Raw genomic sequence first — 72,089 nt, forward strand, 5'->3', positions numbered from 1 at the left:
GCAGCTCTCGTGATATTTGTTCATCACTGAGAGGTAACAGTTCCATACTGTAACAGAGTTTATTGTTTCAATAAAGTTTGTTTTCTGTTACTTGAGATATTAAAATTCGATTTGATTGTACTTTACACTGTATTCACCCCCTCTACGGTGTGTGTGACCTAACAATAAAAATAGGGTTTATAATAGTATATTTAAAGGCAAAATTTTCAGCTGAAATTTTCCCATAAAATATTATTATTATTAACCCTTTATTATTCACATTAATAATTAAAACATCTTTTAATTATTAATCCTTTTTCTAAACACTTTAAAAATAATTCTCTCTCTTGAATTAATTTCCAAAAATTAAATTCTTAATTAATAATATTAAGAACTTTTCTTAATTAATTTATAATCAATTAAATCTCATTTAATCAATTATTAAATTTGCCAATTAATTATTTATTTTATAAATAAATAATTATTAGCCATTATTAATTAATTCTTCCACCATTAAATCATTCTCTTTTATGGTGTGACCCTGTAGGTTCAATATTAAGCCGGTAGTAGAAATAAATAATAATAAAACTAGTTTATCATTATTTATATAAATTCTCTAATTTATTAAATATGATTAATTAATTAATCATATTTATTCTACATCGTGAGGGATGCTTCTCAGCATATCGCGACTATCCGGATAATACGAATTCACTGCTTAGAATACCAAGAACCTATTCAGTGAATAGTTACCGTACAATTAACTCCTTCTACCCTCCAATGTCCTGATTAAATACAAGGCGTGGATCTTGTGTCAAGCCTATCTAAATTAATCATTTGCTTTCCCATATACTATGCTCAGTTCTATGTAAATTAGAAACTCCTTTCTAATTTCATTCACTCTGGCCAGATATTCCTGAACTAGCATAAGTGGATCAGCCTTGAACATTCTCTTCCTTCACTGGAAGGGGTAGATCCTTTATTGATCATACACTATCTTCGTGTACAAATTCCTATACCCAGTAGAGCCCTAATAATTGTCCCTGGAGACTAAGAACTAAACCAAAGCATAGTTCAGTGTACACAAGATGACTATGATGACCTCAAGTCTAAGGATACTTGTACAACTATCACTATGTGAACAACTGCTGACACGTGAGTGAACTCCATCAGTTGTTCAGCTGTGCGAGTCATGTTCAGTGAACTTATTCTATAATAAGCACCTACATACTAGCTATAGTGTCACCACACAAATGTCTATGAGAACAAACATCCTTCATCATGAAGCAAGCATAGTATGTACCGATCTTTGTGGATTATTAATTACCAGTTAGTAATCCTATGACCAGGAACTATTTAAGTTTAGAGTTATCATCTTTTTAGGTCTCACTATTATGATCTCATCATAATCCATAAAAAGCTTTACTCTCAACTATGGTATATCTTATTTAAACACTTAAATAGATAGAGCCCGTAATAAAAAACAAAATAAGTCTTTTATTAATATCAATGAAATCAAAACAGATTACATAAAAAGTTATTCTTAAATCCTCATACATGATTGGACTTAGGACATATTCCTGTCATCCTCATCATAAAAAGTTTACTCATTGATCAAGGAAACTTGAATTAAACTATGATGAGGATGACACATTACATGCCTCTAGTTTAATCTATAATATTTGGTTAAAGGGATTATATTACATTGTACATTATTCACAAAAGGTTTAATCGATCACCGATTCAATTATTATTACTTGGGTAGCAATGATGTATTACTAGATGCCGCTCATTATTTACGATTTTAAATTAGATTTAAAATTCGTTGACAACGTAATAATAACCTATAGGCTCACACATTAAGAATGCTTGAAGGATTATTTAATTTAAATTGGATTTAAATTATATTAAAGTAATTCGAATTATTTATAATATTAATTAAGTATGACTAAATAAATCAAATAAATATTGATATTCGAATTTACTAATATTAATTATGAAATTTATTTGTTAAATAATTAAGTGAGACTTAATTATAATACAAATAGGAATTTCGAATTAATAATAACTCCTAATTAGTTAAGAGTTATAATTCGTTTTTCTACTCTCTATATAATATCTCTTGTGTGGCTGATTTTGCAAGTAAGACTTTTACTAAAACCCTAGCCATCAAGAGAGAAGATTGAGAGAGCAAGAAGAAACGGGTTTGTGCTAGTACACATCCAATCCTTGAGTTCAAGCATTCGTATGGATATCGATAGAGCGTAGATCGCGAGAGCGGGATGCGTGGTGATTGAACAAGTTTTGGATCTTCATTATTCAACCAATTGGTAAAGCTTCTTAAGGTAAACAATCTGATCTATGAATTAAATATATATATTTCGCATGGATCCTGCGGTGGGTTTCGAAAATTCTGTTTTTTTTTACGTTTTTAATTATTGTTTCCGTTGCGTTTATATGCTCGAAACCCAACAGGCTGAGGGTTTTCTTCAACAGTAGCATCAAATCCTAACAACAGCTTAAATTGATCCATCACAGAAAAATCAGGGAATGACACATATCCTTTTCCAATAAAAATATATCAACCTCAGAGGGATTTTCATACTTGATTATTGAACTTAAAATTGGGGGATTAAGCCTAATTTTCTTGTCATGCACAGTGGTAATACAGTTCCCAAACTTATCTTCAATCAAATTAGCATAGAATTCTCGAACTAAATCGGGATAGTAGACTTTAGGCATTTCCACGATAAATGATTCCATACCTAAATTCTGAAACAACATTAAAGCACCGGAGTTTTGAAAGATCTTACCAACAATTGGGATTCCAGGTATAATGGGACGAACATCCGAAGCATTTTCAGTGAATTGTTGTTGAAGATCAGGAGAATCGAACGCCAATGATTGCTTAAGCTTCTTCGAATCAGGGGTGTGAGATACTTCTTCATCGCTTTCATGACCCAAATCAACCACTGTCGTATCAATCTTGGAGGAAGTACGCTTGCCCAGAATACCATAGTTTCTAGTAGCACGAAGCATTTTGATGAATTGAGACGGTGATTTTTGAGAGAGAGAGAGAGTAAGTTTGTTTGGAGCGGCGATAGATAGTAAAAAAAACTAAGAAGCGGCGTGAAAAAAAAAGTAAAAACCCTAACCCGTGCTTTTATAATGATATTTGGGGGAGAATTTAGGATTTAATTTAAAAAAAATCATTATCCTAAATCTAGCAGTTATCCTTAATTAACAACTTATATCTATCTAATTAACCACACTCAGCACATTTATCACTTAACAAATAAATCAACATATCATGCAGGCAATTAAACATAAATAAACAGATAATGACATATCATAATTAAAAAATTAAATTAAACACAAAAATGCCATTTTAATAACCCATCATAGTAAGCTAACATGAAAAATGATCGTAAGCCAAGATTACCGAATTTCCAATGATAGCTTGCCATTATACATTGCACATGCCAAGTTCCCTTCGAATGGTAGAAAATCTTGCTTCTCCAAGGGGTTTTGTAAAGATATCTGCCGATTGATACAGTAGGTACAAAAACTAATTCAATCTTACCTTTGGCAGCATTATCTATCAAGAAATGGTGACGAACATCAATATGCTTTGTTCTTGAGTGATTCACCGGATTCTTTGATATGTTGATGGTGCTAGTGTTGTCATAATAGATTGGAACTTTGCCACACTTGATTCCAAAATCTCATAGAGTCTGAATCATTCATAAAATTTGAGAGCAACAGCTACCATCTTCCAAATACTCACCTTCTGTTGTGGATAATGCAACTGAAGTTTGTTTCTTACTTTGCCAAGATACGAGACTTTGTCCCAAATATCTACAAACACCATTTGTGCTCTTTCTTTCTCATCCGATGTCAGCTTGTTGTTTTGGTTCATTGGAGTAGATTTTGGCTTGACATTGTCAAAACCAAACCCGGTCAGCAAATTCTTGACATATTTTGATTGATGCACATAAATTCCATCTTTAGATTGCTTGATTTGGAGACCCAAGAAATAATTGAGTTCCCCCATCATGCTCATGTCAAATTCACCGTGCATACACTCAGAAAACCATTCACACATAGAATCATTAGTGGATCCAAAAATTATATCATCTACGTATATCTGAACAATCAAAATATCATTACCATTTTGCTTAGTAAATAAAGTAGGATCGATTTTACCTCGAATGAAGCCATTTTTGATCAAAAACTTACTAAGTCTCTTGTACCAAGCCTTGGTGCTTGCTTTAAGCCATATAATGCCTTCTTGAGCTTGTAAACATAATCTGGATGTTGTTCATGTTCAAAACCAGGGGGTTGCTTGACATAAACCTCCTCTTCCAGAAATCCATTAAGAAAAACACTTTTGATGTCCACTTGATGTAGCTTGATCTTCTTGTAGCATGCATAAGCAAGAAGCATCCTAGTTGATTCCAATATAGCTACTGGAGCATAAGTTTGAGCCTTCTTGTTGATTGTACCCTTGTGCCACGAGCCTTGCTTTGTTTCGAGTAATGGTACCAAATTCATCCACTTTATTCTTGAAAATCCATTTTGTACCAATGACTGAAGCATTCTTTGGTAGATTGACAAGTTCCCAAACATCACATCATTCGAATTGATTGAGTTCTTCTTACATAGCCGTGATCCAATTTTCATCTTCGAGTGCTTCTTTGACATTCTTGGGTTCCTCTTGAGCTAGAAATGCAGCATAAGCACAAAAATTTGCATTACCTTTCCTTGTCTTGAGTCCATCAGTAATATCACCAATAACCTGCTCTGGAGGGTGATTCTTCACTGTTCGTGTAGCTTTTGGCAATAAATGCTTTGAGATATCTTCATGAGAGGTCTTCCTTATCTTAGATGGAGGAGCTAACTCTTCACCATCATAGATTGGCATTTTATCTTTTGCTCTATTTCCTCTAGGACCATCAAGAGTCATCTTTGCCATTTTTACAATTGCATCATCAACTGGAGTAGAAGTTTCTGCTTGCTGATTTCCAGAGGCAGTTTCAATTTCAGCTTGTTGTTTTCCAGAATCAGTCTCTATTTCAGCTTGCTATTTTGGAGTAGACTTCTCTGTTTCAGCTTCCTGTTGTCTAGCTTCACTTGCATCATCTTCCTCGTCTCTTGGAAGATCATTGTTAGGTTCTTGAAAAGTAACATCTATAGATTCTTCAACAATATGCTTAGACAAATTATAAACTCTATAGGTTTTACTATTCATTGAATAACCAAGAAAAATAGCTTCATATGGTTTAACATCGAATTTACCATCATTACCAATTGTCTTGAGCACAAAACACTTTGAGCCAAAAATCTTGAAGTAACTGATGCTGGGCCTCTTTTTCTTCAGCAATTCATATGGAGTCTTGTCCAAAATAGGTCTTATCAATACTCTATTCAGAACATAGCATGTTGTGTTGACTACTTCTGCCCAAAAACTTCTAGGTAGCTTGCTTTCTTACAACAATGTCCTTGTTGTTTCTTGTAATGACCTATTCTTTCTTTCTACCACACCATTTTGTTGTGGAGTCCGTAGAGTCGAGAATTCGTGTGATATTCCTCTTTCTTCATAATAAGAAATAAAGTCCTTTTGGAATTCACCACCTCGATCATTCCTTATACCTACAAGCTTTATATTGAGCTTATTCTCAAGTAACTTGATTAGTTTTTCAAACTCAATAAAAGTAGCATATTTAGTACGAAGAAACAATACCAATGTAAAACGAGAATAATCATCAACAATTACAAAACCATATTGCTTACCTCCTATACTTTTATAGGCTTCTGAACCAAATAAGTCTAAATGCAAAAGTTCTAGGGGTTTAGTAGTAGATACCATTTTCTTTACTTTGTGAGTACTTCTAATTTGCTTACCTAATTCGCATGTCGAACACACCTCAGTCTTGACATACTTGATTTTAGGTAAACCTCTGACTAGCTTCTTCTTTGAAAGCTTATTGAGTAAGTCCATGTGAGCATGACCCAATCTTCTATGCCAAACATAAGGATCAGTGTCTATTGCAGCAAGACAACAAGCTGTTTTCTGCAACTTAAAGTCCAAAATATAGATATTTCCTTCCCTTCTAGCAACTAGGGGGACTTTGTTAGTACCAATAGTAATAATACACTTATCAATACCAAAGTTAACAGTATGACCATCATCATATAACTGACTTATGCTAAGCAGATTATATTTAAGGCCTTTAACATATTGAACTTTATCAATTGAAATGTGTTTATTACCTATTTTACCTTTTCCAAGGATTTGAAGAGTTTTGCTATCGCCAATAGTCACTCTTCCACCCTTTTTCATCTGTAGACCAAAAATTGTGCTTTGTCTCCACTCATATGTCTAGTACATTCGTTATCTAAAATCCATTGAGTTGATTTGACTCGATCGGCAAGACACATCTATAAAACAAATAAAAACAACTCAACCTTTTGGTACCCAAAGTTTGTTGGGTCCAACATGGTTAGCATATAGAACATATAAAACATGTAAATCAGATTTCTTTATCCATTTTTGGATAAATCTAGATAATTTAACTCTGCCATCTTGATGATAGTAAGTTGTCTTCATTCTGCTATTCTGATCATAGTAAGTTGTCTTCTGTTTGTTTCCTCCATGATAAGCTTTCTAAACATTCTGAGCTCTGCAATATTTTTCCAGATGCCCTTTCTTTCCACATATGTTGCATATCTTCCAAGGCATAGCATAATCATAGGGTATGCCATATTTTCCTTCATATCTTAGAGCCTTGTCCTTCTTGTTTGCATTCGTTCCAATTCCATTTCTAACCAATGGAACATTTATGTTGTTCATCATTGATTTTAGACTTTCTTCCCCTTGAACAAATGATCCCATGCCTCTTAGCAGATGCTCTACTTCCTTTGTGAGCATATCAATCTTTTTAGCTTGCTGACTTATGATTCAGCTTGCTGAGATGGTGCTTCGGCTTGATTTGAAGGTGTTGCATCTATTGATTCTCTGAGTTTGAACAGCTCCAAACATTCATCCCTTGCTTCAATCTCCTTCTTTAGCTCTGTGATTTCAGCTAAATGAGTCTTGTTTCTTTTGAGTAGAATTTTGTTGAAGCTTTCTATGTGACTGACTTTTGCTTGAAGATCCTTGATTTCAACCTATTTATCAGCTTGTGTAGGTACCTTCTTGTCAATCCAAGTATCCACTTTGCTCATCAAATCTTGAACCATGGTCTTGAGATAATTATTCTTCTCTTTTAGCTTGCTATTTTCAGCTTTAAGAGAATAATATTCTCCCATAGATACATCCTCACATTCCTGCATGGTTAGTGGTTCCAAAACAAAATTTTTAGAAGATTAATTATATTTACAAGAGTTTACCTCTATCTTCTTCTGAATCACTTTCTATGTAGCCACTTTCTGAGTTTCCTCGAATAAAATCATCATCAAGTCCAACTAGGGCAAGATTAACCATGTCTCCACTTGAATCATCACAGGAAACCGAATCATCATCACTCCAAGTCATTAGAGCTTTAGCTTTCTTCTTATCCTTGAAGACAGTTTGTTGTTTTGACTTCAATTTATAGCAGTCCCGCTTATAATGGCCTGGCTTTCCACATTCAAAGCATGTCTGATCTTTAGAATCCTTGTTGGACTTCTTGTTGTTGGAAAATCTGCCTTTATCTCTTTTCAGCTTGTTCTTTTTCTCGATCATCTTTTTGATCTTCCTGGATATTAAAGCTAGTTCTTTATCTGATTCATCTTCAGATTCCAGTAAGTTGTCATTAGTGTGAAGAGCTAACTGCTTCATTTGAGCAACTGGAGCTTGCATAGAACTTGATTGGCTTTCCTTGATTTTGCTTTCAAATTGTTTTAATTCTGCAAAAATAGCCAATTGATCCATAGTATCTATAGTTGGAGAGGATTCCAAAGTTGGTACCTTTGGTTCATAGATAAATGGCACAGTACTAAGTATCTTCATGTTAATTTCCTCTTGAGGGATATGTTTTCCAAGTTGCTGTAAGGCATTCATATTTGTCTGGAATCTAGCTTGACTTTCTCGAATAGTTTCTACATCTGGAAGCTTGAAATTTCCAAACTCATTCATTAGTTTGCTCAATTTCACGTTCTTTAAGCTCTTGGATCCTTCGTGATACAATTCCAGAGTATCTCATATTTCTTTAGCTGATTTGCATGAAGAGACTTTATCATATTCACTAGGACATAACCCATTCATGAGAGAATTTCTAGCTTTTCCATTGAAACTGTATTTTAGTAGTTCAGCCTCAGTGAGATCATCAAGTCTTTCACTTTACCTTCTTTGTCCTTGAATTCAAATGGACTCTTCTGAATAACTCTCAAAGCTAGTGGCTCCCTGGATAGATATACTTCCATGCGACCTTTCCACCAGTTGAAGTTTTATGTACCAAGCAAAAGAGGTGCTCGGTAGTCTAAGGTTCCTTCGGGATATTTGTCAGCCATTTTGATCGAATACTATTCCTGTCATAGAAAGATTAGTATACCAAAGCTCTGATACCAACTGAAAATACACCTAGAGGGGGGTGAATAGGTGATTATGGCTAACTAGGATTACTTTTAAATTTTATCCGATAATAGCTTACTGAGATTTTACCAACAGAACTATAATCTGACAATGATAGTAAGCTGAGATGACTAAATGCAATGCATAAAATAATGTGCAGAAAAGTAAATAGAACACACAAGAATTTTAGCCAGGTTCGACCCCTAATCCCCTATGGTCTACGTCCTGGTCCCTTACCAACTTGGTAAGAGAATATATTATTGATCAATGAAACTTACAACTACAAGATACAACAATATATCTCCCTTTATACCAGCTGCTGATAATGGCTTGCTGAAACCCTGTTTAAGAACCTACTCTCTAAGTACTATAATACCTCGTAGTACAAACTCCTCTAGCAAGTACCACTAAATCTTTGTTTCCCTTAGCCAACTTATCCAGCAACTAATCAATATAATTTGAATAATACAAATCAACGATAAAATTTACAACTCAGACTATAGACTCTCTTAGATAACAAAACGTGTATATAATTAGAGCTCAAGAGAGTATATGTTAATCAATAAGTTCAGGAGTTGTGAGTGTTCTTGCTTGCAATTAGTTAGTTTTGAAAATCTGCAAGAATGCTCATATATCGACACACATTAACGTTTGAAACAACCTCAACAAATTACAACGGCTAGAATCCAATTCTACCGTTTAAGATCGTTGGGATGGTTTCCAACGTTCAAGTATACATTAGATAGAAGAGAAATAATGATGTTCAACGTTCAGAAAACATCTCTTCTATTTTATAGAGTATAAAACGTTTTTAACAGTTTGTAGAAGATAGAGTTTGATAGAAAAATAAACTCCTATAATTTAGAAAATCAATTTGAATAAGTTAAAACGATTTATACTTGAGCTCTATATATATAATGCACATATATTATATTAGAGAAGTCCTTACAACTGATATAAAAGAAGTTCCTATAATATCTCCATGAAATTTGACTTCCTTGTTGAATCTGGACTCTGCATCTTGGCTTGCTGTTATTCTGACACTGTTGATCATAGCTTGTTGAATACATTATTTTCTTATGACAGCTTGCTACCATTATTCTTAAATGACAAGGTCACTAAGCTGTGATTACCTGCAAACAAGCTTGGATAACAGTATGATAGCTTGCTGTGTTGATCATCAAAACTAAGGGATTTATAAGTTATATTCGATTGAGTAACTGAGCGTCAAAAATTGTTGCGTACAAATGAAGAAATGGAAGACAACATATGGTAGTGTTACTAGGGATTCATGAAGAATGTGTCTCAAGGCGTAAAAAAATACATATATTTTTGAGTTATTGGTGATTATGTGCACAAAGAAGAAAAGTGGAGAGAAGGGTTCCAACGGTGATGGAAAGTACATCATTGGTCAATAGGAGAGAAGTGTTCCTTGAAGAAACTAGGGAGACAAGTGCTCCTTGTAGAGATCGTGGAGAGAAGGGCTCTACAACAATGGTGGTGGTGATGGGAACTAGGGAGACAAGTGTTCCTTGTAGAGATCGTGGAAAGAAGGGCTCTACAACAATGGTGGTGGTGACGGGAAGTACATCACTAGTTAAAAAAATTAAAAATTTTGAATTAAGAGGGAGTGTTGGAAATAATAATTCAAAATTATTTAAGTTATTTTTTGGATTGATTTTGATTAGGTTGTTAGAAATAGAGTTTAAATATTTATTAGATAACGGAGTTTTTGAATTTTAGATAAGGTTAGGTTTACTTATTTATTAGGTATATTGGTTGAATGTACACCTATATAAAGAGGGAGGGTTACAATGTATTTAATAACATATGGCATCAGATAATAAAATTATATTTTGTTTTAGTTTACATTTTAGAATACTTTTTATTAATTATCATTTATCTATAAAAATTTAACACTCTTCTCTTCATCAACAACTCACACATATTCTCACTCACCACCACCAGCTCCTTATGTTCCCCCACCCCCTCCTCCTTATGCCCCACCTTACCACACTCATTCCCCACGACCACCTCACTTCTATCCTGGTGGGCCTAACTATCAGTACCCTGTAATGGGCCACTCGAATTTTGGGTATCATAATCAGGGTTGGGTTGGAATTAGGCTTGTGGCGCCTATGCATCAGCCAGATGCGTTTGATGAGGAGCAACAAGCTAAAAAGGTGAGGAATGATGTGAAAGTGCATAAAGATAGTGTTAAGGTTGAGGTGGATGAGCTTAATCCTGATCACCATTTGCTTTCTTTTGTTTTCGATGCTCTTTTCGATGGCAGGTACTAATTTCATTACATCGATGTTGTGGTATTTTTTTATTAATAATAATAACGTTGTTATATATGTAGGGTAAAATTTAAAATTGTGGAATCTTCAAGTATAGGGTCTGTGGCGCCCTCCAAACCCGGGTCAGAAGTTTGGGGTCCACACACACATACCTTATTTATAACCTGCTTATAACAATAATAAAGATAATAATAAAAATATGTAGTGACCCTACTTACAAGCTACCACGGACCGCAATAGGTTAAAGTATGCACACAAGCCAAACACACCTACTTATATTACAAACGTTCAAATCCCAACTATCCAAACTCAGAACTGAGTATTAAACATTATTACAAACTTTTACAAACTTAAATTACTGCAAAAGGTGCCTACTGGCTTAACTTGATCAACCTGAACCCCTAGCTCTCGCGCTGGACTGGGGATCCTCGTTACCAACTGGTTCCTTCTTAACTAGAAAAGAACATAAACAATATCGCACAAATGAGCTAACTAACTCAGCAAGTCACAATGACAAAACTGAGAATAATGATCATCAAATGGAAAGGGTTATGATATCGAGTGAATAATGAATTATGATTTAGAATTGGATATTATATTTTCATTTTAAAAACCAAGGTTAGGCTGCTGATCAGTCACGCAGTAACCCCGAGCAAAGCACACAGCACTGCTCTAACTACTGGATCCAAGGCACACATTGGCCTAACTTGACCATTATATGGTCTGACCACGAATCTGGTCCACAATTTTATAAAAACAATCCAATTCTAACATAATAACAGAATAAACAGTAATAGGCAATAAACAGAATCATTAACAACATTGGACATTCAATAATGAAATGGTTTCAATCTTCATAAGGATCAATATGGCATTTTCAAAGCTTGGATGTTAGGTAATGAAAGAATTGGATAACAAAGGAATCAATGTTTCAGGGTTACCAGGAATTGGTCTTTCAAATCATAAGGTACAATGGTTAGAGTATATAAGTAATCTGGTTCAGTGTTTGGTATTTAGTTTGTATGTGTTTGTGGAGTAGTATCGTATATCTGTGGTTCGTATTTGGGTGTACAACAATCAACGATTTAGAAAGAATAAGGTTTACGGCTCAAGATCAATAACTGGAATCAGGGTTTTGGGATCAGTGCTTCAAAGCACTTACAATATAAAATAGGACTATCAATCCACTACAATATATCTTGAGAAAGTTCAGAACACTTGCCTGGTATTAGCTTGCTATACTTCTCTAACTTTCAATCACAACCGTCTACTCCTCGACTATCTGTTTCCCTTTCCTACGCCTTGCCTCTTCTGCTCACATATTATAAGCATCTATCAATATTCAACTCATACGATTCTATTCGACATATACTTCCATCTACCCTTCGTTTCACCCAAATCTGATTAACGGATTGAAAGTTATACTATAAACAAGTAAACATCGAATATATACACCGACAGTCAACCAACAAGTCACATATAACACATAACACGTTAAACAATCAATGATATATCATTTATAATGGAGTCTCGGGTCATAAACAGGCTTTCGGGTATTTAAAATGATTTTTAAATATTTTTCGGAATTAAAACGGGTCATTGGATCAATTTCGAAGTAATGAACAGGGTTCGGCTAGCCAAATCTGGCTTCAAAACAATTTTATAATAATTATCGAGCCTTAAAAACAATTTAAAATAATATTTTAAAACTCGAAACTATTTTTCGGAATTTTTAATTAAATAATTAAATCTAATTAAATAATTAAGTAAAACCCATTAATAATTAATTAAATCAATTAATCAATTAATTTTCGAATTAATTGACCAATTAATCAATTAAATACTAACTGAAATTAATTAACTAATTAATTCAGATTTATTTTTGAATTAAAAATAATTTTTGGAATTAAAATAATAATTTTTTAGAATTTTTAAAAATTAAAAACAGATTTTTATAATTAAAATAAATAGAAAATATGATTTTTAAATAATTTTAAAGCAGGAATCCAAAATATGCAAATTCTGGAAAGTTCAGGGACTGAACTTCACCATCTTCAAAAGTACAGGGACTAAACTGCAATTTTGCAGTCCAGTCGCCGGAAAATACAGGGGTGGCCGGAGAACACGATTCTAGCATCCTCACCCCACCATCTGCTCCAGATATAATCTATAAATAACCAGGAACACAACCATGCAATCAAATCACATCAATAATCCATGTCCTGGCCGGAAAATGGCCAAGAACATCGCCGGTTTCCGGCGAATCGACGAAAACTTCAAAACACAACTCCTTTCGATTCAGACATCCTCTGTTAGCGAGCTATATACCAATCGATTTCAAATTTCATAAGGAACACAACCCACTATAACACAACAGCTAATAATCCCTAAATCAAAAAGTCCCAAATTTCAATTAAAAACATTCATACGGGTTATAAACCCTAATTTTAAAATTCGAAGATTAAACTCAATTTTGAATATGTTATTGAACTCCAAATCAGTCATATGACATATGAAAATCATCAGGAAAACAAGCTCTACAACATGCAATCATCAAATCATTCAAACAATCATCCGGACAAAAATTCATATTTTTAATAAAAATAATTCGAAAATAAATAAATTTCCAGAAAATAAACCTTTGATTCTGCAGGTGTATGGATCACAGATTCTGGTAGAGCTCTTCAAGACCTTCCATTTGGTTACTCGAGCTTTCCAAACAAAGATCAATAACACCTTCAAAAGTTGGTTTGATTTTCAGAAGATTATATGAATATAAGTATTTTCTCTGGAAAATTATATAATTAATGACTGCAAATGATTTTTGATACGGTATAAAATACGGTAAAGGCTATTTATATTTACGGAAAATTAGTATCCCGTTGGATCATTCCAGATACAAATTGGTACGTTTATTTATAAAAACTGATCCAAATGGTATCGGTTTTCGGGATAAATATCCAAATCAGTACAATTTGTACTGCGGTCTTGGTCTCAGCGCCTGGTTACACGTATTACGAGGTGATAATTGTGATCGTTTAGTAAAAAGATCATGTTTATTGAAAATACGAGTTTTATTGATTTACCGAAATGAATAATGTATCGAAAATGTTGCGCCGGGACCCGCGCAGGACAAACCGTACGCCGGATCGAAAAAGTCGAAACATGGAAAATGCTCAGAATATTGCAATTAGGTTAGGAAGGAGTTCTCGGAAGAGTTTCGGGTTATAAAACGTAAAAACGGATGACGTCGGTTGGTTTCCGTTTGTATAAAATAGTTTTTAAATACTCGGAAAAAGATTTTATAAAATCCATATATTTCCTATAAAATCATAAATCAACATAAAAATAATTAGGAAGATATGACAATTATCTATATTTTATTTTGGACATATAAAAATTAAAATACTCAATTAATATTATTTTTAAACATCCAAACACATTTAACACTTAACAAATAATTCACAGAATAGATATTGAACACATATAATGATTATTTATTAGTAAAATAATTACACAATATATCCCAAATATTACATCCTTCCCCCCTTAAAAGGATTCTGTCCTCAAAATCTCCTAAGAAAATAAATGAGGGTACTTTTCTCTCATATCACTTTCTAACTCCCAGGTTGACTCTTCAACCTTTGGGTTTCTCCATAATACTCTCACTAACTTTACCACTTTATTTCTTAATACTTTCTCTCTTTCCTCTAGAATTTCTATCAGACTCTCTACATATGACAAATCTGCATGAAGCTTTATTGGCTCATATTCTATTACATGCCTGGAGTCTGGATTATACTTCTTAAGCATCGATACGTGAAAAACATTGTGAATGTGCTCCATGTGCGGAGGTAACGCCAACTTGTAAGCTACTTTGCCAACGCGCTTTAGAATCTCAAAAGGTCCAACATATATTGGGCTCAGCTTTCCTTTCCATCCAAACCTCGTTAATCCCTTCCACGGTGATATTTTCAGTATAGCTAAGCTTCCTTCTTCGAATTCCATGTATTTCCTTGATTGATCTGCATATTTCCTTTGACGGTCTTGTGTTGCTATCAATCTCTTCTGGATAACTTCAACAACTTCTTTTGTCTGCTGCACTAATTCAGGTCCAAGTATTTTGCGTTCTCCTACTTCATCCCAATACACTAGTGATCTGCATTTTCGTCCATAAAGGGCTTCATAGGGTGGCATCCCAATAATGGTGTGATAACTGTTGTTATAAGCAAATTCTATCAGAGGTAAATGCTCGTCCCACCTCTCTTTGAAATCAATAGCACAAACACATAACATATCTTTAATTTTATGGATCGTTCTTTCACTCTGGCCGTCCGTCTGTGGATGGTAAGCTGTACTCATATTTAGTCTCGTTCCCAAACATTCTTGAAAACTCTTCCAAAATCTTGAATTAAATCTTGGATCTCGATCAGATACAATAGATACAGGAACTCCATGACGAACTACAATTTCCATCAGGTACATATGGACTAACTTGTCGAGCGAAAATCTTTCATTTATAGGCAGAAAATGAGCTGACTTGGTAAGTCTATCCATTATAACCCAAATGGCATCATGATTAGCCCTTGTCCTTGGTAATCCAACTATGAAATCCATGGCAATATGTTCCCACTTCCACTCTGGAATCTCCAATGGTTGTAGCAATCCACTTGGTCTTTGATGCTATGCTTTAACTCTCTGACATGTATAATATCTGCTAACCCATTCCACAATTTCCCTCTTCATATCTGGCCACCAATAATTTTTCTTTAAATTTCTGTACATTTTGGTACTCACTGGATGGATTGAATACCTTGAATTATGAGCTTCCTGTAAAATTTCATTCTTCAGCTCCGTCATCGGTGGAATCCAAATTCTAGAAGAAAACCTAAGAATACCTCGATCGTCCTTTTGCGTGCACAATTCTTCACCTACCAAACGATTTATGTCCTGATCCATTACTTCTTCTTGACACTTCTTTATCTTCTCTAACAACTCCTGCTGGATAGTCATACTATACATTTTTGCTTCATCAGGCTTGCAAACCCTAATCTCCAATTCCACTTTCTGAAATTCCTTATATATCTCTTCGGGTACTAATAATACATTTAACTTTTTATTTCGACTTAATGCGTCTTCTACAACGTTTGCTTTATCGGGATGATAGTTAATCGTGCAGTCGTAGTCCTTAATCAACTCTAACCACCTCCTCTGTCTCATATAAAGCTCCTTCTGTGTGAATATGTACTTCAAGCTTTTGTGATCCGTATAAATCTCGCACTTTTCTCCATATAGATAATATCTCCAAATCTTCAAAGCGAAAACTATGGCTGCTAGCTCTAAATCATGAGTAGGATATTTCTATTTGCGTGGTTTTAGTTGCCTTGACGCATACGCAATCACTTTATCGTGCAGCATCAGAACACGTCCTAGTCCTTTATGAGAAGCATCGCTATAAATTACGAAATTCCCTTGATCGTCTGGAAGTGACAAAACAGGTGCCGTGATTAATCTTCGCTTCAATTCCTGAAAACTTTCTTCACATTTATCGTTCCATATAAACTTTTCATCCTTTCGTGTAAGCTTCGTTAATGGTGTTGCAATCCTTGAGAAATTTTGAATGAATCGACGATAATATCCCGCTAATCCCAAGAAACTTCTTACTTCTGTTGGTGTTCTCGGTCTTTCCCAATTTGTAATGGCCTTAATCTTTGCTGGGTCCACTTTGATCCCTTCATTACTGACTATGTGTCCTAAGAACTGAACCTCCTGTAGCCAAAACTCACACTTTGAGAATTTAGCATATAACTTCTTTTTCCTTTAAATCTCCAAAGTTGTTCTTAAATGTTCCGCATGATCCTCTTCCGTCTTTGAATAAATCAAAATATCGTCTATAAACACAATAAAGAACTTATCCAAATATTCCTTGAAAATTCTATTCATCAGGTCCATGAACGCTACCGGGGCATTGGTCATTCCAAAAGACATCACTAAAAATTCATAATATCCATACCTTGTTCTGAAAGCTGTCTTTGGTATATCTTCTGGCTTGATCTTTAGTTGATGATATCCCGATCTTAAATCAATCTTGGAGAAGTACTTGGCTCCCTTCAATTGGTCAAACAAATCATCAATTCTTTGTAACGGATACTTGTTTTTTATTGTAAGCTGATTGAGCTCCCTATAGTCGATGCACAGTCTCATGATTCCATCCTTCTTTTTGACAAATAGTACTGGTGCACCCCACGGGGATACACTGGGTCTGATTACCCCTTTCTCTAATAACTCTTGCAATTGCTTCGCTAGCTCCTTCATTTCAACGGGCGCCATTCTGTACAGGGCCTTGGATACTGGTTCTGTTTCAGGTGTTAAGTCTATTGCAAACTCAATTTCTCTATCTGGAGGAAGTCCTGGTAACTCATCGGGAAACACGTCTGGACATTCATTCACTACTGGAATATCTTCGAGTCTCGCTGGCTCCTGACTTCTATCAATCACATATGCCACGAAATGCTCGCATCCTTGTCGTAGTAACTTCTTGGCTTGAATTATCGTTAAGAACTTCTTTACATGCTTCTGGCCCTTGAACGTTACTATCCTTTCGTCTAGCGTCTTCACCATTACTTTCTTATTTCGACAATCTATCTGGGCATTGTGCTTATATAACCAATCCATTCCTAAGATAACGTCAAATTCTCCTAATTTAATTGTTTCAAATCTACACAAAACTTACTACCAGAAATTTCAATCTCACAATTCCCACAAACTTGATTAACAGATACACATTCTTGATTTGCTAATTCCACAGTCATTATTTCATTTAGATACTCAACTGGACAATATAACTTACTAACAAAATCTTGTGAAATAAACGATCGAGTTGCTCCCGAATCTATTAACACTTTGGCACATAAAGAATTCGCATTAAGCGTACCTGCCACGACATCAGTATCCTGGATAGCATTCTTCACAGACATGTCAAAAATTCTAGCCCTTGGAATCTCATTCACTGCTGGGGTAGATCCCATAATCCTCAATGCATTGCTGACTGGGGCTGGTGTCTTGCAATCCCTTGCTATATGTCCTGGATTTCCACATTTGAAGCACGTAAATCCAATAGCTGGAACCTTAACTACTGGATTCCGGATAGGCGGATCCTTGTTTGTTGGTTCTCTCGCTGGATGATTTCGGCACTCCCTCAAATTGTTCCCTTTCTGATTGCACTTGAAACAAACTACATTCAACTTATTACAAACTCCTCCATGTTTCTTCCCACATACCTGCCAATCTGGAAAAGTTAACCTTAACTGATTCGGCTGACTCACATTGGTTGGACGGTTGCCCTGGCCTCCATTGCCTGTATTTTGTCTTTTGAAATTAAAATTTCTCCATGGCTGAAACTTGCCCTTCTTAAGATTTGGAAACTTCCCTGGTTGTGACTGACCTTCATTCCTTTCAGACTTTCTCTTCTTACTTTCCTTCTCCTTCTGGGACATCTCGCTCTCCGTCTCTGCAATCATGGCCTTTTGTACAACTCCTGCATAGGTATCCAATTCAAAAATGGCTACCTTCCCTCTGATCCATAGCTTCAAACCTTGCTGGAATCTCTTAGCTTTCTTCCTGTCAGTATCCACATATGACGGTACATACCTTGACAACTCTTCAAACTTACTTTCATAATCCGCCACCGACATATTTCCTTGCTTTAACTCTAAAAACTTTAGTTCCATCTGATCCTGAACAAACTGGGGAAAATACTTTTCTAAAAATAATTCCTTAAACCTCTCCCAAGTAATAACATCTGTACCTTCCAATGTCTTCACCATCTCCCACCAATAGGTGGCCTCATTCTTCAAATAATAGCTTGCAAACTCAACCTTCTATTCTTCCTTTACCTTCACTAAGGCAAATGACTTCTCTATTTCCTTTAACCAAACATTTGCTTTAATCAGTTCTAAGGAACCCTTGAATTCTGGTGGGTTCACCGCCTGAAAAGTTCTGAAAGTTACCTGGGGATTGGTCTGTCTTTGTTGTTGGTGTGTCAGGTGAACTGTTTGTTGGGCCAAAATTTGGAGAACTCGGGCTATTGCTAGGTCTATGGGTCCTGGGTTTGCATTCTGGTTTGTATCATCTTGGTTGTTATTGTTGTTGTTGGTTTCTTCATTCTGGGTGTTGGTGCGGGTATTTCTTCTGGGAGACATTTTTCTGTAAAGAATCAAACAACTTATTTAGCTTTTAAATCAAATTATTTGCATAAAAGAAAATTTTTGTAAACAGAAATATTTCTTTTTGAAAACAGTTGTAACAGTTGAACTACGTAAATTTCATGCTTCTTTACAGAATATAAACAGTTAAGGGAATAGGGTACATGGTATCACAGGGGTATAACTGGTGCAATAAATAGGTAGAGTAAAACAGGTGCAGTAAAGTAAATGACAATGCCGGAAAGGAAAAGGTACTGATATATATATAGATCAAAGGTTTTAGGTAGTACAAGCGTAAAGACGTTTCGGAAGTAAAAGCAAAAGGGTACAACAACCTACTCACTAGTCAGCAGCTCTAGTCTATAAATACAACTCAAAATTCTACTGATACATACTACACACTACTGTACATACTACACAACCATAACAACTCTGATCAACATCTCCATCTCCGAATCTCTGACTCATGGCAAGTCTGGACCTCCAATCTCCTCAAGCTCCTCTAGAAACCACTTAGCCCACTCCACTAGAAAATCAGGGGTGATGTCCTCATGTGTAGCCTCAGCAATCCTCACCGCAGCTGCTCTACGAAACACCTGGAGCCTCTCTCTGAGTCACTCTCACCACTCCCAACCTCTCTGGTACGCATGATATGCAATAAATCCTGAATCTGACCATGTAGGAATCGCTGCTCCATAAGGCAAGCCTCAAACTGATGATATGGGACAGGATAGGAAGAGAACTGGAAAGGTGCTCCTGTAACTGAATGACCGGTAAAGCCTGAATCAGCAGGTGGGGGTCCTTTGATAGGTGGCCTGATGCCTGGGGGTGGAATAGCCTGTAATGGTACGGGCTGCAACATAGGTGGAGGTAAAATAGCCAATACTGGTGGAACAACAGGATGTGGGTCTAAAGATGGTCCTCCAACTGAGGGCTCTGAGTGATCAGCTGATACGGGGATGAAAGAGTCAGCCATCGCTGCTATCTGAAATCATATTACAATATAAGAATCTCGAACCATGACGCGAATTATACTAATACCTATTATACCGTAGCACTCAACCTCTCGACGTTCTATCTTTTTATTTCTTACTTCTAATCCTAACCCTCTACCCATTCCCGTCAACCTAGGCTTGTGTCAGTGACTTATAACCTGTAGCTCTGATACCAAACCTGTGGCGCCCTCCAAACCCGGGTCAGAAGTTTGGGGTCCACACACATACCTTATTTATAACCTGCTTATAACAATAATAAAGATAATAATAATAATATGCAGTGACCCTACTTACCAGCTACCACGAACCGCAACAGGTTAAAGTATGCACACAAGCCAAATACACCTACTTATATTACAAATGTTCAAATCCCAATTATCCAAACTCAGAACTGAGTATTAAACATTATTACAAACTTTTACAAACTTAAATTACTCCAAAAGGTGCCTACTAGCTTAACTTGATCAACCTGAACCCCTAGCTCTCGCGCTGGACTGGGGATCCTCGTTACCAACTGGTTCCTTCTTAACTAGAAAAGAACATAAACAATATCGCACAAATGAGCTAACTAGCTCATCAAGTCACAATGATAAAACTGAGAATAATGATCATCAAATGGAAAGGGTTATGATATCGAGTGAATAATGAATTATGATTTAGAATTGGATATTATATTTTCATTTTAAAAACCAAGGTTAGGCTGCTGATCAGTCACGCACTAACCCCGAGCAAAGCACACAGCACTGCTCTAACTACTGGATCCAAAGCACACATTGGCCTAACTTGACCATTATATGGTCTGACCACGAATCTGGTCCACAATTTTATAAAAACAATCCAATTCTAACATAATAACAGAATAAACAGTAATAAGCAATAAACAGAATCATTAACAACATTGGACGTTCAATAATGAAATGGTTTCAATCTTCATAAGGATCAATATGGCATTTTCAAAGCTTGCATGTTAGGTAATGAAAGAATTGGATAACAAAGGAATCAATTTTTCAGGCTTACCAGGAATTGGTCATTCAAATCATAAGGTACAATGGTTTGAGTATATAAGTAATCCGGTTCAGTGTTTGGTATTTAGTTTGTATGTCTTTGTGGAATAGTATCGTATATCTGTGGTTCGTATTTGGGTGTACAACAATCAACGATTTAGAAAGAATAAGGTTTACGGCTCAAGATCAATAACTGGAATCAGGGTTTTGGGATCAGTGCTTCAAAGCACTTGCAATATAAAACAGGACTATCAATCCACTACAATATATCTCGAGAAAGTTCAGAACACTTGCCTGGTATTAGCTTGCTATACTTCTCTAACTTTCAATCACAACCGTCTCCTCCTCGACTATCTGTTACCCTTTCCTACGCCTTACCTCTTCTGCTCACATATTATAAGCATCTATCAATATTCAACTCATACGATTCTATTCGACATATACCTCTATCTACCCTTCGTTTCACCCAAATCCGATTAACGGATTGAAAGTTATACTATAAACAAGTAAACATCGAATATATATACCGATATTCAACCAACAAGTCACATATAACACATAACACGTTAAACAATCAATGATATATCATTTATAATGGAGTCTCGGATCATAAACAGGCTTTCGGGTATTTAAAATGATTTTTAAAATATTTTTCGGAATTAAAATGGGTCGTTGGATCAATTTCGGAGTAATGAACAGGGTTCGGCTGGCCAAATCTGGCTTCAAAACAATTTTATAATAATTATCGAGCCTTGAAAACAATTTAAAATAATATTTTAAAACTCGAAACTATTTTTTGAAATTTTTAAATCATTTTTAAATAAATAAATCTAATTAAATAATTAAGTAAAAGCAATTAATAATTAATTAAATCAATTAATCAATTAATTTTCAAATTAATTGACCAATTAATCAATTAAATACTAACTGAAATTAATTAACTAATTAATTCAGATTTATTTTTGAATTAAAAATAATTTTTGGAATTAAAATAATAATTTTTAGAATTTTTAGAATTTTTTGAAATTAAAAACAGATTTTTATAATTAAAATAAATAGAAAATATGATTTTTAAATAATTTTAAAACAAGAATCCAAAATATGCAAATTCTGGAAAGTTCAGGGACTCAACTTCACCATCTTCAAAAGTACAGGGACTAAACTGCAATTTTGCAGTCTAGTCGCCGAAAAATACAGGGGTGGCCGGAGAACACGATTCCGGCATCCTCACCCCACCATCTGCTCCAGATATAATCTACAGATAACCAGGAACACAACCATACAATCAAATCACATCAATAATCTCTGTCCTGGCCGGAAAATGGCCAAGAACATCGCCGGTTTCCAGCGAATCGACGAAAACTTCAAAACACACCTCCCTTCGATTCAGACATCCTCTGTTAACGAGCTATATACCAATCGATTTCAAATTTCATAAAGAACACAACCCACTATAACACAGCAGCTAATAATCCCTAAATCAAAAAGCCCCAAATTTCAATTAAAAACATTCATACGAGTTATAAACCCTAATTTTAAAATTTGAAGATTAAACTCAATTTTGAACATGTTATTGAACTCCAAATCAGTCATATGACATATGAAAATCATCAGGAAAACAAGCTCTACAACATGCAATCATCAAATCATTCAAACAATCATCGGAACAAAAATTCATATTTTTAATAAAAATAATTCGAAAAAAAATAAATTTCCAGAAAATAAACCTTTGATTCTGTAGGTGTATGGATCACAGATTCTGGTAGAGCTCTTCAAGACCTTCAATTTGGTTACTCGAGCTTTCCAAACAAAGATCAATAACACCTTCAAAAGTTGGTTTGATTTTCAGAAGATTATATGAATATAAGTATTTTCTCTGGAAATTATATAATTACTGACTGCAAATGATTTTTGATATGGAATAAAATACGGTAAAGGCTATTTATATTTACGGAAAATTAGTATCCCGTTGGATCATTCCAGATACAAAATGGTACATTTATTTATAAAAACTGATCCAAACGGTATCGGTTTTCGGGATAAATATCCAAATCAGTACAATTTGTACTGCGGTCTTGGTCTCAGCGCCTGGTTACACGTATTACGAGGTGATAATTGTGATAGTTTAATAAAAAGATCCTGTTTATCGAAAATACGAATTTTATTGATTTACCGAAACGAATAATGTATCGAAAATGTTGCGCCGGGACCCACGCAGGACAAACCGTACGCCGGGTCGAAAAAGTCGAAACATGGAAAATGCTCGGAATATTGCAATTAGGTTAAGACGGAGTTCTCGGAAGAGTTTCGGGTTATAAAAACATAAAAACGGATGACGTCGGTTGGTTCCCGTTTGTATAAAATAGTTTTTAAATACTCGGAAAAAGATTTTATAAAATCCATATATTTCCTATAAAATCATAAATCAACATAAAAATAATTAGGAAGATATGACAATTATCTATATTTTATTTTGGACATATAAAAATTAAAATACTCAATTAATATTATTTTTAAACATCCAAACACATTTAACACTTAACAAATAATTCACAAAATATATACTGAACACATATAATGATTATTTATTAGCAAAATAATTACACGATATATCCCGGATATTACAGGGTCAAATATAACTTGTTGAATTATATTATAAAACTATGGAATGAAGATCAAATATGTATACAAAAAACCTTGTAAGTGGACTGTTTATGCTTCTCCATATAATAAGACTCCAACTTATCAAATAAGAACATTGGTCAGAAACCACACTTTCATGCCTGCATTTCAACAAAAACAAATCAATTCAGTTAGGCTTGCAGAACATTATGAGAAGGACCATGCTTTATTATACCATGGCCACTGAAAAAAGCATTTGTTCAGTTCTGCAGAAAATTAGCTGGCCTAGATGGTTGCCACCTTAAAGGACCATTTGGTGGGCAACTCTTGGCAGCAGTTGGAGTAGATGCCAATGATGGCATGTACCCAATTGTCTGGGCAGTAGCGGAATCTGAATTTACAGAATCCAGGAAGTGGTTTATGGAGTTATTGAGCCAAGACTTGAAGATTCAAAATGATGCAGAATGGACCTTCATCTCTGATAGGCAGAAGGTAAATGTTATAGCACAATTCCAATAAATATGAGTTGTAACCAAATTGATGCAACATAGTAATTATTTCTTATACATAATGCAGGGACTTATCAATGCACTGGAATGGGTGGTACCAAATATATAACACGGATTCTGTGTTAGGCATTTGTACCAAAATATGCATAAGGAATTCAAAGGAGTGGTATTGAGACAACTACTTTGGAAGGCTGCAAGGTCTACCACTAATTGGGAGTTTAATTTACATATGAATAAGATGAAAGAGGTACAAATGACATTATACTTATTTTGGTAGTATATCTTTAGCTTTGTCTTATACATATATTTGTGTGTCATAGATTGTTGTTAAGTGTCATGAGTGGCTAATGGCCAAGCCCAAAACACAGTCGACAAGGGCAACTTTCAGAACACATGCTCACAGTGATACGTTTGTTAACAATCACTGTGAGGTGCTTAATAGCTCTATAAGAAAGTTTAGGGACTTGCCCATAATTACCATATTCAGAGAGTTGCACAAGTCTGTGATGAAAAGAATCCAAGTAAAGAGAGATAAGTTGGCTTCAAGAGAAACAGTCATTTGTCCTAGTGCTCTTAAGAAATTGGAAAAGTAAGTACTCCCTTACTGAATTCAGTATAATATTTATGTTCTAATATTTGTCATGCTGCCCTTAAGAAACAGTAATATGTTCTGATATTTCTGTCATGACTTAAATGTAGAGCAATTCAGTATGTTGGGAATTGTGAAGTATCATGTTCTGAAGGCACCAAATATTTGGTAACTTGCACAGACGGGGGTCATGAGCTGGTGGTTGATCTACATAACAAAACATGCACTTGCAGGAAATGGGATCTTACTGGGATCCATGTTATCATGCTTGTGCATCTATAGCTATTAAGAATAAACCCTGGGAAATGCATATAAACAATTGTTATAGCAAGGAAGAGTACATGAAGGTATGTATTTTTCATAAATAATTAGTACTCCTTTTACTGATCATAACTAAATATTGCATTTGTTCAACAGCTCTACAGTTGTACACTGGACCCCATTGCGGGACCTGAATTTTGGCAAACAAGTGTTGAACCAAGGCCTTTACCCCCAAATGTCAAGACCCTTGCCGGAAGGCCAAAGATGAAAAGAGTTACAAAGAATGACATCTCATCTTATGCCACAAAGCTAAGCAAGCCTGGTATAATTGTGAATTGTCATTATTGTAAAGTTAGGGGGCACAATGCCAGGACTTGTGTTGTTAAGGTAAACTTGAGGTTCATTTGTTCATGAAATATTTTATTGCAATTTTGTAGACTTACTTAGATTCATTGAAAATGTACAGAAAAAATGATGCAATTAAAAAGGCTGTCGAGGAAGGAACTGTACGTAACATAGCCAAGTCAACTTGTGTGTGAAAAATATGCAACAAACATGGTCATAATTGAAGAACTTGTGCACTTAAGGTACAAGTGTGTATACTATAGTTTATGTTCTTAAGATAATCATTGAAGCCAACTTACTTAGATTTAATAAATTAACAGAAACAAAACATGCAAGGGGGCAATTCTACTACAAATCCCTCAACAAGTCAAGATCAACAAAGAATACCCGAGATGATGCAGCAGCATGAAGAGAGACAGATTCATGGAACCCAGGGAAGCTCAACTTCTGCCTTTGAAGAACAAACCAGGAAAAAAAACTCAAAGAAAAAGAGATGAATATCATATTTCATGCTTGCTGTTGTGTCTAACAAGAATGGTGGTTTGGTAGTAATGTGGGTGAACATATTTATGACTGTGTTCTTTTGTGGTCGAGTCTGTTAATTGCCATTTTGTATGGCTATACATTTGCAAGTTATATTTAGTGTCCCATTAAGTTTGTTGGGTATGTAATAGCTGGTATTAAAAACTTCAAGCCTTCCTTTTGTAAGTCAGCTTTTGGTTACCAGGACAGGCTATCCTATTGTCAACAATACATTATGATAGATTTATGATATCTAACCAAACACGTTTATGTGTGTATATTGCACTTTTGTACTTGTACATACCTTTCTTTGTATAAACATGTAATGATAGGCTAAACACATAGTTAACTGATAAACATAATTCATTACATTAGATACCATTACAAGATTTAAATATCTTCTTTTACATTTTCAACCGAGGGTACATTCCAAACAAAGAAAAAGAAAAACAGAGTCATTAAAAAACAACAGCCTAAATTCCATCTTCTAGCTTCCAATTTAGTCTTCTCCACTTCAATTTGTACCTCGACTACCAAGAACACAACCAAGAAATTTTTGACCCTCGTTTGCCTCTGTTCTAGCAAATCTCTCCACAGCCCAACTTCCACAAAAACATTTGTATGTCATGGTGTATGTAAGATTAGCTTTACCCCAAATAATTTTAGGATGGAAGTGTTAATTTTTGGTATTGTATGTATTTATATAGAGATACATCACTGTATATGAGAGTAATAGCCGTTGAAAATATACTTTTCCCAGTTTACCCTTCTTATTTAACGTCTGTTAAATGCAACTGAAGGAATGCAATCGTGTGTTAAAAAAATTAAACGAGAGTCATGTAGGCGCCTATTATTAAAACACAGCCAGTTTTGTGCAAAAAAATATAACTGAGGTCATTTTCATGCAATTAAGTCTATGTAAAAATTTGTAGAATAATATAAAAAAATATTTATTTGAATAATCTAACTTGTTCGATTCGATTCGAGTGTAAACCTAAAACCGGAACCAGAGAATTAGAACCGTATCGTTTTGTCAACTCTTCGGTTTCGAATCGGTTCATTTTGTTATTCAGTATTTTACAGTATTTTAATATTTGTGATGGGTTTCGGTCTTTTACTATACACTTTCATTTTTTTTAATATTTTCTCAATTTTACATATTTGAAAAATTATCAAAAATAGTAAAATTTATACTATAAAAATTCACTATGTTTTCTTCGAATAAACTCACTCTATGCATTTATTATTGATTGATATCATCAACTTACCCACTTTTTTACTTTTTATACTAATTATACATTTTCTTAAATTCTGTGACGGAACCGATATATACAATTTGGTGGGGGCAGGATAAAACTTTTATTATTTTGAAAAAGTTTTGAATTGTTAATAATTGGATATGACATCGTAAAATAAAAATTTGTAAACAGTTGAATGAGATGGAGGCATATGTTTGCATATACATACATTTGATAAAATAAAATTTGATGATCGTTTAATTTTTACTGTTAATAATATATAAATAAATAAAATCAATCTTAATCCACTTGGATTTGCATAAAATTTTATTTTTGTAATTATAATTTGATTTATTTTTCACATCCGCACAGATGATGAAAATATATATATATATATATATATGTGTGATTTTAGGCTTTTTTTTACTTCTCCCAAGCTCGGATGATATGGAAATTGAAGATTAAAATTTTATAAGGAAATTGTCAAAAAAAGTTGCAAGGAAAAAATATAACAATGTCCAAATAATAGAGTAGTATAGGACTATAGGTCACAGTTTGAATATGTTAGTAATTGTGTCGAGAGTCGAAACAAACGCGTCCATTCGGACAAAAGTCTGCTCATAGAAATCTTCATCCCCCCTTCCCTTGTCTTCAACTCTCTCTCTCTCTCTCTGAACACAGCATCTCTCTCTCTCTCTCTCTCTCTCTCTCTCTCTCTGAACACAGCATCTCTCTCTCTCTCTCTCTCTCCCTGGGGCAAATCAACAAATGGGTTCATCTTGGAGCAGTAGCAGCAACACAAACAGAAGAAGAAATCAAAACCACCCACCATCTCAACTCCTCTCCTCTTCATCAACAACTCACACATATTCTCACCCACCACCACCTGCTCCTTATGCTCCCCCACCCCCTCCTCCTTATGCCCCACCTTACCACACTCATCCCCCACCACCACCTCACTTCTACTCTGGTGGGCCTAACTATCAGTACCCTGTAATGGGCCACTCGGATTTTGGGTATCATAATCAGGGTTGGGTTGGAATTAGGCCCGTGGCGCCTACGCATCAGCCTGCTGCGTTTGTTGAGGAGCAACAAGCTAAGAAGGTGAGGAATGATGTGAATGTGCATAAAGATAGTGTTAAGGTTGTGGTGGATGAGCTTAATCCTGATCACCATTTGGTTTCTTTTGTTTTCGATGCTCTTTTCGATGGCAGGTATTGTTTTTTCGATACTTTGATGTTTTTGGTATTTCATTGATTAATAAATGTTGTTTTATGTGTAGCATTGAATTTAACTTGTTGAATCTTTTTGCATAGGGTCGAAATTTAACAATTGCGATTATTCAACAAGTTGAAATTATGGATTTACATAAAGAACTATGTTATAATTTGAGAACAGTAAAATTCCAGGGGGATTATGTCATTAGCGGCGTGAAAGTAACTATACCCTATATTAGCACCGTAAAACCTTAGTGGGAGACTAGGATTTATTACGGGAACAAAGTATGCATTCGTACAGTGGTTCTTAAAGCAAGTCCAATACATAACTTTATTGGGTTCTATAGCTAAAATATAGAACCAAATCGATATATAGACCACATGACTATAGCTTAATGATTAAATGCATAAATGGATCATTTGTTTAATGTTTAGAACCAAAGATGACTATTATTATTGGTGGATGATTTTTAAATTGGATATAACAATAGCTATAGTCATTTTAGCATAAGCATAGTGACACAAATTCTATTTTTGCACCAATTTTGCTTTTTGATGCCAAAATATAGCAATGGCTAACATTAGCACTAGACTTGCTCTTATAGAGACCTCGTATACATAGCTAATTTTTGCAAGTGTTTTTTTGTATTAATTATAGTTTTTTTCCCTTTCTTGGGACAATATTTTGTATTAATTAGCTGGATTAATTGTTGCCAAGTTTATGTTAGTGAACAGAAAAAAGCTGGGAAAATCCAATATATTTGATGCAAATATTAAAAAAAATTGTACTTGAAATGGTTTTGGATGAGTAGAATTAGGATAATGGAATCTGAGTTGTTTTTTAAAAAAAGTTCTTAGTATTTGTGTTCTACAACGTTCTTTATAATGGTTCCATGATCTAAATACTTTGTTAATATTGTAGTTTTGCAAGTGGTTTACCATGTGTCGATTTAAGTATGTTACTTGTTTTGTGGCATTGTGCTGCATTGGTAGAAGTGGTTAAGTACAACAGTCAGGGCCTGTTTGGCAAATCGTTTAAGTCAGCTTATTGACTTATAAGTCCGCAACAGCTTATTGACGAGTGTTATAAGCTGATAAGTTAAATGTTAGTAATGACGTACTTTTTCTCAACTTATTTTTTATCAATTTTATTTTTAAAATATATTTTTCTAAATGTTAATCTAACTTGAAATATAAGAATTAAGATAATTATATTTAAAAATTATTTATTTTAGTTTATTTAAATAAAAAAAATTCTAAATTATAAGTTAAATTATCCAAACACTTGTATAACTTATAAACATTTATCAACTTATCACTTATCAGTCACTTATTCGATTTAAATCATAAGTTACTTATTTTAAGATTTCCAAAACGGGCAATCAATACGAGGTATTAACTTAATAAATTAAACACTTTGTGACTGGTGGATAAAGAAGCATATTGTGTTTTTGCTGGAAGAATTTATTGAATAGTGAATTCTCGAAAATGCTCCCCTTATTTCCAACCAAGTTAAGCATTCTATAGATACGTGGATTACTGCATAAGCGTTTTACTAATGTGAATGTTGTCAAAACCAGCAGCACATGTTGTCAGATCTAGCAGTATACACCCAGCACTACTATGTGTAGGTAATATATAAATGCATCACGTATACGTGGCTTCTTTTTTGATACATGAAGTCAGGACTAAAGTGGGTGGGGCAGGAGAATTGCATGTGAGAAACTAGATTTGAGAGGAAAGAGATCCCAAGTTGTATATTATAATATATGTATGTTTGATAGATATGTAGGAGGTGTTTATATTCACATACAGGGAGTGGGGGTATGTCTATAGGCAGAAGAATTATTATTGATGTTAGGGGGCGGCGGCTATGCAGAATAAGTGAAGGGAGAGAGTGGTAAAGATGAGAAGGGGAAGAGAATGGATAGCAGATAAGTGGACGCTGAGAGCATATCATAACCTAGATGGGGATTGGAGTAGGGTCGGGGAATCCCAACCGAGAAACGTCATATTGCGTCTCTGAAACAGAGAATCTGTTATGAACTCATTAATTGGCATGTAGAACAAATGGGCCAAAAACTAATAATGATAAATATGAACAGCCGTGCCAGAAAATACTTATTAGATTAGAATTTCTCTTGCGGAAGTCGATATAGTTTTAGATTTGTCTTGATTATATATGTGAAAAGGAACTACCTACTCATCAATTCTCTATTTGTCCTCCTGGCGAATAATCAAACGGGTGCATCTTGGAGTAGCAGCAACACAAACAGAAGAAGAAATCATAACTACCCTCCTTCTCCACTCCTCTCCTCTTCTTCATCTTTAACTCATTCATATTCTCATCCACCTGCTCCTTTTGCAACCCCACCTCCTCCCTTACCCCCTTACCACACTAATTCACCGCAACCACACCCATTTATGTACTCACGTTATTACTATTTTGGTGGGCCTAATTATCAGTATCCTGTTACCGGTTGCTCTGATTTTGGTTATCATAATCAATGATTGGATTGGAGCCTGTGGAACCTATGCATGAGCCCGCGACATTCTTCCAGGAACAACCGGAGAAGGTGAGGAATAATGTGAATGTGCATAAAGATAGTGTAAAGGTGGTGGTGGATGAGCACAACCTTGATCACCATTTGGTTACTTTTGTATTTGATGCTCTTTTTGATGGCAGGTACTAATTTTATTACATCGATGTTGTAGTATTTTTTTATTAATAATAATAAAGTTGTTATATATGTAGGGTAAAATTTAACTTGTTGAATTTTCAAGTATAGGTTCAAATTGTTGAATTATATTATAAAGATACAACTACAACTAATATTTAACACATTCAACATGTTGATCTTTAGATATTCAGAAATTATTTTAAGATTCGACAAATGGAACTTGTTATACTTGTTAAATTTTGTAAGTATATGGGCAGGGGAGGGGATAATCGAACTCTAGGCCTCTCAAGAGCACCTTTTGTCACTCCTTGCGCACTCCATTCTCAACATGTTGAATTTGTTAATCTACAGAAATAACTATACTGTATTTTGAGAATAGTGAACCCTTAAAGGAAATTATGACATTAGTTAAGTTGAAGTGAGTAACTATCCCCTATTTTATGACCCTCAATGGGAATATTGAAGTAATATCTTGGGTATTTAAAGGGTCGTTCTTATATATAGTTTTTTATTAGTGTCTTGTCCTTTTTATATATCTTCGTTTACCAAGTCCTTTGATATTTAATATAAATTGTCGGATCGGTGGTTAACTTTATGACAGTGAACATAAAAAGGCAGGATATGTCTTTGCAATTACCATTTGGGACTTGCCATGAGATTTACATTCATACATTTAATCTTTGTATTATTTAGCAAAAAAAAAGGGGAGGATATATCTAGTCTATGTAATTCAATTTTTTTATAAATTACATTCAGGGATCTTGTTTTGGATGAAGTAGATGTAGGATTGCAAACAGGATGATTATGGAATTTTATTCGGCCTTTTTTCCGGGTTCTTACTATTAATGTGTTAAGTTGTTTATTGTAAGGGTTAAATAATCTAATTACTTTTTGAATCAAATGTTTGTGGTTGTGAAAGTAAGAGGTCTACCATGAGTGTTGTTTTATCCATGTCACATGGATTCTGCTGTAATGTTTATAGTGGGCTGCTAGTACACAGGAAATACGAGGTAAAGAATCAATGAGAAAAACACCACTTACTGCTGCAGAAAAACAAATATGCAAAATTTAGAGAAAATTATTTGGAATGAACAGTTGTACCAGAAGTTGCTTATCAAATTGAAGTTTTGCTTGTGAAAGTCGATATAGTTTACTATTCTCTATCATGTGTAGACACCTTTAATTAATCAACTCAAGTAGGTGTTCTAGATCAAAAGGGTTAGCTAAGACAGTTTTTAGACTCAAATAGAGGGAAATACACTTAATTAGACATGTAAAAAGGAACTGTTTGGGGTCAGAATGGTGTTTACTCTGTTTACTAGTAGGATGGAGTCCACATTAATACTACAAAGAGATATTTTCATATTAGTAATTTTACGAGTTTACTTTCTCGGATAAAAAACCAGGAAAAGCATTCTCAAACAGTTTAGTGCATTTTTTTGTGGTGCACACTGCATGGTAAGTACAACTCTCGGCCTCTAAATAGACATTAGCACCTTTCGACGTCTATTATTATATAAAATACGCTTTTACTTAATACAACTCCTAAATGCATGGCTGCATCTGCACCAGAGTCAATATGACATGTCTGTGATTACTGTACCTATTTTCTGCTAATTCGTGGTAGACGGATTTTGTGGTTAAGGTTTTATTTTCATTTTTTCCATTATCCAGTAGCAATTTTAAGTGGAATGCATATTCGTGAGGACACTGGTTGTTCGGTTGACATCTTGTGATGGTAGTGTCTTCTCATTGATACAAGTATACAAGCTTTCTGTTCTATTGTAATCTATGAATTAGTTTGATGGATTCTTGTGATATATGGTAATCAACCATGGCTCAAAGGCGTGAGTCGTGGTTTTATTTAAGCATTTTCCCAGGAGTGAGTGTAATAGTTCCAGAATATGGTACAATTTGTTTTGTTGTTACTTGTTAACTAATATGATCACATAGTTTTAGAACTTGATTGGCGTAAACCTGAAAAAAGTTATTGCTTGCTAAGGAAATGGTCAAGAGCGATGAGTTAAGAAAATCATAGGAATAAATCCCTCATAAGTGTTCAGACTTTCAAGCGCTGAGAAAGGAAAATCATAGGAATATCTGCCTTATAAGTGTTCAAACTCTCATTCTCTTGCAGCTTCTCCTGCTATTCTAATGCATGTGAACTTCTGTATCATATTATTCTTGTTCTTAACAAATCAGACCAGAACGAACCAAAATATATATGGGGATGAGAACAAGCAAGGTAGTGCAATATATAAGACAGAACATGGAAGCAGAAGACCCTATAATCAAGTAATAATCAAGCCTAAAGAGATTGCTTAAATATATTTTAATTATATTATAAATTTCTGCTACGTAATACATATGAAACTTAGTTTTAGTTATATATATAGTGCTCATATCTGCTTACTGGCTGGGAAATGTACATTTCAAGGGAACATGACCCTGAGCCCCTGATGGACTGAACATTGATTTTAATTGTATCCTAGGTTTATAGAAACAATTAGGATTCGGGTATGTGATGTTAATTGTTGATATTTAGACAGGATTTGGAAGTTAAATGATAAAGAATATCAGAATCAGAATTCCAAAATTTTGAGAGGATGTTAGAATGGAACAGTAAAAATTGTCGCTTAGCAAAAAAAATTTTTTATCAAACACGAAGCATAATTTATTTCCACTCAAATATCGTGTGTATGTGTATCAATAGAGATATGACTCATCCAAACTAAAGGGAGGCAAATGTAACCGAAGAACTAAAAATCTGATACAAAGAAAGAAAAATCAGGGAAAAGAATAATGCAAAAGAAAAAAAGATAGGGAAACTATGCTTGCTTATGAAACCACCGTTATGGATATTTTTACTAATGTTTGATACAGGGAATATATAATCAGGGTCCAGGGAAACCACCCTGCAATATAAAAGTGCCAGATTACTGGATTGTTGATGCATGTTGAAATATGTATAACCCAAGCACTGGTAAGTGGTAACCACAGTAATAAGTTGTGACTAATGTAAGTGAGGAAACACGGAGCGTACCCTATTTCCATACGCAAATATCTCAATTATTATTAACAGATAATAGAATTAATCAAAACCAAAGGGAGGAAGATGTAAATGTATAGGTACTAAGTAAATACATAGAAAGTAAAAATCAGAAAAACTGGTTATTCAATAGAATTTGGGGAAACTATTATTGCTATATAAAGCCACCAACTTACTGATCGTTACCTATGTTCTGATACAGAGAATGTAACTTGTAACTTAGGGTCCAGGGAAACTACCTGAAACAACTGACCTACTGAATGTTGGTACATATTTATAAACCTTAGCATTGGTAAAAATTGCTGGAAACAGGAATTATGGCACATTAATAAGCTTTAAAGACCCAAGTCCAATCTGGTGTAATTTGACATTGATATCCATCTTGATTTCATTTTCCTCATTTAGTAACATAACATTTAACCAAGCCTTCTTGTACTTTAACAGTATGCACTCTCAGTTTACTTTTTAAAATAGATGTATTTGATGCAAGAATTCAATTTCACCACTCTAATGCTGGTGGTACAAGGTTTGTTGTTTGTAATCTCCTTTCCAAATTTGGTACTTACAAAATGCCATCAGATATGATGTGGTACCCCTCTGTAATCTAGTTGGTTGGTTGTGGTACCGGACTGCACATTAATATCCCGCCTTGAGCTTTTAGGGTTTGACTATTGTTAAAATAGATGATTGTGTGTGGTTTATCTCTTGGTCTATGGTTTCCTGTTTTATTGTTTATTTTGGTGATGTAGCTGTTTATATTCTAGATCATGTTTAAGTTTTATGTTCCTCACTGTTCTGACTTCTGAAGCTGTGATTTGTAAGAATTTTTTTTTTTGATTCACACATTTGGTAAGAGTTCGAGATCTGTAGACATGTGAATTTTGGTACCTGCAGTAATATTATAAATTTATATTGTTTTTCTCTGATAAATCAAATTTCCAGTATAATGCCAAGGATTTAGAAGTAACTACGTTGTTATTGGCCCAAATTATGTTAGCATACTTGACCTGTTTGAGTGTATAGACAGTAGTAAGACTTAACTAGTGCATGGCTTAGTTTCTGGGATGGTAGTTTTAATATACCAGATTGTGGGTTGTAAATTTTCTCAAGATCTGTGATTACATTATGTATGAATTGAGTGTGGTTGCATGTCCAATAATATGATCTTTCCAGGATCAGTACAACATCATTGACAAAGAGCTTTTTCCCGAGTTTTTAAAGGGAAGGAAGCAAGTGATAAGGAGGTAAAGTACTTTCAACCCATTTTTGGAGTGAAAGTTTTGAAGTGAAAGTTTGTTAAATTTGCATTCATTACCACTTGCTTTCGCTCCTTTTAAAAACTCGGGAGCACAATTATGAATGCAAGTGAAACTAGTTTACTTACCCTCCACTTGCTTTCCTTCCTATTTAAAACTCGGGAGCTAGGGGTAGTGATGGTATATTCAGTCTTTGTTGCAATGATTTTATTACTGGTGACGTGATTATGATTTAATGTGTTTTCAATTGAGATATAATTTTCATTGGAGAAACTGAGCAGACATGCAATTACGTACAACTATTTTTGCTAATGCCCTATTAGGATGAGCCCCATTTTGTGCTGAAAAACCACTTGTATACTAAATTCTAATCTGATTGATGATAGGATATATGGCAAATTACAAGATGAGCCATTTCAGAAATTACCTGATTGCTGCTGATTACTTCTTTGTTTTTATTTGTTTATAACAGTATCACTATCTTTTACTTTGCCAAGGAGGAACCTAATTGCAAGTTTGTTCCAGTGTTCCCTGAATCATATAATCCCGTGAAATTCCCGTTCCAAAAAGGAGCTGGTCAGAAATTTCGTCAGCCTTGTGGAACAGGAATTGATTTGGGTTTCTTCGAGTTGGATGATCTTTCAAAACCAGCTGCAGGAGATGTATTTCCACTTGTTATATCTGCTGAAACGTGCTCACCTCTTTCCATTGGTGTAAATTCTGGTGGTCATCTGCCAATTTCATCCCCTCACAGGCAGATTACTCAAGCCGTGCTGGAAAAGAAAGATGCAGATCCTTTCAAAGTGAGAGTTATGAAACAGATATTGTGGATTGACGAGGTTCGCTATGAGCTACGTGAAATTTATGGAATTGGAAACTCTGGGGAAGCCATTAGCGATGATGATTCTGGAAAAGAGTGTGTTATCTGCATGACCGAACCTAGGGACACTGCTGTACTTCCATGCCGACATATGGTTCGATCCTATCTAAAATACTCCCTTAATGTTTATGTAAAATTTTATTGCTCAATGTTAAGGAGTAGCATTAAGTGCTAAAAATTTCTGCATATTAGGATTACATTCCATAGTAAAGGAAACCGATTCTGATATATGTAATCAGAAAAATGATTAACAGAGTGCATTCTTTGCTCTTTGTTTTCATACTTCTTGCACCAAACTACTATTAGACTGCATAGGCGAATTTCAAATGAATTAACTCCTGTACACGCTGTTGCACTGGCACAGTTTTGCACTCTAGTCGATCTCTTTGACTATAGTTTTGATTGAAATAACCTAAAATTTTGTTGAGAAGCTGGTATACGTTTACAGAAAATGTTACAATGTTCAACATCTCTAGACTCTAGATAAAAAAACTGGTGACTAATAAGGAAGCAGAAAAAAATCAGCACTGATATAATCCTTTCATCTTGTATTTTGATCCAACTTATTATGCTAATTGGTGGAATCTCATTATTTGTGTATGAGGGGACAGTAAGACATCAAAAGAAATATATTTCAAATGCACTTACATAAGTTTGCACTGGGTCATTCTTTAATGGTTTCCGCATATTTGTTATCACGCAGATTAATTTTTTTAAAAAATATACAAAGTTGTGAATTATGAAATATTGATTATAACAATAATTCAGTATCCTTGATTCAAAATTCTGGGAATGTTCAGAATGTACATGTAATATGAAGATATCATGCTCCTTTTTTATATGTAATACCTTCTTTCTTAATCTTATTCCCTATGCCGTAAGTTGATTATTGCCTGAATACAAACTGTTCCATGTTTCAGTGTTTGTGTAGTGAGTGTGCGAAAGCATTGAGGATCCAATCGAATAATTGCCCAATATGCCGTCAGCCCATTGAGGAGCTCATGGAGATAAAGATTGATAATGCGGGTCTGTGAGAGATTCTTTGGTTTATGAATTTTTCATAGTGTAGATTACAGTTGCGTTTTACAGTTGTGTGCAGTACCCTTGTATATCTGTAAATAATCATAGCAGCCTTGGCCCCCGCTTTGCTGTTCCTATTGTTAAATGTTAGTTTATATATATACGTCCACCCGACGGAATTTAAGCATCCCCTTTAAACTAAGTTTTGTTTCAGAATTTAGGAGCACATTTTCTAGCTGTCTAAAAAATTTTGAACTTCACTGTAATTAATTTTCCTGGTGTGGAAGTGTAGCCTATTTCCTTTCACTGGCTTTCATCGCTAATGTATATTTACCAAGTTAATGAAGATCCTTGATCTACATCCTTCATCCTTGTTTTGTTTGCAAGTTACATTTCACCTGTGGAAAATATTAGGGCATGAAATAGATCCAAAAAGGAGAGATGTTACTAGCAGGCATCAAACTAGTTGTGGGTTCCAGTACTTACAAAATTTGCAGAGCTGTTGACATTAATACATTGTTGATTTTTTTGTGCATGTTAGTATTGTATCTTTGTATGGCTTAATATGTTCTTCAATCTTCAGTCTGTGTGAGTTTGTGGTGCTTGTGAGGTACTAGTGCTTGCAATTAATATTTGTGCTTCTGTTTTAAATTGCCTCAACGTCAATGTGTCAGATTTGTAGCATATAGTACCAGTACCTGGTGGTTTTGGATGTAAAGTCTTTCTCAATTCTCTTTCCATCTCCCTCTGTTCTCGATAGTAGTAGTAGTAAATTACTCATATGAATTTTAGCCAATGTCCACCGACAACATGTACACTTGATTTATCACATAAAACCTTCATTCAACTTGCATATTCATTTTTTCGAAACTACACAAAATTAACGTGTTTACAAATACGAACACGATCCAAAATCGAAATGTCCGACACTTGATCATATCTCGCATGCGTGTCTAAATATAAGACTGGAAATACCACATTGTGACCCCCTTGGAGCACGGTATAGTTGTATTCAGATAGCATCATCAAGTGACAAAAAGCTTACAAAAATGAGGATTTCATTTACTGGTGACCATGTATTTTACTGCCAGTTGTGTCTCTGTCAAACTTTTGTACACTTCCTTTCTTCTCAATACATAATCATGTGTGTTTGTATAATTGTATTGACGACAGTACTATAACTTTAAAATGACTCCAGAGCAAAACAGTCATACTATACTATATATACATACATGCCTTTTTACCTTGCTTTTCCTTTTTCTTCTCGGTATATCTTCCTCTTCTTCTGCTCAATTTTCTCAATAGTCATACCAACAACATGTGGTGCACATGTGACACTTTAATCATAAGTAGAAATGCCACTGCTGAATTGCCTAATGCATTTTCTTACAACTCCATAGTGAATAAAGCATGAAAAATCATACATCTAGAATCTAGATGCATTTACATTTCTAGGCTATTTCTTTCTCACATGCATTATTTGGCTTCAACCTTGGAAAGGAATACAGAGGGAATATTTTGTATGCCTGGAGATGGAAATTACACAATAAAAAGAAGGTTACAAAGCATGTTCGATCTCGTACTCTTCAACACTTATTCCCAATAGCATGATTGATAAAGATAACCGAACAGAATTATGATATCATGTAAAATAACCGGTCCGTCTAAAATATCGGACTAAAGTATGGTGATCCTAGTTTCCTGCCAAAATTCGGCACAATCGAAGCTTAAACACACTTAAGTAAGATGTGACATCAATAAGTAAGGGATAAAATGAGTTAATCAAAAATGAGTTTTACAATGGGGGGTTAAAACAAAAACAGATTATGAAAGAGATAATGACAAAAAAAGTCATTTCTCTACCTAATGAAGGGAGACTAATGGGACCTCACACATCCATGATTAGGGAGAATGGGCTGCTACTTTTAGCACCATTCTTTATTTATAAACAGATAAAGAGGGGGTACCTTGAGACTTGAAAGTGTTTTGAAAATTGAAAATTAACAAGAGTGAGGAACAAGGGTGTCATTATGAGTTAGGCTTTTAAGAAAGTGTACATATTAGCATTACAAATTTACAATTTACAATATTAGTGGCAGTATTTAAGTAAATAATCTACTATTACTTTCTCCTGATATTTTGTTAATGTGTTACTACTAATAATGATTCAACACTAAAAATAAAGGAATCAATATAGAGGGCACGTAATTATTACAAGCTACTGATCTCCATTTGCTTATAGAAAATGTGTTTCTCTTGAAATGTTTTGACAGCAATTTCATATGTTAAGCATTCATGTTTTCCGTAACATGTATGATTAGGTATCTAGATTAGTTTAATTGCGTGTGATCTTAACCTACTTAAGATCAATGACTGCTGATTAATAACTCAAGTAAAATTAGGTAGAATGATAATTATTGTAAGCTTGAATTCTGTGGTTATTCAGACGTTCAAGCATTGATCACCTGAAAAGAATATTTAGGATGCTATATTTGTACTAGTCGAATAAGAAACGAGAGAATAAAGAAAATAAAATGATGAAATTTTCCAACTTTAAGAAAAATATGTCGCAAAATTTATGGATGCATAATTTGTTTTCTACCTAAAAACACCTCCGATGATAATGTCAAGTGACTTGACATTCTTGAGGGTCATGAGATAACGCAAGTAATTAAGGATTATTTTGAATTACAGTTAAGGGTTATTTATTGTCGTCCCAATTCTGGTTAGCTCACCTCCGAGAAATTTGTTTAAATGATTATTTAGTTGTTTGGCATATAAGCCTAATTTGTCAAAAAAGCATTCGTAGATGTCTTCTTATCAAAATAGTAATGGTGTTAGAAAAAGGCGTTAAACTAGTAAATGTGTATATTACCCATTTTATTATTTTATAAAGATATTTATTATTTATTTAATCATCTACATACTTTATATGAGATACCAATCATGTATTTTAGTGAGGGTTAAAGGTTACGTTAAATGCAGATTAGGGATGCCAATCGGGTCGGGTCGGGTATTTGCAGAATCCATATCCAAACCCGAAAATTTTATCCATACCCGAACCCGAACCCGAAAAATACCCAAAAATGAATACCCGAATCCGATCCATCGGATTTCGGATCGGATTCGGATATACCCGAAACTCGGAATTTTTTTGAATTGGATATTCATACCCGAAACCCGAATCCGAAATCTGAAAATATGTATAATAATTAATATTGCAAGTGATTGAGATCGAACACGCGACTTGTAGAGAAAGAGTTTCAAGGTGTCTTCTTCAACCACTACACCACATCATTAATTATGTTATTATATGTATAACTAATAATTAAAAAATCAACTCAATTGATACCTAGTTTTTTAAATTTATTACTAAAAGATGTTTTGTTAACCTTATAAACCTTATCACCCGTTTAAATGATTGAATAATTATATTTCATTAAACTTTATAATTAGTTAATTTTTAACATTATAAAAATATATGTTCTGAAAATTATATAATAATATGTAAAATGTATGTTAAGAAATAAATAACACACAGAGGGGGGTGAATGTGTTTTACTGTTTTTGTGCTTTTCTTGAATATTTATGGTTGAACAAAGTAAACTAAATCTTGTAATGAAATGTGTTCATGCAGAATTTAAGCTTGCAGAAAATAAAGAACACAGATCTTCAAAACTCACTTAATTTTATATTAAAATTAAGATTGTTTTGCTACAACATTTATAGGCTCTTTGTTGATAAAGAGTTTAGCTTCTACTTGAGAATGTTACAAGAAATTTGATATAAATTGTTACAACTGACTAAGGACCAATGTTAACTTTATAACTTAGTTAACTGCTGGTTTACACAGAGTGTAATAAGACATGCTATTAGCTTTTCTAAACTGTCACTTGTCATTTCTATTTATAGAAAAGTAGATCTTCCATTTCTAGCTTAGCATATCTTTGGCATCCCGTGTTCACTTTGATCTTCCTCTGTCAGTTAATCTTTACCATTGATCTTGCACATTCTTCAAGCTGCTTTTTGTAAATTTGTCAATCCAGCTGTTTGGATTGTTTGTTGATTGTTTATCTTGGATATGAACTGATCTGCAAATTTGTACTTTGAGATTGTACCTCGAGATCTCCAGTTTAGGTCTATAGAACACTTGACATCTCGATAAGTATATTGTCTTATCGAGATCTCTAGTACTCTATATTTAGTTTGGATTGTAGAGGTCTTCAGTTCTCTATAAGAGAATTTTGGGCTTGTCGAGATCTTTAGTCTTCACATCTTCACGTTGACTTATCTTCTCTAGTAGCTTCTTGACTTGTCGATATCTCAGAGTTCTCTAGTCAAATTTAACTTGTCGATATCTCAGAGTCCTCTAGTGAATTTTCATTTATCGATATCTCTGAGTTCTCTAGTGGAACTTGACTTATCGATAACTCAGAGTTCTCTAATGAATGTAGACTTGTCGATAACTCTGAGTTCTTTAGTGAACAAATGACTTGTCGATATCTCTAACCTTCATGTCTTCTTGACTTGTCGATATCTCACTGAGTTCTCTCATAGCTTTCCTGACTTCTCGATAAGCCATTCTGGAGTTCTCGAATGACTTCTCTATAACATTAAATCTGTGACTTATAGAGATCTTGACTTAGAGTATTTTTCCTAAAACAGATTTATTCAACTCCAAGCTTCTTCACAATTCTTCTGAGGCATGATCTTCTTGATCTTCTTCCAGATAGAATTCTTAGGCTTGACGCTGTTTATTCAAAAAGGCTCCAGTCTGCTCCTTTGACATTTTTACAGATTTTAAATGTTACAAGTACAAAATATAAATTTAGATAACAATACAACTTACTTAGGGTTGACAAAATATTTTAGTCTTGTTAAAGTACAGGCATGTCTTTTACAACAATCTCCCCCAATTTGTGAGAAGATTGCTTAACACAAATTCATGTCTGTTAACAAGACTAACCCCAAGTTTGAAATAATGGAGAATAAAACATAGAGCTTGGTAGAATTACAACTTGTACAACATAATATTCACAAGGTTCAATGATTACAAGACTCAGGTAAAGACAGTTTTTACATCTGCTTCTTCTCTAAGTTTATCCTTCAAGTGGTCAATAATTTCAAGTTCTTCTATGATAGGTGTTCCACTTAGAGCTTCTACAATTTTTGTCTTGCTGCCTTAGGATAACTATTGTCCAGAACCTCTAGGCAGAATCTTGAGAATCCATCAGCTCTGATGTTTAGAAATTCTGCTCATTCATTTTGCTTTCAAATCTTCTGATCTTTTTATGAATATGTCTATTTCTTCATCATGCCTCCTTCTTTCTTCAGCTTCAGCCTCATCTCTTTTCTTTGTTTCCTCCCTTTCAATCAACCATTCAGCTAGAGATGATCTACATGCCCTTGTAGCAGTATCCTTGTTCTTTAATAAACTTATCACTCTCTTAATTTATGTGGGAGTAAAAGAATCCATTAACTTTCGGTTTAGAAGAGTAAATGTACCATCCTTAAAATAAATTATAACTTCTCTCAGGGATACAATCCAGACTCTAACAATTTCCTCAGCTAGATGTTGGAAATGGTCTTCATCTGAGATGTACCAATTTAGAGGTAGAAAGTCAGATTCTTTAAAGCAATTCCAGATGGCCCTTTCAGTGACTTCCACATTCTTTGCGGGCTTGACTTTCTTAGGCTTTCTCCCAACAAATTTGTGCTTTAATTTTAGTGAAGGTTTGGCTAAAGGTAGGGTTGCCATTTTCTTGAGATTAGTTTGGCTTGAGGTGATTGGAATTTTTAGGAAATAATTTGATGTTTGTTTATACAGAAATTTTGGCTTAGATGGTTGGAAAGGTTTAATGTTTGAGATAGTTGATGTTTTAGGTTGAGCTGAGGTTTGAGTTGGTTGTGTTTGGATTTTTAGGATTTTTTTGAGTTTCTGAATCATCATAAGGCTTTCTGCTCTTCCTCTCACCTCTTCTACTCCTTTCTTCATCTATCTTGTCATCCTCATTCTTCTTCTCTCCACCATTGCTCCTAGATGGCTTACTGGACTGACTAAGATTTGAGCCAGAAGGATTTTGATCATTCTTCTTCTGCTCATCATCATCCAAGTCATCCTTGTTGAACTGTGTTTTGGGAAAGTTGGCTTCTGCATTTTCCTGATATCTCCTCAGTAGCTTTATCATTTCCATATCATCAATGATCTTATTTTTCTTAGCTTTTAAGCTAGTTTCTAGGATCATGATAAGCTTCTTGTTGCTCATGACACACTATTTAGGGATATTGAAATATCTGAATTGTCTAGTGGTTGGACAGATGTATGTTATACCCTTGCTTGGCTGTAGATATGCTTTAGGAAAGGCAGCCACTTGAGTGTCTCTCAAATCAGTTAATAGCATGGTATCTTCACGAGTTATAACTTTAACTTTGCTGATAAAGATATCTAACTCAGATGCCCTCCTTGAGATAAGGTAATTTAGAGACACATGCATACATCTGTCTATCCCAGAGTCATTTGCATTTATCACTATCCTGTTATGCAAAAAGTTGTCCTGATTGACCTTGATCACTCTTATGAAATTAATTGTCTTGTCCAGAGCCTTCTTGTATGTGAAGTGATTATTATTGAGAGAGGCTTTTAAAGCTGTGAGTAGTTCATCAAACTCTCTGCTCAGACTAGGTCCTTCAGCAGCCCTAATAAGTCTCTCCATGTCAAGATCAACTTCTTTAGATTTTTTTCAGCACCCTGGACTTGATCAACTTCTTTAGCTTTCTTTTTAGAACCCTGGACTTGCTGTTGAGATGAACTTGATCGTGTCAACCTACCCTCTATCTCCCTCTTAGTCTTGTTGACAGGCATTAGAAGGGGAGTAGGGATTTCAGGCGTTACTTGTTCAGGCAAAGAAGGTAGTGGTATGTTGAGTTTACCCATGATGGCTCCCAAAGCTATAGAATTCTGTATTTGAAGATGTTTTTGGGAGTTCACCAGGGTTTGGATATCTGTTTGTTGGCTCTTGACAAGAGATGTCAAAGTCTAAACTTGTGTAGTGAGAGAAGAGTTGGAGTCTTGCAATGCTGTGACTTGACCCTGTGGAGACTGAATTTGCAGATTTGTTGAAGTGGATCCAGTCTTCTAAGAGCTGCTAGATGTGCCAAAGTGTTCTTCTACAACCTGTTTGATCCCTTTCATCAGCAAAGCTGAAGGCTTAAATCTGCTCTAGTGAAGTTGATCCAGCTGGACCTTGGTCTCATTTGAGTGAGTAATTTGTTGCTGGACCACTGTATGGAGATTGATGAAAGATAGTTTGAGGTTTTTGACTTCCTTCTCAATAGAGTCAAGATCCATCCTAGCCATTTGCTTAGTAAAATGCTTGAATTTAGAAGAGATCTTCTCTTGAGATGGTATGATCTTGTCCATTTTCTCATTCACCAGTTTTCTGATTCTGTCTTCATGACCAGTAAGCTTGATTTCAAGAGCCTTACCAAACAGATGAAATGCTTTGAGCTGAGTTTTGTATACATCTGTAATGGAATCATAGACAGCTTCTGGACTCAAGTCTTTTGCATTGCTGCCCAGAATAGTAACAGACTCTTCTCTAAATATGTCCAGAATTTGATTCATCTCCAAGGCAAAATCATCAGACATCCATGCATCCACATTTCCATCTTGCTTAGCATCATTGACAATTTTCTCCTTTTGCTCCTCAACCTCTTCATTGTAAGCAAGCATGATAGCTTAATAGTCCTGGTTGCTCATATTTGAAGTCAGGAGATGCGGTGAGATGTTGGCCAGTCCAGATATCTGCTCTACTAGTAGATCATCTACAGAAGTTGGTTGAGAAGCAGATTCTTGTAGCCACTGAGAGAGTATGTGAGGTTGTTGAGGTTGTGAGGTGGAGGGTTTATCAGAAACACCTTGTGACTGGTGTCACAGTTTGACTCACAGATTTCTCTGTGATTTTGACAGTATGTTATCCTCCACTTGTAGTGGGAACCTCCAATTGAATTGGAGGGGATTTGACTGGGTTACTGTCATGTACACCAGCCTCAAACCCTTGTGTGTCTTGAAACACACTGGCACTTGAATGTGCTATGCTTGCCTCCCCTATGACATGATCATGGGCAATTGTACTCCTAGCTTCAATTGCCAAGGAAATTTCTGCTAGGGTTGTGAGGGGAGTTGTCCCTACTTGAGGAACCTCCAATTGAATTGGAGAGGATTTAAATAGCCTCCCCTCGGGAGTACTACCCTCAAACCTTTCAGTCTTTGAAGACTGTTTTGTACATGAAGGTGCATTAGAAGCATCCATGGGGTCTTCAGTAAAAACTGATGAATCTCCCATGTTTGTGATGGTGTCATCAAGGTCCACCCCAACATGTAGCCTCTCACCATCTAAATGGTGTGTCTGGGTGGTGAGCAAAGCTTCTTGAGCTAAGTCACTTGATTTTTATTGCACTTGAGAAGTAGATTCAAGTAAAATTGGAATAGAAGAAATTTGAGTCATAAGAATTTGTTGCTCAGTTGTGAGTGTTGGCAGCTTCCCCTGAGTGAATGAGGGAGCTTCAAGAGATGTTCTCTCACTGTGTGTGCCTTCCTTGTTTCTCCTACCATACACTTGAATTGCTTCTTGTGCAGGCTGTGCATACTCACTCCTGGTTGTTTTTACAACTGCATCATATTGGGAGGATGCAGAGGTGGCTAGAATGGTCAGCTCAGGTTGTTTACTTCTTTTTGATCTTTTGACCAGAGGTGATTCTTTTTCAGTTATCTCCTCACCATTCTCAGTTATTGCAGTTAGGTTTATCCTCTTTCTCTTCTTTTTACTGACCTCATCCTTCTGAGAAGATGAGGTAGTTGGTTTCCTAGCTTTTAAAGGTTGTGAAAGAATGGTTGCAGCTTGGGAAGATCCCTGTTGGTGTTTCTGTGTTTATACTTTCATAGGTTCAGATTTCATAGTTGTGCTAGGTTGCGTATTAGATCTCATGTCAGGAATAGGATAAGGGTAAGTCCTAAACCTCTCCAACATAAATGGAGTGATTTTCTGACTTACATTGACCTTATTCTTTGTAGTAAGTGAGCCAAATATTATTTTGGAAACTTGCTTACAATTGCCTATTTTAGTACTATCTATACCATTCAGTAGGTGTATATCGGCTACTTTATTATTTAACGTGGACATAATAAATCTAGGGAAGAAAATTTCCTTACCTCTAGCTGATAGGGGCATAGTTATCCTGGTTGTAAGTTCTTCCAGGATCAGCAGACCAACATTCAAGTGTCTGTTGCGGGCAATTGAATACACCAGCTTTTGCACCACACTTGAAATGTTGTCATATCCTGTCTTCCTGCATGTAAATGCTCTCACCACTGAATCAAAAATGAATGACCACTCCTTCCTTAGATTAGTTCTGTTTAGGCTTGATAAGTTGATTCTTCCACCATAGTTAATGAAGTCCAGAAACTCAATTAGCTCATCAGGAGTTGGCACCTCCACCAGATTTGCAGTAAGCAGTCCCAAAGCTACGTTCACATCCTGCTCATTAAACTCAATTTGTTGACCTCCAACTAAGCAAGTCACTATCAAGGATACAACATCATCATGCATCACAGTCCTCACCACAGTTGTAGTCCAAAAAGCATGTAACACATCCAGGTACAACACTGGATTTACAGTCAAGGCTCCTGTAATGTAAGATTCAGACAGAAATTTCAAAAACCCCTTGAAACTGTCAGGGGCTTGGTTAACATCACTAAAAGCCAAGTAGTTTGTTCCTTTCTCCGGGATAATTGCTCTAATAGTGTTTTGTGCCATTGTAGTATAGTAAGAGAGAATGGGTAAGAAGAAATTTTGAGAAAGGAGTAGAAACAAGAGAGAAATGGGTTTTTTCTTGAAGAGCTAGGTCAATTTAGATCTCGAAAGTTGTAAGTATGTGTATGTATCAAGAAGTCTGGGTATTTATAATAAAAGTAAATGACTTGTCGAGAACTCAAAAATAGACGTTTGGAGTTTGTCTATCGAGAAGTCATTTTAAGAAATGAAATATATATCGAGAAGCCATTTTAAATTACTCTTTTAGAGAACTCAAAAATTAACTTATCAAGATGTCAAATAAATACCCAGTTTGTCCAAAAGATGGACTGAATTAATTCCAACTTTTATTTGAATAAGTTTAAAATAAAATTAGAATAAATTTTCCAAAAGTATTTTACCAAAATAATTTATTAAATTAAATTATTTCAGTTCTGAGTTATTGATGAGTCAAAAAGTACACTTGTAGAGAACTCTGTGAATTAACACTACTAGAGAACTCTACAAAGACTTATCGATAAGTCATATTAAGCCTATCGAGAAGTCACTCGAGAAGTCAGTAATTGACTTATCGAGGACTCACTCGAGAAGTCCTAAAATGACTTGTCAAGAAGTAAATTTTTACTTATCGAGAACTCAGTTCTCTATATACTTTTGGTTTTTGTAATTTTGCCTTGTGTTAATTTTACATATTAAGAATGTAAATTAACAACTGAGCAGTTTACTTAGAATTTTAAAAAAAAAATCAAGTTGAATTTGAATTTGAAAAACAAATATGCAGAGATTTCTGAAATATTTATAATTCATATTTCAGTTAATTTCCAATTTAATCAAATCAATTTTGACTTACTTGGAAATTAATCTGCCACAAAACATTAGCTGAGTTATTGAAAGAGATATGTCCTAAGTCCAATCATGTATGAGGATTTAGGAATAACTTTTATATAATCTGTTTTGATTTCATTGATATTAATAAAAGGCTTGTTTTGTTTTTATTGCGGACTCTATCTATTTAAATGTTTAAATAAGATATACCACAGTTTAGAGTAAAGCTTTTTATGGATTGTGATGAGATCATAATAATGAGACCTAAAAGATGATAACTCTAAACTTAAATAGTTCATGGTCGTAGGATTACTAACTGGTAATTAATAATCCGCAAAGATCGGTACATACTATGTTTGCTTCATTATGAAGGATGTATGTTCTCATAGACATTTGTGTGGTGACACTATAGCTAGTATGTAGGTGCTTATTATAGAATAAGTTCACTGAACATGACTCACACAGCTGAACAACTGATGGAGTTCACTCACGTGTCAGCAGTTGTTCACATGGTGATAGTTGTACAAGTATCCTTAGACTTGAGGTCATTATAGTCATCTTGTGTACACTGAACTATGCTTTGGTGTAGTTCTTAGTCTTAAGGGACAATTATAAGGGCTCTACTAGGTATAGGAATTTGTACACGAAGATAGTGTATGATCAATAAAGGATCTACCCCTTCCAGTGTAGGAAGAGAATGTTCAATGCTGATCCACTTATGTTAGTTCAGGAATCTCTGGCCAGAGTGAATGAAATTAGAAAGGAGTTTCTAATTTACATTAAATAGAACTAAGCATAGTGAATGGGAAAGCAAGTGATTAAATAAGATAGGCTTGACACAAGTTCCATGCCTTGTATTTAATCATGACATTACAGGATAGAAGGAATTAATTGTACGGTAACTACTCACTGAATAGGTTCTTGGTATTCTAAGCAGTGAATTCGTATTATCCGGATAGTCGCGATATGCTGAGAAGTATCCCTCACGATGTAGAATAAATATGATTAATTAATTAATCATATTTAATGAATTAGAGAATTTATATAAATAATGATAAAATAGTTTTATTAATATTTATTTCTACTACCGGCTTAATATTGAACCTACAGGGTCACACCATAAAAGAGAATGATTTAATGGTGGAGGAATTAATTAATAATGGCTGATAATTATTTATTTATGAAATAGATAATTAATTGGTAAATTTAATAATTGATTAAATGAGATTTAATTGATTATAAATTAATTAAGAAAATGTTCTTAATATTATTAATTAAGAATTTAATTTTTGAAAATTAAATCAAGTGAGAGAATTATTTCTAAAGAGTTTAGAAAAAGGATTAATAATTAAAAGGTGTTTTAATTATTAGTGAGAATAATAAAGGGTTAATACTAATCATAATATTTTATGGAAAAAATTTCAGCTGAAAATTTTGCCTATAAATATACTATTATAAACCCTATTTTTGCCAAAAACCAAAAAGATTTACAAAATCCTAATTCTCTCCATCTCCTCCTCCTTCATTACATCATTTTCTTGGTGGATACCGGTGGAGTGCTTCACACTTGAGGAGCAGCTGCTAAGGATCTCCGTTCATCGTTCTTGGATAGCTATTAAAGACCTCCATCTTTCCATTAACGTAAAGCTTCTTACGGTAAACATACTGAACTATAAATTAAATATTATTTTTTCGCATGGATTCTGCGGAGGGTTTCGATTTTTTTAAGATTAAATTTATGTTTCGCTGCGTTTATGTGCTAAAAACCCTTCAATGGCATCAGAGCTACTTGCGAAAAGTTTTTAATTCGTTTATGTGTTTAACTGTTTTCGATATATGAGAATGTACGTGATTCGCCATGATTTGATGTTGATATAATATACTTATATATGTATGGTTTTGAATATATGATATTCATGTGAGTTGTATTATCATAAGATGATTATGTAATCTGTATATATACTGATATATACATGATTTATGTTTGTTCTAATTATGAGAATCATATTAGATACGGATTCTGAATTGGCTGCTGCAGATTTGCTGAAATCTGGGTCTGGTGTCCGATTTACGCAAACGAATACCCTATTCCATAGGTAAACGAGCGTCTGAACAAAACTGATAGCTAATGTTATCAACGACTCGTCTGTAAGGCGTTTGACGTCGTTTACTGCCCGTAAACAGTGATTCTTGTTTTTCTGATTTGATTCTGATTTTTCTGATTTTTGTCATATTTTTTTTTATGATTAGATCATGGATAATATGATATGTTAAGATCAGATTATGTGTTTTAACATGCTTTTATGTGTTGTATGAGCATGGTGGATGGTTATGGTCTTTCGACCTTAGTGTAATGGTTTTGGTTTTGGTTTTAAATACGACTTGCATGTCGTCAATCTTTGTAATCATAAATCTCGAATGTAACTCGAGTTATTCTTGTAAGTTCATTAGATTAGTTTTACTTTCAATCATGTAATGTAATTGAAGACTCAAGAACGCTATCCAATGGAGGTGATACAAAGAAGAAGACGAGGCATACAAGAAGTCTAAACAAAGAAGAAGACTTATGTATTAAGTAGTTGTATTTATTTCCATCACCATATTAGATTGACCTTGATCTTTATCATGAGCTTGATAAAGATCACATAGGATGGGGTCATAACCAAACACATTTACCTTATTGCACTTTAAATTTACTTGTTTATTTAATTTTATATATGAGATATATGCCTATGTTTACCATGCGATGATAGATTTAGGTTAACTTAAATCAATATAAGGCGTGCTCTAGAAAATCTAGAATAGGAATCGTTTCTTGTCTTAACAATAAATATTATGAATACGATCATGAGATTCTTGTGTTTATGAAACACGTAATTGAATATGAATTTTCTATATTGAGAGAAATGATGATTCTGTCAACAACAGATTTTTATCTATAAGAAAGGGTTATTAAGTGACGCCTCTTGACAATGCTCCACCCGATCTGGGAATCATCTAATTATCGATTATTGACTTGAAATATTTAATTTAAAAGGAAGAATCTCTTTATAATATGATTATGATTGTAACGTAATATAATCCCTTTAAAATTAAATAATATCAAGTAGTAATTGGCCAATGACACAACGGGCTTGTGTCGGTCATAGCCTTCCAACATGGTAGAAAGTGGTTCTTATTTTTAAATCATTGTCATTTCGTGCTACAGCCGAGGGCTTTGATTTCGAAATAAGAAATACTTGTCTATTACATAGAGATGTGTACATTGAATTAGAATCTAAAGGTCGGTACGTGCTACAGCCGTGGGCCGTTGAAGACTGATTTAATTGTACGAAATGTTGGGTTAGACTTGACTTAGAATATTGAGTTTGGCGTGCCACAGTCGTGACTCAATTATTCAAGAGGCTAAACTTATATTAGGGAATAACATAAGATGTAATTGACAAGAGTTGTCTGCCTATTGAACATCACATGACGTTTCGTGCCACAGCCGAGGTTGTGTGATGGAATGTAGGATCCCTATTCCCAATAGCATTATGAATGCTTAATTTTCACTTAGGGGGTTGAAAAAAATGAGATAAACTAGTGGGAGGCACTTATGAATAAAGACCCGATTCATATAGTGTTTTTAAATGAAATTGAATATTTGCTAAGTGTTGTTATGTGTTTATCATTTACAGATTTACTATATTCGTCATGTCTTCTGCACTATCACTCTGGAGCATACTAGATGTTCACAAGTTGACTGGTCCTAATTTAGCTGTTTGTTTTCACTGTAACAAGTTGGGGCACTGGAAGAGGAACTGCAAGGTTTACCTTGCAGAATTGAAGAAGAAGAAGGGTAGTAAGACTACCGCTTCTGATTCAGGCATGTTCATGATCGAAGTTAATATGTCACTAGGTCAAATTTCTACTTGGGTATTAGATACCGCCTGTGGTTCTCATATTTTCAATTTATTGCAAGGACTAAAGGGAAGTAGGACTCTTGAAAAAGATGAGGTGATTCTATGTATGGGCAATGGAGCAAGGGTTGCGGCCATATCTGTAGGATCATTTAGTTTACATATGCCTACATGCAAGACTATTATTTTGAATAATTGTTATTACGTTCCCTCTATTGTGAGGAATATTGTTTATATTCCTATGTTGGATGTTGATGGGTTTTTTATTTATTATTAAGAATAATGAATGTTCTATCCTTAGAGATAATGTTCTTTTTTGGATGTGGAATTTTAAATAATGGTCTGTATGTATATGACGTAGAGCATGATTTACTTCAGATTGAACAAACTAATAAAAGAAAACGAGATGATGAAAATCTGACCTATTTATGGCACTGTAGGCTAGGTCATATTAGTGAAAATAGACTGCAGATATTGCATAAGGAAGGGTTACTTGACCCCTTTGATTTTGAATCATATCCTACATGCGAGTCTTGTCTATTGGGTAAAATGACCAAATCTCCATTTAGTGGACATGGAGAGAGGGCTGCAGATTTGCAAGGATTGGTACACACAGATGTATGTGGACCAATGTCTACGCAATCCATGGGTGGATTTTCATACTTCATTACTTTCATCAATGATAGATCTAGATTCGGATATGTGTATTTGATGAAACACAAGTCTGAAGCCTTTGAAAAGTTCAAAGAATATAAACATGAAGTGGAGAAACAAACCAAACACAGTATTATAACTCTTCGATCATATCGAGGTGGTGAATACTTGAATGGAGAGTTTCTAGATTATCTCAAAGAAAATGGTATAGTCTCCCAGTGGACTCCTCCATATACTCCACAGTTAAATGGGTACCTGAAAGTAGAAATCGAACTTTGTTAGACATGGTTCGGTCCATGATGAGCTATGCGAATCTTCCAGTATTCCTATGGGGTTATGCATTGGAAACCTCAGCATATTTACTGAATAAGGTGCCTTCCAAATCTGTTCCTCAAACACCATATGAGATATGGAAAGAAAGGAAACCGAGTCTTAAACACGTTAAGATTTGGGGATGTCCAGCTTATGTCAAGAAAGTTGACCCAGATAAGCTGGAATCTCGATCCGTAAAATGTAATTTTGTGGGATATCCTAAAGAGACTTTGGGGTATTACTTTTACACCGATCATCCGGTATTTGTCTCCAGACATGCTATCTTCTTAGAAAAGGAGTTTATCCTTGAAGGAAACAGTGGGAGCAAAATTGAACTTGATGAAGTTCAAGAAGCACAAACTACTACGGATCAAGTGGAAACACCTGTTCAGACTGAACAACCTTCTGTGGAACAACCCATTCGTAGGACAGGGAGAGTGTCTCGCCAACCTGAGAGGTATTATGGCCTTGTCATGGAGAATGACAATGAGTTGTCAATCATTGATGATGACAACCCTGTGACCTATAATGAGGCTATGAGTAGTGTTGACTTAGAGAAATGGCATAGTGCCATGAAATCCGAAATGGAATCTATGTATACTAACCAAGTATGGACTCTGGTTGAGGCGCCTGAAGGTGTTAAGCCTATTGGGTGCAAGTGGGTATACAAAAGAAAGATTGGAGCAGATGGCCAGGTGGAGACCTATAAGGCCAGGCTCGTGGCAAAAGGATTCAAACAAAGGCAAGGGATTGACTTTGATGAAACTTTTTCGCCTGTAGCCCTGTTAAAATCAATTCGGATTTTGCTTGCGATTGCTGCTTACTACGACTATGAGATCTGGAAAATGGACGTGAAAACGGCCTTGCTCAATGGGGAACTTGAGGTGGAAGTGTATATAACACAGCCAAAGGGTTTTCTTTCTAAGGGAAATGAACACCTAGTGTGTAAGCTGCTACGAACCATATATGGTTCAAGGCAAGCTTCTCATAGATGGAACATCCGTTTTGATGAGACAATCAAAGAGTTTGGTTTTATAAAAAACATAGATGAACCATGTGTCTACAAGAAGGTTAGTGGGAGCGCGGTAACATTTCTTGTATTGTATGTGGATGACATACTTCTTATAGGAAATGATATACCGATGCTACAATCAGTCAAAGCATGGCTATCAAAGAACTTCACCTTGAAGGACTTGGGAGAAGCATCCTACATTCTCGGTATGAAGATCTATAGAGATAGATCTAGAAGAATGATAGGTCTTACCCAGGGTACATACATCCAGAAAGTGCTTAAAAGGTTTAGCATGGAAAACTCCAAAAGAGGTCTCATACCGATGAGCCATGGAGTGTCCCTTTCCGAAAAAAATGTCTCCTAAGACACCTGAGGAAAGAGAGCGTATGAGTAAGATTCCTTATGCTTCAGCAATAGGATCTATCATGTACGCAATATTGTGTACAAGGCCTGATATTGCTTATTCAATTAGTGTGACGAGCAGATATCAGTCCAATCCAAATGAAGACCATTGGAAAGCAGTGAAAAACATCCTTAAGTACTTGCGAAGGACTCAGGACATTTTTCTTATTTTTGGTGGTGAATCTGAGTTGAAAATAGAGGGTTATACTGACTCTAGTTTTTAATCAGAAAGTGATAACAAATCCATGTCAGGGTACGTGTTTACTCTGAATGGTGGTGTAATTCAGATTCTTGAAAGAGGAGATGTCAACGTCGAGAGAGTTGACACACATAACAATGTAGCAGACCCACTCACAAAGCCACTTTCTCAGAGTCACTTTGATCATCATAAAGACAAGATGGGTATTAGATACCAGAGTGATTGGCTTTAGTATAAGTGGGAGATTGAAAGAGATATGTCCTAAGTCCAATCATGTATGAGGATTTAGGAATAACTTTTATGTAATCTGTTTTGATTTCATTGACATTAATAAAAGGCTTGTTTTGTTTTTATTGCGGGCTCTATCTATTTAAATGTTTAAATAAGATATACCACAGTTTAGAGTAAAGCTTTTTATGGATTGTGATGAGATCATAATAATGAGACCTAAAAGATGATAACTCTAAACTTAAATAGTTCCTGGTCGTAGGATTACTAACTGGTAATTAATAATCCGCAAAGATCGGTACATACTATGCTTGCTTCATTATGAAGGATGTCTGTTCTCATAGACATTTGTGTGGTGACACTATAGCTAGTATGTAGGTGCTTATTATAGAATAAGTTCACTGAACATGACTCACACAGCTGAACAACTGATGGAGTTCACTCACGTGTCAGCAGTTGTTCACATAGTGATAGTTGTACAAGTATCCTTAGACTTGAGGTCATCATAGTCATCTTGTGTACACTGAACTATGCTTTGGTGTAGTTCTTAGTCTCAAGGGACAATTATAAGGGCTCTACTAAGTATAGGAATTTGTACACGAAGATAGTGTATGATCAATAAAGGATCTACCCCTTCCAGTGTAGGAAGAGAATGTTCAATGCTGATCCACTTATGTTAGTTCAGGAATCTCTGGCCAGAGTGAATGAAATTAGAAAGGAGTTTCTAATTTACATTAAATAGAACTAAGCATAGTGAATGGGAAAGCAAGTGATTAAATAAGATAGGCTTGACACAAGTTCCATGCCTTGTATTTAATCGTGACATTGCAGGATAGAAGGAATTAATTGTACGGTAACTACTCACTGAATAGGTTCTTGGTATTCTAAGCAGTGAATTCGTATTATCCGGATAGTCGCGATATGCTGAGAAGTATCCCTCACGATGTAGAATAAATATGATTAATTAATTAATCATATTTAATGAATTAGAGAATTTATATAAATAATGATAAAATAGTTTTATTAATATTTATTTCTACTACCGGCTTAATATTGAACCTACAGGGTCACACCATAAAAGAGAATGATTTAATGGTGGAGGAATTAATTAATAATGGCTGATAATTATTTACAAAGAGTTTAGAAAAAGGATTAATAATTAAAAGGTGTTTTAATTATTAGTGAGAATAATAAAGGGTTAATAATAATAATATTTTATGGGAAAATTTTCGGCTGAAAATTTTGCCTATAAATATAATATTATAAACCCTATTTTTGCCAAAAACCAAAAAGGTTTACAAAATCCTAATTCTCTCCATCTCCTCCTTCTTCATTACATCGTTTCCTTGGTGGATACCGGTGGAGTGCTTCACGCTTGAGGAGCAGCTGCTAAGGATCTCCGTTCATCGTTCTTGGATCGCTATTAAAGACCTCCATCTTTCCATTAACGTAAAGCTACTTAAGGTAAAAATACTGAACTACGAATTAAATATTATTTTTTCGCATGGATCCTGCGGAGGGTTTCGGTTTTTTTAAGATTAAATTTATGTTTTCTTTGCGTTTATGTGCTAAAAACCCTTCAGTTATTGCCTTAGGATGAAGAGTTAAGCATTCCAATTTCACCTATGAGTCTAGTGAAAGTTGCTTCATCCAAAGGTTTAGTAAAAATGTCAGCTAATTGTTTTTCTGTTGCTACAAAAATGAGCTCAATGGTAGCCTTAGTAGCGTGTTCTCTGATGAAATGATACCTCACTTGAGCACAACAACTTCATGTAGCTGTGTGTTCAGCTTCAGCTGTAGAAGTTGATACAAATTGTTGTTTCTTGCTATACCGGGATGCAATTCTTTGTCCTAGAAATTGATAGCTTCCACTAGTACTCTTTCTGTCAACCCTGCATCCAGCAAAATATGCATCTGTGTAACCAACAACTTTAAAACCAGTTCCCTTAGGATACCATAATCCCAATTTTGAAGTTTCCTTCAAGTATCTGAAAATCCTCTTTCTCCCCCTGAGTTTGTGTAATTAAATTCAGGTATATGAGATGAGCTTCCATTTTCATGATTTTTTTGTTGAGTAGTTTCTTCATTTTTCTATTCTGACAGACTTCACAAACTTCAACTTGAGCAAACTCCAGCTTAGGCATGTCTCTTACCAACTCCTTTTTGACAAGGTGTTAATTTCTCTGAAATTCAAGTGAGACATATTTTTATGCTAGAGCTTGTTTACTTCTTCTAAAGCCCTGGTGTAGAAGCAAAAAACACCATCATTATTTGTTGAGTCAAAATCTATAACAAACAAGCTTCCTTTCCTTGCTCCTTTTAGAGCAACTTCACCAGTTTTCTTGCTGATAACAGTGCATTCTTCTTTGTTGAATAAGACTTAAGGCCTTTATCTGCAAATTTGCTAACTCTGAGAAGATTCTCTTCAAGACCAGCTACCAGTGATACATCATCAAAGATAACATTTTCAGAAACAATCTTGCCATATCCCATTATGAATCATTTGTTATTGTCTCCAAATGTCACTAAAGGGCCAGTCTCTCCCTTAAATTGTGATAGCAGGGCTTTACCACCTGTCATATGCTTGGAACATCCACTGTCTATGATCCAGATGACTCTCTACATTATGCCCTGCACACAATTAGTCTTAAGTGTATATGGAAACCCAAGCAGTGTTGGGTAGTTTCTTCTTGGTAACTCGTTTAGCAGAAGTAGAATGAGTTATTTTAGAAAAAATAGAATTTAGTGACTGTTGTGCATGTTTTCCTTCTGATGTGGACTAATTTCTTATTTCTTTATGGTCCACTCTCAGTTTGTGGTAACTCTTCTTTACTTTCAAGTTGCAAGGAATGCAGTCAAACTTGTCACAGAATGAATAGGGATCATTTGAATCTGCTTCATTGTATTTGCAAGTTCCTTCAGCTGGCTTGCTAACATCCTTTTTACAAAGGTGAGTTAGATGATTTGCAAATCCACATTTTTCACACTTCTTTCTAGGAGCATTTGCAATATAAGAAAAATTATTGCTTTTGTTTATCCCTATGTTCCCATTTCTAATTTTCTTTCTTGCATCTTCAGTTTTGGTTTCTTGAACAGGAGTCTTGGGACTTTGTTTGTTCATAAGCTTCTCTTCAGTATTGGAAGACTGAACTAATTCTTCAGTTTTCTTCTCTTTATCTTCATCGATAATTACTTGCTTGATAATCAATTCTTCTTCACTGAAGTTGACTTCACATGCTTTGAATATATGTGCATTAACCTCTTTCAAAAAGGTTGGAGCATTCTCAGTTCTCTTTACTTTCCCTTTATCACTTACAATCTTCTTTTTATCATTCATGGCATCATAATCAAGGCCAATAGCAATGTTTGCACATGGCTTATTATTCTCATGATACTTTCCGACCAATTCAGATGCATTTCTGAAAGATTTCATCTTCACTTCATTCTTTTCCAGCTTCTCCCTTAGCACTGCTTCAATTTCATTTGCACACTTGAGCTTGTTCTTTAGATAAGCATTTTCTTGTTTTAAAGCTTCAAGCTCCACCAACAATAATTCAGTTTTTGCTTCTCACTTTCAAGCTTCTCATTTATCTTTGTTAATCTGCTAACTTCTTCATTAGCAGAAACCATGCTTGTGTGAATGTGAAACATTTATGTGCTCATCCACTACTAGAAAATCAGCATTAGACATCGTACATTAGACACCAGTCAGAAAAGTCACTGATGTTAAAAGCCTTTTTTACATCACATAAAAAAAGTGATGTCTTTTTGGTATGTTTACATCAGCTTTTGAGTAAAGTGATGTCTAAGTTGTTCTTTTAAAAACTACGTTACATCAGTTAACATATAAACCGATGTCCAATTTCCTTTTAACATCGGTTGACATAATAACCGATGTCTACGCTCAATTTTAAAAAATTAGAGCCCACTGCTTCTCCCTTTTGCTCCCCGCCCTTAGCCAAATTTTTTCCTTTTCCCCCCTTAGTATATTTCCCCCTCCCGCCTATTCACTCATTCACTTTAATAACATTATAACATAAAATTAAAAATAAATCAAAATCAAAACAAAAACAAAAAATTACAATCTCCACAAAAACAAAAACAAAAACTCATTCACACATTCCCTCTTTCTCTCTCGACTGCTAAACCTAGAACTCTCAAATGTATGCTTACTGTCTTTCCCCCTTTCCGATTAGACCTTGACTCCAATTAAACCTCTCAATTTCTTCAACTCATCTCTTAATTTCTTACTGTCTTTCTTTCAAGTGTTTTTTTTCTCATTTGTTTCAATTTTTGTGACAGATTCAAAGATTAAGGAGTGAAGTGTGTTCATTGAAGTTTAAGGTGAGGAGTAGAGTTTCTTGGAGCTAAATCTTGGAGCTAAGGGTTTATTAAAGCTTAAAGCTCGGAGCTAATTAAGTTGGATTTTGGGCTTGGAGTTTGTTGCTGTATTTTTTGGGATTTTGGAGCTTGCTTTGTTAGGTATATTCTTCTTTACATATCTATTTATATTTGTTTGGGCTGCATGTATATATTTGTGTAGTTGTATGTATGCATGTGAAATTAAAATGTGTAGTTGTTGCATGTGTAGTTGTATGTGTAGTTAAAATATGGATTTACATGTAATAACGAGTGCTTGTATATATTTGTGTTTGTGTTGTTTGTAAATATATTGGTGTTTGGGGTTTGTCGTTGTAAGTAGCATGGTTTATGAGTGAATATAGGAATTTTATATTGATTATACTAGGTAGTAAATGTATTATAGTATATAGTAAATTAATACGTTATTTGACAATCAGGTAGTTTGAGAATAACATGGACAAATCTTGGATTTTCAAATATAGGGACACACTTGACTATGAAATCGGGGTTGAAGAGTTTTTGATATTTGCCGAGGAAAATGCTAGTGATCCTAAAAGAATCCCCTGCCCCTGTAAAAGATGTGCTAACTTCAAAAAAATTGCAGTTAAGATTATCAGGGGACATTTATATGAAAATGGTTTTAGTATGGGGTACCTTGATTGGATTTGGCATACACAAGGGTCTGCAAGTAGGTCATCAGTTAATAGAAATGCTCCGACCCCTGTATCTACGCCTGCCCCTGCACCTACGTCTGCCCGCGCACCGATACCTTCCCCTGGCCTTGTATCAGAAACAATCAATGTTTGTGATGCTACATATAATTCGAGTGAGTACAATAATGAGTCCTATCAGTTTAGGAGATTTGTGGCTGATACTGAACAGCCTTTGTATGAGGGTAGTGAATGTACCAAGTTGGAGTCGATGCTAAAATTGCACAATTGGAAAGCTAGGTTCGGAATTAGTGATAGTGCCTTTAACGATTTGCTGTCTACCATTGGCTCTCTCCATCCTAAGGATAATGTGATGCCACCTAATGCATATGAAGCCAAGATGTGTATAATGACGATGATTTAGGAGACACAGCCATGGAAAATCCCCCATTCTGCTGCCAAATTCCTATATTTGATGTCGGTGAAGATGTTGAAAAAAATATTAGAGAAAATATTAAGGGCACTTGGGTTAAGAAGTGACAATATTATTTACAGTCATGTATCTCCTTTTTTGTAACTGTTTAGCATTGTTTATGCCTAATGATATTATTTGAATTTTCGTATATTTATGATTGTTTATGAATGCATATAGTCATCGTGTCTGACTGTTTATAACTGTTTATAACTGTTTATGTATGCATACTTCACTAGTTTAGTTATGACTGTTTATAACTATTTATATATGCTTGTGACTAATGAAATATATGTTTCATTTTCAGATTGAAAAAGATAAATGGCAAATAAAAAACAAATATCTAAAGTAAAATTCCAAAAAGGCCCCAACAAGTCAGATGAGGAGGTGGATAAAAGCTTGGAGCCGGAAACAGAACCTCAAGATGAAAATGTGGATTCTATGGAAGACACGAAGGCAACAATCACTACTTCCGAAACTACAAAGAAAATGCATGGATTTGCCCGAGGGTTTTCCGCTATGCACAAAGTGGTGGTGAGGAAGGCGCAGGGCAAGAAAGCAAAGGTATCGTGCAATGCACATGGAGTTCCAGTCGGGAATGCAAGGCACAGTCTATAGTCCTACACGGGAATGTTGGTTAGGACGATGATTCCGATTGATTATCCTAACTGGTCAAAGGTACCCGATGAACTAAAGGAGAAAATATGGATCGATGTGAAGGTATATAAATAAGCAATTTCTTATGCACTTTGTAAATTTTGCATTTTCTTGTACTCATGTAGAGCATAACATTGGTTTCAGGAGACATTTAAAGTCCCCAAGCAACTTCAGAAGGGGTTGATCAGGTCTGCAGGAGCAAAGTGGAGAAATTTTAAAGCAAATTTAACAAGGGATTATGTTAAGCCGTATCTTGAACAGAAGAAGAAACTACGAAAGCCTCCAGTGAAGTATGCTTTTGTTGATAAGGAGGCTTGGAAAAATTTTGTTGCTGAAAGGACTACCTCGACATCGAAGGTATACGCGAAAGAGATCATGTGTTTATATATGTGTTTTATTTATGTTGTGAACTGATATTTTTGTGTATTACAAATATTTTAGGAAAAATAGCATGTTAATATTATTTAAAATGTTTGTTGTAGTCATTTAGTGAAAAACAAATGGAGCGGGTGAGCAATCGAAAATATCCCCACCGCACATCTAGAAAGGGTTGTGTTGGATTGTTGGAAGAAGAGGTAACCTCTGTTTAAGCATTGAACTTAAATAGTTGCATTCTACATATATTGTTGTTTTAATATTTTTTTGATTTTAATCAGCAAAAGAAAGGAACCTTGGCTCCCGATGAAGAACCTGATCGGGCCCTTATGTGGCACAAGGCTCGTAAGGGAAAACTTGATGATGGGGAGGTTGATCCAGAGCTAGCTGAAATAGGGAAAAGAATTGTGAGTATTTAACAAGCAACGTTAATTTTTTTAATTCAATTCAATTCAGTTCTAATTTTAATATTTTTATGAGAAGGTTCATTCAGTTCTGATTTATATGTTAACATTCTCATGACAGGAGAATTTACTGGAGCTGCAAAGTAAGGGGGAATTCACTCCTTCTGGGAGTCAAGATGTGTTAACTACGACCTTGCAAACTCCTGAACATTCGGGGAGGGTTCGAGGAGTAGTATAAATTTTTTAATTATTGTCTTGTCTTCTTGTCGATAATTTCTGCATTTATATTCTTGTTTTTTTTATAATTTTATTTTATTTGCAATGCAGATACTTGCATTGCATGTTTGTGAAAATGAAAATTTGGAGCAATTTGCTTTCTGTGATCCCGGAGTCTCGTTTACCTTGAACAACAATTTTGAAGATAATTTGGTTAGTCGATTTAAAGAGGGTAATCCTGATCGTCTCTTTTTTATGCCACATAATAGCAAGTACATAAAAAATGTCTCCAGATTTATTATAAATCGCTTTATTTATTTATTTATAAGCATGAAATTTAAAATGATATGATTCTGATATTAATTCTGTTTATTATAAATATTTATAAAAAATAGCTACCATTGGATATTGGTTGTGATTTGGGCGGGCGAGGTTTTCATACTCAATCCTCTGCCTCGTTCAACTACCTTTCCCAAGTTGGAAAAAGCAATATCAAGGTATTTGTATTTAATTTCGGGTGATTATTTTCATTATTGAGATATCAATCAATTTGTGTTATTGATACTGCTAAGATGACAGGGCTGTGATTGCGTTCAATGTTCAGGCCGGAAGGGGAAATAAAGCACCGACTATCAGATATATTACCGTAAGAACCAGGGGCATTAATTTACTTATTAGTCAGAGTTTTTTCAGTTAGATAGGGGCATTAATTTACTTATTAATTGGTCTGAGTTTTTTTGATTAAATAGGGATGCCCCAAACAGCCCGGTGGAACTGAATGCGGCTATGTTGTTATGTGATATATGAAAGAAATTGCCATGGATAATGAAATGACATTTATCAAAAAGGTATATTTTTTTGCTTAATTCATTCTTGATATAATTGGTGTACATATAATTTGTGGTAGAATTCATTGTTACTAATTCCTGTGTGTTACACTTTTCAGTGGTCAACAAAGAATCGAAAGGTGACTGTTGCCAAGGCTGAGCTGGACGAGGTTCGATGTGAGACTCTTAGCCATATCGAGTCCTTCTTATAAAAAGGCCTAATCTGCAGCTCCTTTATGTAAACTGAATTTGTAAGAATTTGTAAGAGCTACTAGTGGTTTTTGTTGATAAATATAATGGGGGAACTTTAGTTGGTAAATTTCTGTTTGGGATGAATTATGTAAATGATCGATGGTGGATGTCTAGTACTTGCTTTTGCAGTTATATAGTTTATTTGGATTATGAAGTTTGGTTGGTGGTGGATATATGTACGTACTTGGTATAATCTATGGTAAATCAATGAATGCATGTTTGTTTTTGCGTTTGGTTTGGTTTGGTTAGTTTTGGAATGGTAAAATGGCAGTTGGTATGTTTTTGGATGACTCTTGTTTGGGTTTTGGGCATTTGATTGAAACAGGGGATTCATGAATAAAAAAAAATAAACAAACATCACTTCATGAACAAAATAACTGACGTAAAATGTAGTCAAATAAGATATTTTATACAATAAACTGATGTCATAAGCAGTCACATATATCAGCTCAAAAGAAATGACTGATGTAAAACAATATAATAGATATCACATTTTGAAAGAACTGATGTTAAACACACACAAAGACATCGGTTTCATTAAAAAAAGAAAGGTACGACATCGCTTCTGATAAAAGACTGATGTAATATGTTAAGTTACACATCAGTTTAACAAGTTTTTCGATGTTAATGTATCATATTTCTTTATATGTGATAAGTTTAAAATGATATACATGACATATAAATGAATAACTGAAACCATAGTGAAGGTATACATTGAAGAAAAATATATCACATTGTTAAGAAAAAGGATGTCTAAACTGTGTATAGACATCGGCTAATAAGCGATGTGTAATGCACCTACCTTTTGCATCGCATACAAAGACATCGCTTGGATTTTAAATAGACATCGGCTAATAAGCGATGTCTATTGACAAATTTCTAGTAGTGATCTTTTCAACAGTTTCCCTATATTGATTCATATTTAAATCAATAGTGGTAAGAGTTGGTGTCTGTGATTTTGATGAGGATGATTCACCTTGCTCCAAATCCATTAGAGCATAGTTTCCAACTTCCTCATCTTCATCATTATCTGAATCATCCCAACTCTTTCCCTCTGCAATGTAGGCTTTGCTTTGCTATTTTTTCATAAGAGCTTCATACTTTGCTTCCAGTTCAAGATAAGCTTTGTCTTTCTTTGCCTTCTTGGATTTCCTGCATTATGTAGCAAAGTGGCCTAGTTCATCACAATTGAAGCACCTTATATTAGATCTGTCAACATATTCAGTTTTGTAGTCATCCTTACTATTAGAATTGTACTTCCCTCTTTCTTTCCAGCTGCTGTCTTTATTGAAAGTCTGTCCTTTACTCCTGAAGTATCTTGGCTTCTTTACTCTAATATTAGAGAATTTTCTAGCCAAATAGGCCATTGACTGATCTAGCTCATCCAGTTCTTCAAGAGTGTAGAACTCATCTTTTTCTAATTTTCAGAATGACTTGTTCCTGTGAATCATTTGTTCTTTGCTCACTTGTTGAGGCAACTGGTATTTGAGATCTTGACTCATCAGTCGATGTTTGGCTTTCATTGACAATTAAAGCACTTGAACCATCTACAACATGTCCTTAGTCAGATCTCAATGATTTTTTCTGAATCATTTCAAGTTCATATGTTTTGAGAACTCCATATAGAACTTCCACTGTTATCCTACTTAAGTCTCTTCCTTCCCTGATTGCTGAGATTTTATGTTCCAAATGATCAGGGAGGGTAAGCAAGAACTTCAGGTTCACTTCTTCAGCTTCATAATATTTGTCATGAAGCTGCAAATCATTTATCAGCTTGTTAAACCTTTTAAACACATCAACAATACTTTTCTTTGGCTTTTACATAAAACCCTCATACTGTGAAATTAGTATTCTTCTTTGGTTTGACCTAACTTCTTCAGTTCCTTCACAGCGTATCTCAATATCTTCTCATATTTTCTTGGCAGTGTCATAGTTGACAATGTTATTGTACATCACATTGTCAAGTGACTCAATCAATATTAATTGCAAGCTACTATCCAGGGAGACTTTCTCCTTTTTAGGGTCAGAATACTTAGAATGATCTTTTTGAGCAAAATGAGTTGGGATGACCATGTCTCCATCTGTAGATTACTCAACTCAAACCATAGGAATGAAGGGTCCATTCTTGAGGATCTGAATGTAGAGTGGATTGGCCATCCTGATAAATAAAATCATTTCCTTTTTCCAAAGAGTGTAGTTAACTTTGTCAAAGGTAGGAATTTTGATGCTACTGATTTTCCGTGTATCCATTCTTCCAAGATCTTAAATCTGTTTACTTTCATATTTTACTCTGATACCACTTGTTAGGAAATGAATAACACACAGAGGGGGGGGGGGTGAATGTGTTTTACTGTTTTTGTGCTTTTCTTGAATATTTATGGTTGAACAAAGTAAACTAAATCTTGTAATGAAATGTGTTCATGCCGAATTTAAGCTTACAGAAAATAAAGAAAACAGATCTTCAAAACTCACTTAATTTTATATTAAAATTAAGACTGTTTTGCTATAAAATTTATAGGCTCTTTGTTGATAGAGAGCTTAGTTTCTCCTTGAGAATGTTACAAGAAATTTGATCTAAATTGTTACAAATGACTAAGAACCAGTGTTAACTTTATAACTTAATTAATTGCCAGTTTACACAGTGTGTAATAAGACATGCTATTAGCTTTTCTAAACTGTCACTTGTCATTTCCATTTATAGAAAAGTAGATCTTCCATTTCTGGCTTAGCATATCTTTAGCATCCCGTGTTCACTTTGATCTTCCCCTGTCAGTTAATCTTTACCATTGATCTTGCACATTCTTCAAGCTGCTTTTTGTAGACTTGTCAATCCAGCTGTTTGGATTGTTTGGGGTGAAGGACAAATTTAGCCTATTTTTATATAAAATTGACAAAAATAACCAATTTCTGAAAAGTTGGCCAACTTTAGCCGATGGAATACCCAACTCTCAGTGGAGTATCCACTTTATACAAGATACCCAACTGGCAGTGGAGTATCTCATATATGAAATACCCAACTACCAGTGGAGTATCTTATACAAATTGGGATACCGAACTAACAGTGGAGTATTCAATCGGCCAAAATTGGCCATTTTTTTCAGAATGGCTATTTTTGTTAATTTTTTTCAAAAATCGACTATTTTTGTCATTTTTTCGATTATTTGTTGATTGTTTATCTTGGATATGAACTGATCTGCAAATTTGTACTTTGAGATTGTACCTCGAGATCTCCAGTTTAGGTCTATAGAACACTTGACATCTCGATAAATATATTGTCTTATCGAGATCTCTAGTACTCTATATATAGTTTAGCTTGTAGAGGTCTTCAGTTCTCTATAAGAGAATTTTGGGCTTGTCGAGATCTCTAGTATTCACATCTTCACTTTGACTTATCGATAACTCTTAGTTCTCTAGTAGCTTCTTGACTTGTCGATATCTCAGAGTTCTCTAGTCAAATTTAACTTGTCGATATCTCAGAGTCCTTTAGTGAATTTTAACTTGTCGATATCTCTGAGTTCTCTAGTGAATTTTTGACTTATCGATATCTCTGAGTTCTCTAGTGGAACTTGACTTATCGATAACTCAGAGTTCTCTAACGAATGTAGACTTGTCGATAACTCTGAGTTCTTTAGTGAAGAAATGACTTGTCGATATCTCTAACCTTCATATCTTCTTGACTTGTCGATATCTCATTGATTTCTCTAATAGTTTTCCTGACTTCTCGATAAGCCAATCTGTAGTTCTCGAATGAATTCTCTATGACATTAAATCTGTGACTTGTAGAGATCTTAACTTGGAGTATTTTTCCTAAAACAGATTTATTCAACTCCAAGATTCTTCACAATTCTTCTGAGGCATGATCTTCTTGATCTTCTTCCAGATAGAATTCTTAGGTTTGACACTGTTTATAGAAAAAGGCTCCAGTCTGGTCCTTTGACATTTTTACAGACTTAAAATGTTACAAGTACAAAATATAAATTTAGATAACAATACAACTTACTTAGGGTTAACAAAATGTATTAGTCTTGTTAAAGTACATACATGTATTTTACAACAATGTATATTATATATATATTGTAATGTGTAATATATAAAATTATAATATCATATATATATAATTAATATATATATATATATAATAATTCAGATTTTTTCGGATTTCGGATTCAGATCGAGTTCGGATAGAGTCTCGGATTTCGGATCGGGTTTCAGATCAGTATACCTAATATCCAAATCCAAATCCAAAAAAATTCGGGTTTAAAAATTAAATCAATATCAAAATCCAAAAAATCGGGTTCGATAAATTAAAAATTTTGGATTTCGGATCGGGTATCTGTAAGATTGAATTATTTTATTATCCATAATGCAGATTCAGGTACACAACATAGAATACACGTATTTATCTCTTCCATCGAGAGCCCATTAAAATTGGGCCATGGCTTTGAGCCCAATAAATCTTTTCTAACTTGGAAAGTCCGGCTTAGATTAGCACGAGTGCACAACATTTCATTCATTAATTAAAAGAAGCACCTGAATTTGATACACAGATTCTCAAATGGAATTGTGTTACCACAACTTTACTTATGTAGATGCACACACGAATTGACATTCCCTGTGCACTGAAATTCGGTGAATATTGGCACATTTGATTGTGCATAAAAATCATATTCTATATTATTTATTTATTTTCCCAAACGCTACGAGTCTATGACAGATTATACGTATGCAGAGACATGCAGCAGTGTAAATTATCCAACTTGACTAGTAGTATACATATACTCCTATGTAAGTATATTTTTTTTTATAAAAAGGGCAAAACAAAGAATGAGGTAAGGTAACGCCTTAAACTCCTCTCACTCTGTTCTTGTCTGCACTCTCTCTCTCTCTCTCTCTCTCTCTCTGAAATAGAGGAAGGAAGCAGAGACACCAGACAAGTTTTAATGTCTCTCCCACCCACCTCTCCTCATTTTCTCTCCTCTTTCTTCTGAATTACATACACATTTAAAGTTAAGTAATTCTCGTAAAGATTGCTCTTTTAAGCTTCACTCAGATCTATAACTAAATACCCATTTGGCCTATTGCATTACTCATCCAAATATGAGTAAAGAAGAGTTCTTGAAGATCCAGGTACCCTTTCTTAATTTCATTTTTTTTCATGCTTTTTATAAGCCCATTTTGTATTATTTTGTGGTACTTTTTCAATGGTTTTGCTTCTTACCAACTCTACCTCACTGGACTGCACTTATCTTTTTTAATTGGTTATTCATTATGGATCTTTGTGAAAAAGATTGTTTTTTAATTGATGGTATCATTTTATTTGAGTGGTGTAATTTATGGTGTTTTTGCACATGCAGACTTGTGTCCTCAAAGTTAACATACACTGTGATGGATGTAAGCATAAAGTCAAGAAAATCTTGCAGAAAATTGAAGGTATTTATATGCTATATGCTTTACTTATGTATTGATACTCAATTATTCTGATTTGTATGTGTAATCTCATTTTGTTGGACTGTATAGTTATAGTATATGTAATTGGTTGATGATTGATTTTGATATGTATGTGTTTATAACTTATAAGTACTAAATTGTCACATATGTAAATGTATAAAGATGGTTTCTTTGGACTATATAGTATATGAAATTGTTTGATAATTAGTTCTGATTTGTATGTTTTTAATTGTCAAAAATGTTGATGTATCAAGATGGTTTATTTGGGTTGTGGTAGGTGTTTACAAAATCTCGATAGACTCGGAACAGGGAAAGGTTTCAGTTTCTGGTAGTGTAGATGCAGCTACACTGATCAAGAAACTTACAAAGAATGGAAAACATGCTGAGATTTGGGGTTCTCCAAAATCCAACAACAACAACAACAACAACAATAATAATAATAATAATAATGGTAATAAAAACCAGCTGAATAATCAGATGAAAAATATGCAAATTGACAATGGGAAAGGGGGAAATAACAAGGGGCAGCAGCAGCCTCAGAAAGGTGGGAATAACCAGCAGCAGCCTCAGAAGGGTGGTGTGCAGATGCCTACACAGCAACAATTGCAGCAGTTGCAGCAAATGAAAGGGTTTCAGGATATGAAGCTGCCACCTCAGTTTAAGGACATGAAGATGCCTCCGTCTTTCGGGAAGGAACCGAATCAGAAGGCGATGAAGCTTAATTTGCCGGAGGATGATGATTTTAGTGATGATGAGTTTGACGATGATGATGATTACGATGATGAGGATGATTATGATGATGACGATCTAGAGGATGATTTGGAGGATGCTCCTCCAACTAATAAGATGAAACCTATGATGATGGGTCAAGGGGGTGGAGGAAAGATGCCACCGAATATGATGATGAATGGAATGAAGCCTGGACAGCTTCCGCCAAACCTCATGAAAGGTCCTCCTCCTGGTGGTAATAACGGAGGAAATGGCAGTGGTAATGGGGGAAAGAAAGGCGGCGGTGGTGGAAATATTCCTGTTCAAATGAATGGTAATGGTGGAAAGAAAGGTGGTGGTGGAGGCGGAAATAATGGAGGCAATCAGAATCAAGGTGGTGGTGGGGCACCAAAGAATGGTGGTGGCAAGCCTAATGGTGGAGGTGGGGGAGCAGGTGGTGGTCAAAACAAGAATGGTGGAGGAGGTGGTGGTGGACCTCCTGGTGGTAACAACATGAATGGTAATGCTAATGGAGGAAAGAAGGTTGTGATGAATGAAGGTGTACATGTTATGCCTAATATGATGGGCATGAGTGGTGGTGGGAGTAATGTAGGCCACATTGGTAGTTTGCCTATGAATCAGATGGGTCAAATGGGTAACATGTCAATGGGGCAGATGAGTAATATGCAAGCAGCAGCAGCTGTTCAAGGCCTCCCTGCTGCGGCGATGAATGCTGGTGCTCCTGGTGGGTACTTCCCAGCTGCTGGAGGCCCTCCTCAAGCAATGGGCGGAGGAAACCCCTACTACCAGCAACAAATGGCAGCAATGATGAACCAGCAACGTGCAAACGGAAACGAAGGGTTCCATCCAATGATGTATGCAAGACCTCCTCCGGCCGTGAATTACATGCCACCCCATCCTTACTACCCATACCAGCAACCACCTTCTGATCCATACACCAACTACTTCAATGATGAAAACACCTCAAGCTGCAATGTTATGTGAATTCAATAATCCCTATAAGTACAGCCCCTTGGCCTAAAGTTTGCTAGTTTACTAATGGTGGACTTGTTGATGCTTTGATAATGCTTCAGTTTAAAAGTTCAATCTTGCTAGTCTTGATATATACAAGGAAACTGGTTTTCACAACTCCTTTTCTGGCTCTAGCTTGCCTTTTCATTTCTTAATCCTAATTTTTGTTTGAATTTTCTATACTCTAAATTATAATAGGGTACCTTAAAGTAGATTATTATATTTATACATTACGGTGAAAAGAAGAAAAAGAAACCATTTCTATACCTTTTATTTTTCTCTTTCAATCTTTGTTCATCTTTGAAAATACCTCAGCAATCAATCTATGCATTCATGTATTGTCATGATGTTATCCCTATATCACTTCTAGCTCTCCTTCAAGATTTTTTTCTCAAAAAAAAGAAAAAGAAAAGTTATACTACTAGATTTGGGACTGCAAGTGATGTAATTGTGGTTGAAAAATTATCAAAGTGCTAAAATTAACATTGTATGTACACAGTGCCATGATGCTAATGGAATGATAAACAGAGAAAAGTGGGCCCAGTTCATTTTAACGCAGTTTAACAAGGGCCCACCACAAGGGGGGTTAGGGAAAGATGGGGTCCACTCTTTCTGTATATGAATTCAAGAGTTGTGTTATTTTCGGTTGGTTGAGTAATATAATCCTAGAGTACAAATTTACACGAGTATGTACAGGACTGGGGAGTAAAGAGCATAACTTGCACGAATAAGGTATCACTATTTGGGCAACATAAAAAAAGGTGAGCAAAATTGTGACCGTGACAAGCTAACAACTTCTCTATCTTGCAATATCCAACGGCGTTGACACGAGGAGATACAACTTTCATAAGTGGCGAGGCCTAAGCATGTATTCTAAATGAGTAAGAACATTGACATTTTATACTCATTAAACATCTTACGGCATTGGTACTTTTGACAAGAATCTCATATAAAAATCTACTCTCCTAAAATTAAAACAATAATCCAGTCTGAACGACAAGTTAAAATTTGTTCACAGATTGTATCGATGAGCCTATTTATTAACCATGTTCGAAAACTTGTTCGCAGGTATTCACGAATATGTTTACAAATATTATAATCAAACTTGTTGATGAACTTTTGAACTCAATTTCAATTATTTATAAATAGAACATTAAAATTATTTTTGTATATCATTGCTTTATATATCACGTCAAATTCCAACAATTTTCTTTTCCAAACTAGATACTAAATTATTCGTAAACGTATATACTCATTTACATCACTAACTACAGATCTACAAAAAAAACCTTTAGACGGTATAGTTAATGCGATTTCAAAAACTTTATTAATGTAAGTGCAGTTTAACAATGTTATAAAATCAAATTTTACGAATATTTATCATTAAATTTTAAAAAAAATATATGAAAATATTTCTTCAAAATTCAAAAACATAAAAAAGAAAAAATTAAAATTTTCCAATATACTCCTAAATTAAATTTATTTCATAAATCCGCCCCGCCATCGATATATAATTCTCGAAAAGAACCACACCGCGATCGCTACCGCTACCGCGATCACTGGTTAACTGAAATGGGGCCGAAGCGGGTCTACAGTAGTTTGTACGAAAATATTCGTTCTCTGGATAATTGTGACACAATGTTCCTCTAGGTGGGGTGTACCACAGACAAGTTTGCATAATATAGGTACACTATAAATACATTATTACATTTTATATGCAGAAGTTAGCTGAATTAACGTACGATTAATACAGTGCCGTCATGTCTAGGCTTAAGCTTGTCCGAAATCATTCACTTAAATTTTAAAATATTACTATCTCTATCTCTAAATACTTTTCCCATTTGTGCCAGATACGTAATATCTTTAATTTCGTATTAGTATTAAATATAAAAATTTCACTGTATTAAAGTACTCGTAAACACGAATACAAGAATATCATTCATGAGTATGTTTAATCTTATAGATTAACCGTAAATTAATAGTCAATCGTTTAACTTGAATAATGACAAAAATCAAAATGGGAAAAGTATTGTAGTACGAATTGAATAATATATTTTTGAAATGGGCAACACACTCTGCATCTAGATTCTCATCCATATTTTCTCTTGTCCGGTT

General features: G+C 34.8%; 2 protein-coding genes across 3 annotated transcripts; both read left to right on the forward strand.

Annotated features, from left to right (window-relative positions):
* Window positions 1-27,687: 27,687 nt before the first annotated feature.
* Window positions 27,688-37,590, forward strand: LOC141659214 (putative E3 ubiquitin-protein ligase LUL4). 2 transcript variants are annotated; one of them, XM_074465998.1, is made up of 3 exons: window positions 27,688-28,336; window positions 35,798-36,299; window positions 37,126-37,590. In XM_074465998.1, the coding sequence occupies exons 1-3, from the start codon at window positions 27,891-27,893 to the stop codon at window positions 37,237-37,239; spliced, it is 1,062 nt and encodes a 353-aa protein (XP_074322099.1). In that variant the 5' UTR covers window positions 27,688-27,890; the 3' UTR covers window positions 37,240-37,590. The 2 variants fall into 2 exon arrangements, with proteins under 2 accessions (XP_074322099.1, XP_074322101.1); XM_074466000.1 differs by lacking the exon at window positions 27,688-28,336 and adding an exon at window positions 29,662-31,025.
* Window positions 37,591-67,642: 30,052 nt separating this feature from the next.
* On the forward strand, window positions 67,643-70,091 carry LOC141659215 (heavy metal-associated isoprenylated plant protein 33-like). Its single transcript, XM_074466001.1, has 3 exons — window positions 67,643-67,913; window positions 68,141-68,216; window positions 68,512-70,091. The coding sequence occupies exons 1-3, from the start codon at window positions 67,884-67,886 to the stop codon at window positions 69,945-69,947; spliced, it is 1,542 nt and encodes a 513-aa protein (XP_074322102.1). The 5' UTR covers window positions 67,643-67,883; the 3' UTR covers window positions 69,948-70,091.
* The last annotated feature ends 1,998 nt before the right edge of the window (window positions 70,092-72,089 follow it).

The sequence above is a fragment of the Apium graveolens genome, chromosome 5 (genome assembly GCF_009905375.1).
Source record: "Apium graveolens cultivar Ventura chromosome 5, ASM990537v1, whole genome shotgun sequence".
Taxonomy (NCBI): domain Eukaryota; kingdom Viridiplantae; phylum Streptophyta; class Magnoliopsida; order Apiales; family Apiaceae; genus Apium; species Apium graveolens.

What these genes read in the sequence shown, in the direction of transcription:
- LOC141659215 (XM_074466001.1), top strand. Translation starts at nt 67,884, where the DNA reads ATGAGTAAAGAAGAGTTCTTGAAGATCCAG. An exon ending in AAGAGTTCTTGAAGATCCAG is followed by an intron (nt 67,914 to 68,140) that starts GTACCCTTTCTT and finishes TTGCACATGCAG; the next exon opens with ACTTGTGTCCTCAAAGTTAA. An exon ending in AATCTTGCAGAAAATTGAAG is followed by an intron (nt 68,217 to 68,511) that starts GTATTTATATGC and finishes GGGTTGTGGTAG; the next exon opens with GTGTTTACAAAATCTCGATA.
- LOC141659214 (XM_074465998.1), top strand. Translation starts at nt 27,891, where the DNA reads ATGGGTTCATCTTGGAGCAGTAGCAGCAACACAAACAGAAGAAGAAAT. An exon ending in GATGCTCTTTTCGATGGCAG is followed by an intron (nt 28,337 to 35,797) that starts GTATTGTTTTTT and finishes TGTTTATAACAG; the next exon opens with TATCACTATCTTTTACTTTG. An exon ending in TACTTCCATGCCGACATATG is followed by an intron (nt 36,300 to 37,125) that starts GTTCGATCCTAT and finishes TCCATGTTTCAG; the next exon opens with TGTTTGTGTAGTGAGTGTGC.